The sequence below is a fragment of the Magallana gigas genome, chromosome 9 (genome assembly GCF_963853765.1).
Source record: "Magallana gigas chromosome 9, xbMagGiga1.1, whole genome shotgun sequence".
In the NCBI taxonomy this organism is placed as follows: domain Eukaryota; kingdom Metazoa; phylum Mollusca; class Bivalvia; order Ostreida; family Ostreidae; genus Magallana; species Magallana gigas.
In genome coordinates this window covers 2,345,857-2,417,945 of record NC_088861.1, presented here as the reverse complement: position 1 = coordinate 2,417,945, position 72,089 = coordinate 2,345,857, and the positions used below count along the sequence as shown (strand labels likewise).

The window sequence follows — 72,089 nt, the reverse complement described above, 5'->3', positions numbered from 1 at the left end:
CTATGACTATTGCGGCAGGGATAGTGTAAAGTAGACTGAAAATTCCCACCCGGATCATCAGGTTTTCAATTTTCGCGGATTTCACCCCGTTCACACGGTCCTGGGATTGGACCCTTAATAAAGCTATGAACCCGGCGATGAGGAAAGCGACGCCGACGAGGAGGTAGACTAATGAAGGGGCCACAGAGAACCCCAGTAATGTCTGTGTGTTTTGGTTTCCTACATAACATATCCCCGTCAGCTCGTCAGCGTCCACTTCTCTCATGACAAGAATGATGATGGTCTCAATCGCGGGCAGCGCCCAGGCCGCTAGATGGAAGTAGCTGCTGTGGAGCTGAATGGCCTCGTGGGTCCATTTCAGCCCCGCCGACAGAAACCAGGTCAAAGTCAAAATGACCCACCACAGGGCGGCTGCAGACCCAAAGTAGTATAGCAGGAGAAAGACGATGGCACAGTCGGTGTTTTCTAGACCCTCCTGGATTAAGATGGAGGTCTTGCTGGCCGTGTCTCGGTCACAAGCGATGGACTCCCTCCCCGCAATCAGACGGACGATGTAAGCAATACTGTAAATGTTGTAGCACATGGACAGGAAAATGATGGGACGCTCGGGGTACTTGAACCTCTGAGAGTCGATGACGAACGTGAGAATGGTTAACAACGTGGACACAAAGCACAGGCCCGACCAAATGGACATCCAAATGTCTGCAAAGTACTTGTCTTCGGTCGTGAAAGCCGCGTTTTCGTTACACTTTAATGCGCACCTACCCGTACGGTTGATATAGGTATACATGTGGTAGTGTCGAAATTCCCCACACTGGTGCTCCTTCTTGTGTACGGGTGGCCTGAAAGTCGGTTTTCTGACGTTGTCCTCAACTGCACTCTCCCCGGGCCCGTCCATGCACATGTGGTGCTGGTCATTTTTGGGTGGAAACTTGGAACAGTTGAGAGCAACCGGCCAAGGGAAGCCAAACTCGTGAAGGACGGGTTGACAGCGCCTCTGTACGCTAAGACACATGGGCCTGCAGGGCCCAATGGGCTCCATCACTTTCTCGGTACACATTGGTACATACACTGAACACAAGAAAAACTTCAACTGCTGCGAGCAGCCATACTGAATTAGAGGGGTGAAGGTCTGGAGTTGGAGCTCAGCATCCTGCTGAAGGTCGTGCCCGACCAGATTCGGCATACCCGTTACATTATATCCCAGACCCTTACACATCTCTATCCGGATAGGGTCACATTTCCTGACAATCTCTGTCCCCTTGGAAGGGGTTAGTACAAATAGACACACGAGCACAGTTATATAGAGAAGTTTGTCTCTGAATTCCATCATTACGGAGTTGTCTCAGTGAAATTATCCCCACAGATTGGCGTTACAAGTCCATTAGAAGTCAGATTAGGTTGTTAGTAAAAACGGCAATAAAATTTCTATAATGTTCATACACTCCCCTCCTCTGACATACCGAACACATGGTTGTGTGTTTCCTTACTGATAACAATGCCACGGTTCTGGCAGAAGATAAACAGAGAGTTTACGAGTCACGAAGTTTCATTCTTGGAAACACTGTCCTCGGAAGCAAGTCACAGAATACTAGTCCACAACACAGTTCCCCCCAAATAAAATATATCCCAAGCCCCGACGTGTATCGTTACTGAAAACACAACATTCTTGTGTGCAGACCCACTAAGTGCTCCTTCCCTAGGCGAGGTCCAATCAACGGCTTTGTTTTGGTCGCTCGCTCCTCCCCTCGATCGGTACGGTACCCGAGCCGGCGATCAATCAGGGCGCACTCGACTGCCAATCACTGCCAATGTCCAGTGCTCAGTGAACACACTGCAGCTTCTCTATAAACGGGAAGGAAAATTATAGCATGACACTTTTCCCTTTTGCGTCGATAATGCCTATTTTTTTTCTTCCACCAGCTAGGGCCTTATTCACATCAGACGAGCCATTTTAAAACCTTTGTAAAGTGTCATATTACTTTTTTTTAACACCGGTGAAAAATCATTCCTCTTTGTGCTAAACTCCCGTCCAAAATAAAACGCTACAGCGAATTAAAAGTATTTTTCTTCGTGACAACATGATACAAAAATGCAAATTTATAAAATAAAAGGTAGTTAATGTCTCGCGCATTAACGCACGTGCTTGCCTAGAAATGCCCCTCTAATAAATGGCTGTATTCAACACACTGGATATAAGGTCGGACTTCGACGACTCCTCGCTCATAATTTATACCGCTCTAACTTATCTAGCTACACAACAGTCAGGTTCTTATGACACTTGTGCAAAACTCCACACATCAAGTGCTTTAAAAACTTTATGGAAGAGCCCCATCTTTGCCTTTCTTTCACTCTCTATATCTCTCCCCTCACTCTCACTATCTACTTTACAATTTCCCCGCCTATTTTTATTACAGTCATATTAATATCGTTCCAAATTACCTCGGAGTTTCCCAATGGATGCGGTAGAGTGATTACATAGCATTTACATCGTTACTGTATAGACCTCCCAGGGGGAAAATAAAACTTAAACATTATTTTAATGATGGATTAAAAAAATATCTATGAAAATTAACAAAATAAAGTACAGTCCAAACTACTATGTGGTCAGACAGTCTGCTGACCCCCAAGGCAAAGTTTCGAGACCGACATGATTTCACATCGCAGACGACTGAGGCATCTGTTGCCTCCGATACTTGACAACGCTTCACTACAGCGAGCAACGGCATCTTTAACGATCAGTAAATCAAGCATACACGAGTTACTTCGCTTTGAATTTTGCACATATACAGTGAGGAACAAAAGTTTGGTTGAAAGTCGTTTCCATTAGAAACGAAAGAAATGGAGTTCGGCTGAAAAGAGTTTATTTAATAACAACATATAACATTATTTGAATCATTACAGGAAAATGATAATAATATAGCAAAAGTATAAAAACAAAAATAATCATCTTGTTTTGTAATAAAAACGGGACTAAAAATTAACATTAATAGAAATAAATAAAAAATTAGAGACAAGTTGTCACTGTAAACAAAATTATCATCAACATTACAAGGCTCAACTAACTAGAAAAAACCAAATTGCATAACAATGGTTGCAACGACTGGTATACTTAAGTTATATTAAGTTTTTAAAAAAAAAGAGATCCATGGGTCACATCACTCACCTGAACATTGATACCCAGACTGTGACAGAAAAGATCTGATGGTTTTGACAAATTGACTGTATTACATTGCAATAACATGTGCACAGTCATACTAATTTCACAGACAATAACAGTTTATCTCAAGAAAACCAACAACTAACAAACAGTTTTGAGGTGTTAAAAACTTTGTTATTGATGTTGTAATACAACTCTATGTATATATGACTGCTTTTGAAATGATCTGCATGAATTCGTAATAAACATACATTCCTTTTATTTGTGTTTGTTACAACTAGATTTTACTGTATTTGTAAGACAAATATTGAGTGTCATTTGCAACTCTCTGCTCGTTGGCCTTTCAACAATCTTAGAAAATAAATGCTTCCATTTCTATTAAACAAATTGCCCTTCTGATTCCCAATGTTTAATTGATAATGTAGTAATGTAATTTACTTTCATCAATTTTCACAAATTTTGGCATCTGATTTTTTTATGTAATTCTTGGTTGAGTCATTTGTCATTTTTGTAGTCCCTTTCTGCAGGTTTAAATGTTTTGAATAAGGATCATTGGTGCCAATTTATATCTACTACATGTACCTTTTGTGAGGATACTGTCTTCTCAATTTCCCTAGTACTCCCATTAAAGGGGCACAGCCCCACATTTCATTAACAAGAGGCCCATGGGCCACATCGCTCACCTGAACAGCAGTTCCTTGTAACATTACATTTCGTAGCATATGCTTTTTCTATTTTAAACATTGAACCCCTTTCTGGGGACCAAGTAATGGTCCGAGGTTTATGGTTGGCTTGAACAACATAAATAGTAACATAGGAATGAAAATGTGTAGCACTGCGGTGGGACCGCACGTACACAACCTGAAAAACTGAACGTAGAAGAGTTCCACTTCAAGAGGAATAACTCTCAGACTGTACAGAACATTAAGAAAGATAACTCTTGGTTCCACTACATTAGAGTTTACACAATTTGAGGATCCGTGCATAGTAATCTCACAAACTGTAGCATTATAGTTCTCGAGAAGAACTTTTTAAAAACATTTTCAATATATCTTTCTATGTTAAACTTTGAACCCCTTTTGGGGCCACAGTATTAGTCCAGTGCTAAAGTTTTAATTATTTGGAATCTACATTATTTAAGGATGCTTGCCTAGTTATCTCACAAGCTGAAGCATTATAGTTCCCTAGAAAAAGATTTTTCAACATTTTCCCTCTATATTTCTATGCTAAACTTTGAACACCTCTTGGGGCCCCAGTATTAGATTGAGGTCACGGCTTTTATAATTTCGAATCTACACTATTTGAGGGTGCTTACATAGTTATCTGACAAATTAATGCATTGTAGTTCTCGAAAAGAAGATTTTTAAACATTTTCCATATATACCGGTACTTCTACATTTAACTTTAAACCCATCTTGGGTCCCTAGTATTAGTCCAGGGGTCACTATTTTAAAACTGTCGAACCTTCATTATCCAAGGTTGTATGCATGATAGTAATCTCACAAATTGAAGCATTGTAGATCTCGAGAAGAAGATTTTTTAACCTGTTACCTTTATATTTCTAAAATAAACTTTGACCCCATCTTGGGGCCCCATTATTGGTCCGGGGGTCACGATTTTACGAATTAGGAATCTACATAAGCGAAGGATGCATCATAGATATTCCACTAACTAAAACATTGTAGTTCTTGAGAAGAAAATTAGAAGATTTTAAAACATTTTCCTATATATGTTAAAATCTAAACCCCTCCTGGGGCCCCACTTTTGTTCGGGGGTCACGATTTTTACAATCTTCACTATATATACAACCTTTTGTGTATGTATTGGCATTTTTGGTGAAGTGGTTCTTGAGAAGAAGATTTTTAAACATTTTTCATATGTAGTTCTATGTTAAATTTTGATCCCCGCCTGGGGCCCCAGTTTTGGTCCAAGGGTCACGATTTTTACAATTTAGAATCTTCATTATACATACAAGCTTTTGTGTAAATATTGGCATTTCTGGTGCAGTGGTTCTTGAGAAGAAGATTTTTTAAACATTTTCCTATGTATTTCTATGTTAAACTTTGAACCTCGCCTGGGGCCCCAGTTTTGGTCCGAGGGTCACGATTTTTACAATTTAGAATCTTCACTATATATACAAGCTTTTGTGTAAATATTGGCATTTCTGGTGCAGTGGTTCTTGAGAAGAAGATTTTTTAAACATTTTCCTATGTATTTCTATGTTAAACTTTGAACCCCGCCTGGGGCCCCAGTTTTGGTCCGAGGGTCACGATGTTTACAATTTAGAATCTTCACTTTGTATACAAGCTTTTGTGTTAATATTGGCATTCCTGGTGCAGTGGTTCTTGAGAAGAAGATTTTTTAAACATTTTCCTATGTATTTCTATGTTAAACTTTGAACCCCGCCTGGGGCCCCAGTTTTGGTCCAAGGGTCACGATTTTTACAATTTAGAATCTTCACTATATATACAAGCTTTTGTGTAAATATTGGCATTTCTGGTGCAGTGGTTCTTGAGAAGAAGATTTTTTAAACATTTTCCTATGTATTTCTAAATATGTTAAACTTTGAACCCCGCCTGGGGCCCCAGTTTTGGTCCAAGGGTCACGATTTTTACAATTTAGAATCTTCACTATATATACAAGCTTTTGTGTAAATATTGGCATTTCTGGTGCAGTGGTTCTTGAGAAGAAGATTTTTTAAACATTTTCCTATGTATTTCTATGTTAAACTTTGAACCCCGCCTGGGGCCCCAGTTTTGGTCCGAGGTTCACGATTTTTACAATTTAGAATCTTCACTATATATACAAGCTTTTGTGTAAATATTGGCATTTCTGGTGCAGTGGTTCTTGAGAAGAAGATTTTTTAAACATTTTCCTATGTATTTCTATGTTAAACTTTGAACCCCGCCTGGGGCCCCAGTTTTGGTCCGAGGGTCACGATTTTTACAATTTAGAATCTTCACTATATATACAAGCTTTTGTGTAAATATTGGCATTCCTGGTGCAGTGGTTCTTGAGAAGAAGATTTTTTAAACATTTTCCTATGTATTTCTATGTTAAACTTTGAACCCCGCCTGGGGCCCCAGTTTTGGTCCGAGGGTCACGATTTTTACAATTTAGAATCTTCACTATGTATACAAGCTTTTGTGTAAATATTGGCATTTCTGGTGCAGTGGTTCTTGAGAAGAAGATTTTTTAAACATTTTCCTATGTATTTCTATATATGTTAAACTTTGAACCCCGCCTGGGGCCCCAGTTTTGGTCCGAGGGTCACGATTTTTACAATTTAGAATCTTCACTATATATACAAGCTTTTGTGTGAATATTGGCATTCCTGGTGCAGTGGTTCTTGAGAAGAAAATTTTTTAAACATTTTCCTATGTATTTCTATGTTAAACTTTGAACCCCAGTTTTGGTCCGAGGGTCACGAATTTTACAATTTAGAATCTTCACTATATATACAAGCTTTTGTGTAAATATTGGCATTTCTGGTGCAGTGGTTCTTGAGAAGAAGATTTTTTAAGACATGCACCCTATACTCACTGTTTCGCAATTATCTCCCTTTTGAAAAGGGCTGTGCCCTTTATTTTAACAATTTATAATCCCCTTTCCATAAGGATGCTTTGTACCAAATTTGGTTAAATTTGGCCCAGTGGTTTTTGAGAAGAAGTTGAAAATGTGAAAAGTTTACAGACGGACGGACAGACAGACAGACGGACGGACGGACGGACGACGGACAACGGGTGATCAGAAAAGCTCACTTGAACCTTCGGTTCAGGTGAGCTAAAAACAGCTTTGTGCCAAGCTTAGTATAAATTGGTGATGTAGTTTTAAGAAAAAAACCAGTAGGAAATTGCAAAAAGTTTATGACAACATATGAATTGTGATCAGCTAAGTTCACATGTGTGTGTTCTTATATATACATGCATTAAAGCAAGATTCAAATCTTTCAAAAAATGAGTTTTAACAAGTATGCCAATTGCACAAAGCTTCAGATGATTGAGAAAAAAATACAACATAAAAGAACTTGAGTTTGATATAAGACAACAAGTTTGAGCGAAGTTGAGCTGACTGGTCTCTTCATTTACCAAAAACCCCAAAACTTCATGTCATAAAATATTCCATTTTCTTTTCATTAAAATAGATTGCAATTGCTTTCAGCCATTCTTCCACAGATAAATCATAATACTTGCATAGTTGTAATTTCTGAAAAAGTAAAGCTTTTCAATAAAAATATATACTGGTACAGGCATACTGAAAACCTAGAAACAAAAAATACACACACACAAATGATGATAAATAATTTCATTCCTCGACTCCCATCTAACGTGTTTGATTGTTCATCTTGTTCTTCCTCCCATAATTTCACGTATTCCACACTACAGTAAAACCTTGTAGACAGTTAACACACACCTTACACACTTATAACGTATTCATGCTTAGAGTGAAGTCAGTTTCATTTTCCAAATTCTTAAATCATACAATTAGCTTTACAGAAAAAAAAATCATGTTTAAAGCAAATCACAAACTGTTCATCCCTTGCACATTTTAATGAGATTATTTCACTTAACAAACTTATTTTATTAATATTATAATAAGCAATTTCAATTAAATTGTTGGTGTGGGTCTGTGATCAAAACAGCTGAATTATAAATAGCTAATGGTTATTTCTCCAAAGAATTTGTTTTATTAAGCAATGTTAATAAGATAAATGTTTAACAAGTGAAAAGGTGTCAATGTAACAGCAAACCAGGTTTTCTTTTCTGTGAACTGTATCCATAATCCATGTCAAACCTGAATTGATAAACACTACCTACTGTATCCAGTGAAATGGATACCTTATATGCAATATTTTGCCAAAAAATGACAGCCAAAAGCTGATATTTTTTTCATAAATTATCAGAAATCAAAATCCTAGCAATATGTACACCTCTGATATAAGTACAATTGATCTGCAAAAGAACAAATTCCTATCTTGAAAACTGTAGGAGGAGTTATCCGTACAATAAGGGTACCCTTTTGGCAGCGGCCCACCCACCTGCCTGTCATTTTCACCATTTCAATAACCGGATTTTTCCGTTGGAAAACCCGGTTTAAAATATTGAAAACTCTGATTACACTTACACATTGCAAGATAAGCATGAAAAGATGTAGAAACATATATATGTACTGTATTTGAGAGCACTAACAGAATCACAGTCTTTATGAGATTAAAGATTGAGATACGCATAGTATAGAGTACTATAAAAATATCACAAATACTTGTTATCTTAGCACAATATTGGAAAAAATCGTTCAATAAAAATATCACAAATACTAGTTATCTTAGCAAAAAATTGGAAAAAATTGTTCAACTATTAAATAAATCTAACGAGTCTTTAACGTGGTTTTGATGTACTAGTCACCTTTTCTAAACATTCAATTCCAGATTGCAGTTTTATTAAGTGTCATACAAAAGGTCAAGTTCCCCATTGTACATTCAGTACCATACACATTTTGAGGTCCTTTTGCATTAGGCCTTCTTAAATATCACAAAGGATACAGACAATTCCTGCTTTGCACTTTGACTCAGAAATCCATCGTAGCTAAGCCATATTTGTACATGCCTTGTCAAAGCATTGCATATCCCTTATTAAACCATAACATGTCCCTGGTTTAACCATTGCATAATTCTGGTTAAATCATTGCATATTCCTGGTTAAACCATTGCATATTACTGGTTAAAACATTGCATGTTCCTGGTTAAACCATTGCATATCCCTGGTTATAAACCACATATCCTTGGTTAAACCATTGCATATCCCTGACTGCCACACTGGAGAGCTACCATCAAACGTTCCTTTAATTCAGATTTACTGGGATATTCAGGTAATTTCAGTAGATTGATGCTGAAATACGAAAACATATTTGACAAATGAAGATGATAATAATAGTTTTCAACCGCATTTTATGAAAATAATCTGCATGTAAATGGTCAACATATACATTCAGAATTAATTAAGACAGTCAAACCTCAATTGCTCAAACCATGAAAAATATTACCAAGATGAAATACCATGTGATATCATATAAAAACTGAACACCGCTGGTAAATAGGCACGGTCTGCCATATTTTTCTCTCACCACCGTTATCCCTACAACCCCTATATAAGCTGGAAACCTTTTAGCAGTTCAAAGTATTTCGCTGTAGATGTCTTACCTGTGTGGGCGTACATCTTGCCGCGCCGTGTTGCTCGGTCGCGATGATATTATCAAGTTTTACGCACTTTTTTCAAGCCACGAGAATACTAACATCAATTAACTGGTCAAAAATATAATTTACAAACAGAATATGCACATAAAATAAGAATAAAATGCATAAATTCCAAAGACCACGAGAGGAATACTACACATCAGCCACGAGTTTCAGGTGTGCAAACGGGTGTAACAAAATCGAAGAGTTTATATACCAGGTATCTGTGTGATGGTGCCTTTTTACGAGCAGTGTTCAGCTTTAAGGTTAAAATACACATCAAATAAACAGCTCGATGGGTTCAAAGTTACTTTGACATACCCATTATAACTGATAAACAGTATATCAGGTTTTTTCCGCTTGTATCCAATTTCCGCTTCGTTCACGACAATTTCCGAATCGCGGAAAATAAATCAGCATAAATTTATTCAAAGTTTTGTTTTTGCAATAGAGTTCTCTCTTTCCTGATAATAATACTGTACAGTGAACTATGTTCAATTAGTTTAGTTAGAGGTACAAATTGCAGGATTGGAGAACAAGCGCCAGATAATAAATTTGTAAGCCTCGTTGTTTATTTAATAATCCATTGACAAGCTAATTAAAACGGTCGCTTTCCTTGCATAAACCAATGTCTAATTATACCTGAGCTACTGGTGTATGTAATGGTACATGATCTATTTATCTATGACTGTTTGTGTCTCTGAAAATAATAATCGGTAAATATTTCACATTAAGGAAATCGTGTATTTGGTTTCATTGTCCGAAAGAGCGCCTATTTAGATACTTTACCCCTCTATCCTCACAGGTTTAAACAATCATGAATTATATTTTCAATGTGACTTTGAAATAGTGAAAATTTGATTCGCGTAAATTTTATATACCGTCTTAGGCTCTGATTGGTGGAAAAAACATGACGCGAAAAAAAACTGATATACGGTATCCATGTTTAAAATACAGGAACCAAAGTTCAACTGTACAGAAAAAACTTACAACAGAGTTGATTGACAAAAACATTGACAAAGGACTGTACACATAACATAGAGCGTACCAGGTACTGGCTGTGGGCAGGAGCTGGGGTTGGTAGGTGACCTGACTGATGGTGAACTTCTGTGGCCCCCCACCACCACCCAAATGAGAGAAGCCACCAAATGGGACACGGGAGCTGAAACAAAGCAGAGAGCAGATAACACCTATAACAATGACGAATCTTATCATTCCTACAACAGAATTCAACAAATGGGTGAATCATAGTATCCAAATGGCACATAGGAGTTTAAGCACAGGAAATAGCTGATAAACAACGGATGATGTATCAAACATTTTGTCACTCCTAGAACAGACTAATAACCTATAAATAATTTACATATTGTAGAATGTATTACATGTACCTTCCTGTACAGAACTGTAGCAATAGTACTCTGTCTTGTTGACTTAGCTCTTCTACAACTTCCCAGAACCACTAGGTGATAAAAAAATAAAAGAAGCATCGTTAATTAATGTGTAAGATGTTACGCTTATTGTAAAGTAGAAAAATATATACAGAAAATATCTCGTCTAATAATTTAGATAACAATTCACATTACAATAATGTGAGAACTATTGTGGGTTCATACTAGATGCATTTGCAATCCTACAATATTTTAAAACAAAATACATCATAATATGAAAGAACAACTTAAAAAAATATAATTAAAATGTTATTTTTTTATGTTAAACAAGAATCACACATTAAGATACTACATAAAATATCAGTGAAACACTCTGATTTTCAATTGATTAACTTCTGTACAGGGGGATAGTAACAGAGGCCTCGCTGTGCAGGTACCTGTATTTGAGGGCAGGCATCGTCATATCCACTGTACTCCGTGTATCGTCTCCAGTCCTCGATGTTTATCTCGGGTAGTCCAGACAACATCAGCTCCTGTCAATCAAATGTCATCTAATGTAGTTATGCATGAACAGTACAAATTGTCCAATATTGGCAAATATCAGTGTGGAAAAAATATGGCAGTTCACCAAACTTATAAAACCATTTGTCATGATAAAACATATCTTGATGTATCTTGGGACAATTAAGAGCAATTATCAGGAACTTATGTCTTGATTTTCACCCTTTTTTAGCAGGGAAGGGATGGGAAAACTTTTTAAGGATCATGCTGTAAAGTTGTTTATCACTGAAAGTACACAATCTCTATATATAGACAATGATCAATGGTAACTACCAATTCAAACTCATCAAACATCTGTACAAGGGCCTGTGGTATAAACTCGTGGAATCCGGACAGGAAGCTGTCGATCTGTGGCTGGATGGCTCGGGTCATCCGGAGTTCTGTAACCAGCTGTACATACTCAGTCTGGATAAAGTATTACAGAGTGTATAATAAACATATCACTGTCAGTATCATGCAGACTTAGGGCAGTTTAGTGTTACATATTTGGTGACTGTTGTAAAAATCCATAATAGAAATAATGAAAAATGAATTACAGCGAACTACGTAGAAGCGCTTAATGGGTGTAAACTCCAGAAAAGTTTCTACGTAATGTTTTGACTGACCATTGTCCAATCAGATCATAGAAGGCATAGTTGAGACAATACCGCCCGTGACTTGAGAGAGAGAGAAAGAGAGAGAGAGAGAGAGAGTTAACTTGTTAATGGAGTAAATTATTGATGACGCAGATGTGCAAACTATAGATCTATCAATAGTTATAAAGTGACAAATCAAGGTCTAGTATATCTTATAAATTTATGTAACTTTGAAATGTTTTGAAATTCTTTAACCGGGGAATGATGATGTCTATATATACTAGTAGATAATGGGATGAAGTAATGTCAAATATCGAAGACTATACGAATATTTAAGAAACTGTTTTCATTACAAGTGTTACCGGTAGTATTCTAATCAAAGTTGTAACCAGATAGCCGTATATATATGAAATATAATTTTATGATTGTATTCTGCTTTACGTTAATTAGTCATTAGCTTGTTGTGCACTCTATACTAGATAAGTGTATAGTGAACAATGTTAAAGGTCACTGACCTAAAAGGACAATTGTGTAGTTAGAATTCGTTGTGTTAGCGGAATGACCAGGAAGAATAAAACTCTCGATGATGATTGGACTTTGGAAAGCGGTCAACGGATGCAAGACTCTTAATTGTAATTAACCTTTAACAATGGACTTCGTTTATAAGTCACTTATGAACTGTGACCCAAAAGGATGTATTAACAATTGCTTATTCTTATAATTGATTTTTATGCTTATGATTGATTAAGAAATTGTAGAATGATTTTAGACCACTATACAATTACTGTGCTTAATAAATATCATAAAACATGAACTGACGTATGATTTCAAAAGTCTAAAGAATAACAACAGAAAGATCAAAAAGTATGCAGAATCTTCCTGGAATTAAACATAGGTTGTAAATTTACTTTGTATAAAAACTTTCTCCATGGTTACTCAGTGTGAGACATTCTTTACCTAAGGACGAATTTGTCCGCCATTGTTTTATTTTTCCACTAAGCATCCGCCTGCATTGCCTTTCTGTTTCACTGTATCTAAATTTATAACTGATCATTTGTTCGCATTTCAAAATATTTAATGCCTGTTTTTTCAGACTCCATGCCAGGAAATTTAGTTTGTTAGTTACGTGTATGAAGATACTGTTGTCGACGGCCAAAGAAATTTTCACAATCATTCTTTAAAACATTTTAAAGTTACACCGAAAAAGGATATGTATAGCAATGAACTTGATTTCATTTTGCTCGATTTTATTTCAATTTGTAGTTTTCGTTTCGTTTTGGTCTTGATTGGCATCATCTATAATTTAATCAATTCTCTCTCTCTCTCTCTCTCTCTCTCATTCAAATCTTGAGCGGCAATGTCTTAACTCTGCCCAGCTAAGATCTGATTGGACAAAGGTCAGCCAAAACATTATGTAGAAACTTTTCTGGAGTTTACACCTATTAAACGCTTCTACGTAGTTCGCTATAATAAAGAAAACTGATATAGCTATGTATGGCATATCTATATACTGTGTAATTAGACTACAAAATTGACAAAATACCGGTATACTGTTATAAAGAATCCTCACATTATTTATAATCTCCAAGACTAGTAATTTGATTTCTTTTTCATTTATGCTGTTTTTACCTTGTTTTTTTTCAGCGATTCATATCGTGACTTTTCTTGTATTGTTATGCCCCTACCTTATTTTTCTCAGTGACAGGAATGGTGGCACCCCCTTGTTTCAGTGCCACTTCCTGCATGGCTCCAAACACATCGGTCTCCACAGAGAAAGTCAGGTCAAGACCAATGTTGTCTATATTATGATCCAGGATCCACTATCAAAAGAAAACAGAGAGAAAAGACATGAAATATTTGTAGCATATATCCAAAGACGTAAATAACAGAGACTGGCAACTGATTGAAATCTCGCGAAATCCCGCGGTCCCTATTGTAAAGTGTTCCGAGTTTAAATCAGTATCTTTCTAATAAACAATCATATTGAAATATAAACAGCTAAAATCTATTGCCAAAACGTTCAAAATATTATATTTTCATGAGTTTATGTCATATAAACAATATTAAAAGAGGAGTTTTAGGAGGCAGTTGGCTACTCGTCGTCAGAGATTTCGCCGATGTTTTATAGCTGCCCAATATATTTTCTATACATTAATCTTATTTTTTTATTTTTTGTTTCAAAAATGTCTAAAACCTATGCACACTTTTCATTAAAACAATATACTTTTGGTTTAAGACCATTATCTCCATTTACTAACTAAAGATATAGTTCTCAAAGTAAGGTTCGTCCCGTACCATTTTCAACAACAAAACACGCTAATGGTGGAGTTGCCAATCTCTGTTATTTATGTCTCTGATATTTAACTGAACACAAATTTCTTTTTATTACCATCTTTTTTAAAGAATGTTCATTGTTCTAATCAGCATTACCCTGGGGATGTGCAATATAAAATACTACATGAAGAACCAATAATATACACATACATTTTCATAAATCATAAGTATAGTATACAGACCTGTAGATTCTTTGCATACTCTGGATCAATAGAGGCGACATCAGTGTAGTTCACAGGGATACCTGACAGATGGAGTAAGTCAAGGTTAAAGTAAATTCAAAACTGATTTCATTTTGTTTTTTTCATTTTCAAGCCTAGATTCTGTTTTTATTATTCTTTATAATATCAATTGTAAAGGTAAATTTACAATTATACAATATAAACTGGATTTACTAAGAAAGTTTTAACTCATTTTATTTTCTCCACATCTGCCCTCATTGTCATAATTAAGGTCAGACAACACGTTCCTCAATTTTAGATAACTTTCTCCAGGAATTTGTTAATGGTTTACTACTACTTTGACAAGCTTTCTTGCAAAAAATTAGGGTACCTTACCAGGCATTTCTGCAAAATACTAGAGTATGCAATATCCTATATAATCTTCTTGAAAATACACATGAATTTCTGATATAAAAATAAATACATCTACAGCACAGCGAAATCACTATATAAGAACAATATCTCCGCCGGAGCGGGGCTTTGAACTCACGACCTATAGAACCTATACACTCTTGGCAGTGAGCCGCCACAGTTCTAACCACTCGACCATCTAGACATATAACCATATCCAAGTAAATTTTGATCATTTTTAAAGTAATTATAAAATTAGTATTTTTTATTGGAACTCTTTATTACGAGGAGATACAAAAAAGATTTTTGAGGAACGTGTCGTCTGACCTTAAGGCTTTAAATGAGGCTAATTCAAAATGTAAGCATTACATGTATATTTCAAACATCGCAAAGGCTATGATCCCTACCAAGGATGTGCTTGTAGAACGACCTGGTGAAGTAAACACTCAGAAGATGTTGATGATACAGCGCCAGTCCCAGGGTCTGTCCCGCAAAACGAAAGTAGTTCAGGTGGTCAGGGTTAATGGCCGAGTTACTATTGGGCTGGAAGGTACACCCTGTAACACGCAATGAACACAACTTGTTAAAGGAGTTCTGATTGGTTATTAAGCTGTGTGTAAATTTTTGTACACCCTTCGGAAGCCAATAGGAAATAAGGCAAGGCCTGCAGCCCCAGTGTGTATGGAATACTGTGGAATCATTTTGCAAGTTTGTGGGGATGTAAATTTGTGTATTCTCTTTTACCAACATAATAAAATGTGAGTTTATAACCCTAAATTATGAATTCGCAGGAATGCTTATATTCATAAATAAAGTTCCCACAAATTGCACGAAAATTGAGCCACCATGAAATCTAATAATTAACATTACTATCAAGAGTAAATCCAGTTGTACGGTGTACATCCTTGAATGGATCTGAATCAATAACTAATATCACATGTTATAACTATTTGTTTATTGATTATTTTATCTAAGGATTTAAACCAAAATAAAATATGACAAAAGTACAACTACACATAATTGATAAGTATTATAATCTATGCAATTAAAAGTAAATCTACACATACCAAGGTAATTGATTAATATTATTATATCTGCAATTGTTTTTTTATATGAATGAACATTCCAATTTACATACCATCAGCTGACTGGGTGAACAGAGCATAGTCTGGGTTGAGAATTTCCCGGGATAAGACATCAAACCATTCTCTTACAACACCTGAACCCTGTACAAGCAAATCAATGCATGTTAAAAGCAGAATGCTGACCAGCTCTACTTGTTAAAGCATTTTTAATAAATATTAATGGGTTCAATTTCCATTATTTATGTATAGATGAAAAAAAGTAAAGGTTCATGAAAATACTGACTTTTAATTTTTTTTTTACAACAATCATCTATTTCTCCATCTATTTATAATAATTCAACTTTTAAACTACTCACCATATCATTTATTTAAAAAAAAACCATCAAGATGAATCTAGACACCTACATGAACATCTATGGTACATCTAAATAATGTATTTATATTGAAGACCCCCTCTCTCTCTCCCCCCCCCCCCAGGCATCTACTAACCATGCCCTCCTCCCCTTGGAATCGGATGGCCAGTCCCTTCTTCAGTTTTTCCAGGGGCTGTTTGATTAGACCCTCACAGCTGCTGTGAAACATCCTCTCTGTAAACCAGCAAACAAAAAGAATTAGGGTATAAAAATCAAATTTCATTTTTAGTCTAGTCAATTCTAGGTAAGGTATGCTAACAAATATCTACAGTAGTTGAAACGGAGTCAAGGCATTATGCTATTATAAACTAATTTTTGTTGAATACTTTTGCAATTTTTCAATATGAAGTGGCTTTAATCTGTTAGTCATGATATTCTTACAGTATGCCATGGCTAACAGTACCTGTATTTTGTTCATGAGTCAAGGTTTTACATCATTACATGTAACGCTATTATGTAAATATAAGCACAAAATTGATACTGTTCAAGTTTTTCAGTATCAAGTTGTCTTCATCCTCAAACAATGATCTTCAGGTCAAACTCTGTCAACACAACACAATACAATCTACAACAACAGCTGAGGATGTGTCTTACCTCTGTTGATCACAAGAACATCATTATCATCAGGTGGAGAGTGGATGATTTCTCTGTTAGACCCCTCCCTGTCCAAGTTATCATAGAACCAACGCCTCCGGGATTCAAAGGGCTGGGAATCAAATGACAAGGGGACCAGTTTTAAACTGGTAGTAACAGTAAAAAATAGTAAATTACTATTTTTTACTGTTACTACAAACTTAAATAGCAAGGTAATTGCCTCTGTAATCTTTTGAATTTTGTTCACTATGGTTGATGGTTGTTACGCAGCAATGTTAAGGCGTCCCGATGCTAAAATACGGCTGGAAAACGATATGATTTTGATCATCGCAAAAATACTTTGACCGGGAGTATTTCTTAAAATCTATGTTACGTTAATTGACACCGGTGTTAAACATTATTATTTGATGCATTTTGTGACGTCATATGTTCTTTGTAATCACGTGACGGGCGAATCCTAGTATTGCAAATGATCTTTTTAAATCGCATCGGCGCAGGTGATTAATGACATTAAATCAAATATATTTTTAAGAAAAATTCTTTGTTAAGTCATATACTTTGAAGTTATTGCTCGGGAAAGAAATAAATATTACGTTTATCGAAATATTGTTGAAACATTCCAGAAAATCATCAAAATAATGCACATTTTTACTAATCAAAAGCGATTTACAAAAAATTGGGGTTAATCCGTAGGTTTCCGTAGCACGATTCACATTGGTACTTATATTCTCTACCAATTTTACGTAAAATATTCTAAAATTATGTTGATCTTCCACCTGCGCCAAGCTGTTTTTACATGCATTATAATTTCTTCATTCAGTTGTTTACACGTAGCAGGGAGAGTCTCCAAACCACTAGTTTATAAATTGTCTTTTACTTATAACGAAGCTTTACAACTGCCGATTATTTGATACTGGTTTTTAATATGAATGAATTCTGTACGTCCAGCATTAATGGCAGCATCTATGTAAAGGAAACATGCGGTTTTATAGTGGTTTGATGTAATTCACTTTTAACGTTGAGATACATTCCCTGGGAACTATCGACAGGAATGCAGATCGTGACGTCAAAGTTAATTATGACGTCATATCGTATGAAGTACAGACAATTGACTTTCTACACATCGCTGTAAAATCCATCGGGAAGCCTTAACATGCCCGCGTAGACCAGTATCATTTTGTTATGCATTTGCAAGAGAAAACTGCATCTTTACCTTACTTATATTTTACCGTAAAAACAAGGATGTATTGAAGGAAGAGCAATTTTAAATTGTTATGAACATGATTTATTATTTCTGATAAGTTTATAATAAAACATTGAAATTTGTGGAATGAAATAAACTTTTAAGCATGAATTTGTTATGAGTGTGTTTGCTGAAATATATAACTTACTGTAAAATTACCAAATATAACCAGGATTAAAGCATTTTCAGATATCATTCTCACCTGGGCCCTGATGATGTGCAGGAACTGGGACATGAGTTCCGGACATTCCAGCAGAAAATGGAAGTGATCAAATATCACCTCAGGACTCCTGTAACAACAAATTAAAGCATACAGGTGATACGTGTTATAATCAATTTGTTTTTATGTTTTATACTTCAAAATTTACTTCCAAACAAATTCAATCCAAATTGTAGGTCATTCAATAATAAGCACACAGCAGTTTAGAATCCTGCAATTCATAAGTCAGTAGTTTTCATGAACTTATACAGGGAAGACTACATAAAAGTCACTAAAGAGAAATAATGCTGATAAAATCTCTGTAAGTGTATGTGCTATTCCTTTAACCACAGAAACATATACCATAGCAAATTCTGCTGTTACCTTGCAACAAGAAGTTTTAGTTCTTTGTTATGCTGACAAACAAATTCAATAAACCTGGGAGATGTCATTCTGAAATACAAATATTCAATAGGTTTACATTTCTGCTACATGTAGTAACATCAAATTACTTAACTATGAATCAGGCTTATTTAGTCTTATATGGTTTTTACAGCAATAAGTTGTTTCATTACTTACTGAGGATGACCGTGTTGACAAGTACAGCAAATATAAAACGCGTGGATGACCCCGCAAATCCGTGGGAGAATAACCCCCACCACATCTTGATCCACACAGAGACTCTTCAGGATCCCCTCCTGATCACATGACCTCGGATCCACCCCTCTGATGTACTCACTGACTGACACAGCCACTTTATCACCACCATCAGAGTTCTCTTCCTTATCTTTGGGAGACTGATCCTGATGTTGTGTGTTTTCATTGTCTGTTGATTCGGAAGTCTTCCCTGATTGGGAGTCGCTGTCTTTGTTGAATTCTAATCGTAACAGGCACAGCCAATCAGCAAGCAGCTGCCATAATGCTTCAAGGGGCTAAAAAACAAATTTGGTGAATACCGGTATATATAAACGATTGTTTTATCTATGGAAAATGTAAACCTAATTAATTATATAATGGACTATTTCATCCATGTTAAATTTTTATATTCAGTGCATGTATAAACCTAAAAATTTCATGCAGTCATTTTTACGACTACTATATATATAGGAACAGATTAGGAAAAGAAACTACACGTATGTAGAATAATGCTTATCTATCAAATATCAAATAAATATGGATGAGTGAATCAATAATTAGACACACTTACCCCAAACACCTCTGTAGCTTTCGGGGACTGGGGTTTGACCCCCAGCAGTCCTCTGGGTGTGTTGGGGGAGGAGGGGGAGGGTGGGGATTTGTAGATGTGGGTGTACAGCTTACACAGCACCCTCACACTCTTCAGTAGACAGGACACCTGGGTCTCTACATTGCTGGACACACTGCATAAAGTCAAAATGAATTTGGATATGTAGAAAACAAGAATTCTTAAGCACTTATGGAGTACAATTTTTCATCATGAATTTTAATATAAAATCAATCTCTTCAACAACTGCAATTACAACTACCAAAATCGATTGACGATCCAATCTTTTCTCCATTGAATAACGTATAATTTACTGACCTCAGTAAATTGTGACCTATCACTGAGGCTTCCTCTGAGAGAGAAGTCAGCACTCGGTCTGCTATTCCACTGCCTTGACTGGTGACATGCTTCAGAACTTTAAAATACTACAGAAAAAAATACAATTTGGAAATTTCAGACATTTACTTTTAATCAATGTATATTAAAACAAGGGATTTTGATTTGTAATAACCATGATTTGTTTACATATCTGATAAGTTTATATAATAGTACAATCTTTAATAATACGGGGAATGAAACTGACTTAGCTGAGCATGAATATGTTCATACATGTAACAAATTTGCTGTAACCATGTTTTATTGTAATGATAAACTTAGCTGTAGGTCAGTAGTTCCCGGTCTGAAAAAAATTGGATTGACATTCTGGGATCTACAGTGCCTCCCAAATTAAAACTGAAATTTACAGCGCAAAAAATTGTGCAAAACTAGGGCAAATTTTTGTGCGCTATAAATTGCAATCGGCCATCTGAATTTTTTCAGACCAGGAGCTACAGACCTGCAGCTACATGTATGGTAAACTAGCATAGCATCATGATAAAGTTTTGTTTAAAAATCGCCCCATAAGAGATTTGTGAAAGTGATTGATTGGAGGTGACAAAGGTTACCTCTGGCTCTTTGATCTTCTGACTCCTGACACTGGTAATGAGTTGTTCCAGTAGATTGGGGACATATTTTAGAAGGATGCTGCACGTCTCATTGTAACCACCCTGTCATCAAAAACAGCCATTGTTGCTATAAAATATTTTCTACTCAGAGATTTATTATTGTATCAATGGTTGATAATTCTTGATTGAGTCTTATCAATCATTTATGCATGACACTTGGTTAAAAAAAATAAGGCAGTCATGGAGATCAATTCAAATGTTTAACATTGAGATTCATCACTGAAAATACATGGCATTATATTTTGAAGAATGTGTGATAAATGTATACCATTATTAACCATTACCATTACCATCATTAAACACCATTTTATTTAAGTTCATGGTCAATTTTTGAGTTTACAGTCAAATACATCCATTGTTTTAAATATATACAGTCAAACTTCGTTATCTCGAACTAGATGGGACTGTTAAAAATCTTCGAGATATCCGAGTATTCAAGATATTGAGGGTAAATACCTAAACAAGAGGCCCAGGGGCCACATCGCTCACCTGAGCAACAATGGCATTAATTCTGATCAAATTAGCATTACAGTATCAAAATATCCTGACAATTGAGTACAGTAGATCTTGCTAAAAAAAATTAAAAATCTGCCAATTTTATCCACCTCTTATTTTTTGGTAAATACCAAGCCCCGTTTGTTGTTGTAACTGTAAGAAGATTTTTCTCTATTCCTATATACCCCCCCCCCCCCTCCCATTTCGTGGCCCCACTTTTCTCTTGGGAATCATGGTTTCATCAAACATAAATCTGCATAACCTGTGCTTTCACACTAAGTACTGAGTTTTGGACCGAAAACTTTCCCAGAATATCTTTAAAGATTTTCTCTATATCTTCCTATGTAAAAATTGATCCCCCAATTGTGGCCCCACCCTATCCCCGGGGACCATGATTTGAACAAACTTGAATCTACACTATCTGAGGATGCTTCCACTCAAATTTGAGCTTTCTTGGCCTAAGAATTTTTGAGAAGAAGATTTTTAAATATTTTATCTATATATTCCTATGTAAAACTTGATCCCCTAATTGTGGCCCCACCCTACCCCCGGGGATCATGATTTGAACAAACTTGAATCTACACTTCCTGAGGATGCTTCCATTTTAATTTGAGCTTTTCTGGCCTAATAGTTTTTGAGAAAAAGATTTTTAAAGATTTTCTCTATATATTCCTATGTAAAACTTGTTCCCCCTCTTGTGGCCCCACCCTCCCCCCGGGGACCATGATTTGAACAAACTTGAATCTACTCTATCTGAGGATGCCTCCAATCAAGTTTGAGCTTTTCTGGCCTAATAGTTTTTGAGAAGAAGATTTTTCAAAAATTTCTCTATATACTCCTATGTTAAACTTGATCCCCCTCTTGTGGCCCCTCCCTACCCCCGGGGACCATGATTTGAACAAACTTGAATCTACACTTCCTGAAGATGCTTCCATTTTAATTTGAGCTTTTCTGGCCTAATAGTTTTTGAGAAGAAGATTTTTAAAGATTTTCTCTATATATTCCTATGTAAAACTTGATCCCCCAATTGTGGCCCCACCTACCCCCAGGGACCATGACTTGAATAAACTTGAACAATACTACCTGAGGATGCTCCCATTTTAATTTGAGCTTTTCTGGCCTGATAGTTTTTGAGAAGAAGATTTTTAAATATTTTCTCTATATATTCCTATGTAAAACTTGATCCCCCAATTGTGGCCCCTCCCTACCCCCGGGGACCATGATTTGAACAAACTTGAATCTACACTACCTGAGGATGCTCCCATTTTAATTTGAGCTTTTCTGGCCTGATAGTTTTTGAGAAAAAGATTTTTAAAGATTTTCTCTATATATTCCTATGTAAAACTTGTTCCCCCTCTTGTGGCCCCACCCTCCCCCCGGGGACCATGATTTGAACAAACTTGAATCTACTCTATCTGAGGATGCCTCCAATCAAGTTTGAGCTTTTCTGGCCTAATAGTTTTTGAGAAGAAGATTTTTCAAAAATTTCTCTATATACTCCTATGTTAAACTTGATCCCCCTCTTGTGGCCCCTCCCTACCCCCGGGGACCATGATTTGAACAAACTTGAATCTACACTTCCTGAAGATGCTTCCATTTTAATTTGAGCTTTTCTGGCCTAATAGTTTTTGAGAAGAAGATTTTTAAAGATTTTCTCTATATATTCCTATGTAAAACTTGATCCCCCTCTTGTGGCCCCACCTACCCCCAGGGACCATGACTTGAATAAACTTGAACAATACTACCTGAGGATGCTCCCATATTAATTTGAGCTTTTCTGGCCTGATAGTTTTTGAGAAAAAGATTTTTAAAGATTTTCTCTATATATTCCTATGTAAAACTTGATCCCCCAATTGTGGCCCCTCCCTACCCCCGGGGACCATGATTTGAACAAACTTGAATCTACACTACCTGAGGATGCTCCCATTTTAATTTGAGCTTTTCTGGCCTGATAGTTTTTGAGAAAAAGATTTTTAAAGATTTTCTCTATATATTCCTATGTAAAACTTGATCCCCCAATTGTGGCCCCTCCCTACCCCCACGGGGACCATGATTTGAACAAACTTGAATCTACACTACCTGATGATGCCTCCACACAAGTTTAACCTTTTCCGGTCGAATAGTTTTTGAGAAGAAGATTTTTGAAAAATACCAACAAATTTTCAATAATTCTCAAATATCTCCCCTTTAAAGAGGGCGTGGCACTTCATTTGAACAAACTTGAATCCCCTTCACCTAGTGGTGCTTAGTGCCAAATTTGGTTGAAATCTGCCCAGTGGTTCTTTAGAAGAAGATGAAAATGTGAAAAGTTTACGACGACGACGACAACGACGACAGACAACGGACAAATTGTGATCAGAAAAGCTCACTTGAGCCTTTGGCTCAGGTGAGCTAAAAATAAGGGGTTGGGACTTATAAAACACTTCGTCATATCCATTGTATTTGAGAAATCAGTGTTCAAGATATCCAAGTTCAACTGTATCAGCATGCGTAAACACTGGGATAAGGTGTGTGTGTATTCAGAGTAATTGGAGTACATCATAAAATAATGTTCTTCTTTTCTTGCAGGTACAGTGTATATTGAAAGTATTAAATGCTACTGCTTTATGTATATTCAATGTTTGGGGAGAATTTGTAACAGACCATTCCTCTTTGTAAATGTAAATATCTGAGTAGGTGTTTAGGGGTTTAGGGAGCTTCAAGACATTCATGCTTAAAATCAACATACTGAATATCATTATTTATATTATAATTTTTTCTCATTTTACATAGCACTTTGTGTAATTTTTATACATAGTGTATTCAAAATGCTTTTACTTGAATCATATGCTGTAATAAAAATAAAAGCACAAACACAGAAATCAATAGATATACTATACGATATAAACCATACCATATATTCTTCCCCTGTCACAAACTTAGAAATTCATACATTGAACTCCTTATGTATGAAAATGTCAAAGCGAAAAAAAAGTCATGGTAAAATCACAGAGAATACACTGTTTTTAATTACAGTATACTTGTACATTTCTGGTGCTGGCATTATACAAATACAAGAATAAACTCACTTCCAAACAGAGGTCAAGAGGGGTTTTCCCAAAGTTATCCACAGCGAACTTGGCGCCCCTCCTCAGTAGGATGTCTAAACTGTCATGCTGGCCGTGACTATCAGGAATCAGAGAGAAATCATCAGGGAATATACTAAATCTGTCCTGTTTTAGCATACTGTAGAATCATTAGAATTCGTGGTGGCTCAATTTTCGTGGTATTCGTGGGTAACCCTCCCCCACGAATTTAAATCCTCAACGAAAGAAATTTTAGATGGAGTTATCTTTGTTACTGAAACAGTAACCGATGCATCCATGAAAATTACATCCCAACGAATGAGCAAAAAAGTCACACTCCACGAAAATTGGCTCCCACGAATTTAAATGATTCCACAGTACATGATTGTATATACACTGACTATATACAAAACAATTCAGAAATCAATGTCATGCATCATACAAGAGGTGCAATGCATGTAATGCTATTTCAGGAAAACACACTTATAACAAAGTGCCAGGGAAAGGCTTTGTTATAAGCGTAATTCATTATATATCCGTCAAGTTTACAACATGTTATTAGGTCATGGGGAATGAAAAGCACTTCGTTGTAACCTTTAATTCATTATAAGCGTGTTCGCTATAACCGTGTTTTACTGTAGTAAGATTTTAAAATACCGTAATCGCAAAGTCTAATCATCTGAACTTTTTTCAATTGCTTAATCTTAAGTTAATCAAAGAGTTAGAATTAAAGCATCCTGTAACAAGGTTCTACAATTGTAATCTATATCCTTATTAGGTGCGATGGTATTTTATTATTGTCCAACTCATTGTGTTTTCTACTGAATATTGTGGATTAACATATTAATGCTGTGTCATTTACCTGCAGGCAAAGTGAAGAGGAGTCCATCCATTGTGATTAGCTCGATTGATGTCCGCTCCATGGTCCAGTAAGCAAATCACAGTCTGTGTGAGCAAAGACATTATTTTAGAATACATGTACATAAAGCTGATTTTACAATACATAGCAATGGGTTGCAGGAACTCTGAGCCTGTACAATGTCTGAACATTATGCTACTTACAGATTTGTGTCCATTCTGACAGGCTACATGTAGCGCTGTTTGTCCCTGGGCATCCTGAAATATAAATACACTTTTAATGCATTATTTCTTAACTTTAATAAACATACACTGTATGTAGGTTATATACATACATAATGAATTAATTCACAGCTCAACTGCTAAATTTTAGTTCATAAATGCATGTACATCCTACAGATATTGTCAATATATCTCTTGGTCTAATATCCATAATTTTAAAACATGCAATTGCTCTCCCTTCCTCGTATCTCTCTGTCCTCTTTGTCCTATCTCTTTTTCCCAAACCCTCCCCCCTCTCTCTCTCTTTTCTCTCTCTTCTTTTTTTTCTCTCTCTCTGGTATAACCATACCTCCACATCAACATCAGGGACAAAGGCAAACAGATCATGTAACACCTCGGTTCTCCCATTGACTGCCAACCAGTGTATCTGTAACAACAAACCAATCATGTTAATTATAGCTAACTTTTGTGACACTGCAATTCACTGCAGGAAAATTCCACTTTTCATGGGACAGAGCAACCTAAACACAGGATAACTGATCACATGTTAACTGCCTGTAATTCAGCAACCTATAGTATATATTACAGGATAACTGATCACAAGTTACCTCCCTGTAACACAGCAACCTAAAAATTACAGGATTTTTACATTATATTAAATTAACCTTTTTTTTTTGTTTAACCAATTCAATAACAATTGACACACTAATTATTCCAATAAGAATGAAAATAAGTAAAAAAAAAAATCAAACAAATCATCAAATACATGTCCTTAATTAAATTTGGGGAAATTTATGATTAAGTATTGAATCACTGAAAAAATTCATTATGAAAAATATTTAGTATATGGAATATGATAATAGTTCAATGATTTTTAGTAATCTTCCTAACTTGACCCTGTACCATCGATAGTGTGGGGAACAATGGGTAGTGGCCAGCTTCATATCTATCTGTACATCAGTGTGTAATTGAAAGTAATTGAAAAGTAATTGGAATTACATTCATTTTTTGAAAGTAATTAATTAAATTACCATTACATGTAATTGAAAATTTGACCAATTACACATTACTTACAATTACATCAAAATTTGTAATTAACTACACTCAATTACCATTCCAAATTACCATTACCCCATCCCTGCAGGATAACTGATCACAAGTTACCTCACTGTAACACAGCAACCTAAAAATTACAGGATAACTGATCGCAAGTTACCTCCCTGTAACACAGCAACCTAAAAATTACAGGATAACTGATCACAAGTTACCTCCCTGTAACACAGCAACCTAAAAATTACAGGATAACTGATCAAAAGTTACCTCCCTGTAACACAGCAACCTAAAAATTACAGGATAACTGATCACAAGTTACCTCCCTGTAACACAGCAACCTAAAAATTACAGGATAACTGATCAAAAGTTTACTCTTTACAGTACACGGAAATCAGGACAGGATAAATATAATCACAGATTACAAATTAATGACAAAGCAACATTAGTTCAGGATAACTTAACCAATATTGATACAATGGACCCTAACCTTAACAATTATTTCTGTACTAGATGCTTACTGTTGTCAGTCCTTCATTGTTTCTGATGTTCACATCAGCATTGTACTCCAAAAGTTTGTCAATACACCTCTTTTGTCTGAAATTACAACAAATCTTGTGAAATAAATGCATTGTCAACAGTTTTAATGAAAAATAATTTCATTAATATACAAATGTCTATTTATTTTTTTGATGAAAAGTAACCCTCACCCTAAAAAAATACACAAAATAATTCAAAACTAATTATGCCTTGCACAAAATAACAATAAGCTTTAATTCTTATTAAAATGGTGCATTTGAATGATAAACCCCATTCTAAATCCTATGCTTTGCATTTAAATGGTAAAACTACTAACTACTTATTACCCGTTCCTAGCCGCCAGATGTAGCGGAGTGCATCCAGACACGTCCTGTCTGTTGACTTCTATTCCCTTCTTTAGTAGAATCAGCAAACAGTCGTACGACCCACAGCTGTAATGTAGGTAACATGATAACATGATCTGCAAGACTGATTTACAATAAGGTGAAAACACAGAAACAAAATTAAAGCAAACTTTTCTGACAGATTGATTGACCATTAATGCAAAAATACAGATGATTTCTTTTTTTTCAATGATATTTCTACTCTTGTTTAACACCAATAAACAAAATCTTTCGTAAGATTATGATGAATTTACAATATTTTACTCCGACCTGCTGATATCTGCTGATATTCTTAATATTTTCAATTAAAAAAAAGTGATTTGACAAAATGCTTACTTTGCGGCAATGTGCAGCAAATTTCTATGTCCTCTGCCAGGTGCAAAATTGATGTTAAACTTGGAGTTTGAAAGAAGATCTGACACTGACCTGTGTAAAGTTAATTTATAAAAAATGCTTAAAAAGTTACATCTTAATATATATTCAACCCTGCATCCATTCTTTAATACACCGTCCCAAAGTTTTTCTTCAGTCACTTTTGGAAAAAAAAACCATTCTGAGACCTTTCAGTAAAGAACAGTACATATACTGTTATTGAAATACTGAACAATAAAATAAAATAAAATCCCAATATTTTTTCAGGATTTTTTTTTACTAATATGTCACCACTTTTAAGAAAATGATTAGCAAGGATGAAAACAAATTTCTTACAGGGAATGAAACATTGATATATCTGATTCAAAAAGAACATTTTTGCACAATTTTTCAACATCATCACTTACATACTTTTATGATATTTGCAAAGTGAAATTCTAATAGGCTCGAAACATTGAATAAAAAGTAATGGAAAAGAAACCTTGCAAAAAGTAAAAATTCAAGCAAATAACAATGATGTTCACAATAAACACAACATAAATGCAATAACATTATTAATTAAAGTATGCATGTATCTACAAAATATCGATCTTCAAAAAATATGAACACCGAGTCACCCACCTGTACTGATTTGCAATTACCATGGACATGAGCATGTAAAATGCAGATTTCTCATCTAAAAAATAAGAGCTTTTAATTAGAGATATTATGCAGTTCATTAAGTAATGATGTGAACTTACGTATTCATCTACAGTACATCAAAGAGGACCATTTTTCATACATTAACAACATTTATAACCTGTTAACGAGGGAGGTTATAACCTAAATATAATTTTTTCTGGTTATATACATGTAAAGTTGTCTATATTTCTGGTATGTAAAATGGCACATGTAATTAGTGTGATGCCAGAGAACAATATGTAAACTTATCAACTTATGACTGTCTAAATCCGCTTATGTTTGACAAATCTCTTAACTTATTCTAAAGCCACTAGCTGACTATACAGTGAATCATACCCTTTGGTAGCTCTACAGTCCTTGCACTTCTCAAAGAAGCAGCTAAATCTTTCAGGAATTCCATGTCGCCTTTCGTCGCTTCCTACTTCATCATCTCTAAAATAAAATTGGCGCTCTCTAGTCTTTGGAAATAAAAATTAGTGTAGAAATGAAAATTTAATTTGCGGATAAATACGAAACTTGATAATATGATGATTGTAAAAATGGTATCTTTTAAATAACTTGATAGCATCTTATGTATATTGTGATAAATTAGTATGTATTTTGATTTTATGGTAGGGTTTTTAAATTTAAGGTAAACTATGTTAAATTTCATTTGTTTTCAAATTTATCCGAATAACATATATTTGTCTGTTAACTAAGGTAATCAAACGAATATTCGGACTGAATCGGAGAAACGAAAGCTTGTGGTAAGTAAAGTAAATTATGAATTATCTAATAAACAGGTGTTATGTTATCTGTACGAACAGATTACTTTTTACACCAAGAAGTTATATATTTAGTTAATTGAGTCAACACGTTACACTGTAAAGAAATTTAAAATCAAACTCAAAGATTGGTGTATCATTCTTTCGAATTTCCTCAGAAAATGATATTTTTACAATATTACCATGTCTCTTTAAACACTACCTTGACCGGATAGTCGGTCGCCAAAGACGATAGTATATTCTTCTGGAAAGTAATTTTTCAAAGTTGTAATTTTGTTTTGTCATGGAACCACAGGGGTTGTGTAAAAAAAAAAATCACTAAAAAAGTGGGTACCTCAGAGGAAAAATAACAACGCCTGAAAGGATGATGCCATCTTGGATACCGCCTCGCTTCATCTGCTTATTTCTCATTTAAATTGTTTAAACTTAGCTGCAATAATGTAGCCCTCTCCCGATTTTTTTTTTTTTTTTTTTGGGAGAGCCAAATCATATTCCTTTATGATTCTTTTTTTGAGGTATCACCTCTGGTTTAGTTCTTTTTTACACCAACATTAAGAAACTTTTTGATTTCTCGCCTAAACACTCAAAATTGACAACTCCTTGGTTTCTCTAGAAAGGGAAGATACAGCACTTGAGATCTAGCTCTGTCATACGATTGGTTATGGGAAAAGCCAAGGATTTGTCCATTTCAGATGTTTACGCAAAAGTAGGATAAACTTTGTTGATGTAGTTGCAAATAGAATTAAATTGGAGGTGAGATCCTAAAGAAAAATTATTCATAAAGGAAAAAAAATGGTGGCAACTTTCCAGTTTAATTTTTTTAAACGTGAAATTAGCTGATGAAGCAAAGTGGTACCCAAGATGGCATTGTCCCTTGTTCAAGTTGTTATTTTTCCTCCTAGGTACCAACTTTTTTAACAATGTTTTTTTTCTAAACAAGCCTCTGTGATAGAGAAAGAAGTTTGACATAGTTATAAATCGGCTGTAATCAGGTGGTAATAGTTCAGGTAATAAATCATGTGACAGTCAGACCAGTGCTAATAACCTGGCAGATAGGTCACTGGGTAGAGCACCTGACTGAAGATTCGGAGGACCCAGTTCGAATCCTAATCTGTCCATATTTATTTTTTTCATTTTCACATTTTGTGCAGTGCCAACCCTTGGAACTTGGAGCTAGCTGCTAGGGGAAAAAACCTGGGGGTGATCTTTAAGGGCGAAGATCATTTAAGATGGAAAGGAATGTGATGACCAGACTGGTTTGAATACCAGCTGGCACCAGATAGTTCAGTGGGTAGAGCACCTTACTAGAGACTAGGGGCCTGCTGGTTTGAATCTGCATCGGATTCGTCTTTATTTCTCCCATCTATACAATAACATATTATCAATATATCTTGTGAAAACCACTTATTAGTCCCCTACCGGTTTCACCGGAGGGGACTAAAGCTTTCCTCTGCGTCCGTCAGTCCGTCCGTCTGTCCATCCGTCCGTCCGTCCGTCCGTCTGTCTGTCCCACTTCAGTTTTCCACACTTTTTTTCTTTATGCAATTGAGAAATAATATGGAACTTGCTGAACAGCTTCAAAATGTAAAACTACAGATCAAGTTTACACTTTTGTAGCGTCTGATTGACATATTTTCGAGAAAATTAATTTTTTATATTCCAATTTTTTAATGTTCCGGTTCGTTATCGGGTTCAGTGTGTATTGAATAAACGAGGCCAGTATGTAGTCAGTAATAATATCGTGCGTTACTTGTACCATTCCTTTTATCATATCTAACAAACAAATAAATTCTGTAAAATAGTGTCAAGCATTGTGTTGTAAATTTAATCGGCAGGTTTTTTTTTTGTATTATTACAATCGGGTTCGTTGTCGGGTTAGGCTGTTTAACTGTTTGGTTTGATTCGGGGTACAGAAGACAGTAAGAAATGATATTCTGCATAACAGTGCATTGTTTTCACAAATTTTTACCAGCGAATACAGATTAGACTTGGCGAAATTACAGGAGATGATTTTACCTATTTTGTATTTAATTTCTATATCAACTATATAGTTTTAATTTCCTCTGTTCTTTTATCTCTGATTAAAGCATGACATCTCGTTTACAATAGCTCTGAAATAGTTGTGTGCTTGGAAGCTTTCATAGAATAATACAAACCGGTAGGGGAAGTGTATTGCTTATGCAATACTCTTAGAATGCTTGTTTTGTTTGATTCAGAAACAACTGTTTGGTTCTTGTTTTGTTTATGATGCAAATATATACTTGATCACAGTCAGGAGGTCTAAAGTTGCATAAATCATAAATTAACCAAGCATAAAGCAGATTTAAACTACAGCTGTATGATTGACAAAAAAAGTTATTCCAATCATTTTACACTTTTACCCGATGAATATTATACCTTACATTTATATATAATTACTGGCTAAGAGACATACAATAGCAAGTTAACATGTATCATCTCCCAGCAGAGATGAGGTGAAGAAGGGGGAAAAATTAGGAGGACAGGTCGATAACTTGTGGGTTTTTTCTAACCATTAAAAAATAAGTATTTTATTACACAGTTTTAAGAAAACAATTTGTTGATGATGCACCTAGAGTTTGCTGTTAAAAGAAGTTTGAGTAATCTGACTTAGAATTTAACAATTTGATAAATACCTGAAGAGTTCTGAGATAAAATATGAAAAAATTTGAATGCTCTGGTGAATAGTTTAATGACTTCAGAAAAAAGTTTAAAGATGTTTTCTATATTAGTAACAATATATAAACAGAGTTAATTTTTTCCCATCGATATTAGAAAAGCATTGAAATGGCCTTGCGTGACCATCCAGCCCTTGAAATCATGCAAAAAGTTTTTTTTCTGTGCATGTAGTGTAATGCTTCTTTCTACTTGTCCACGTTCATGATAGTGTGGCGCATCAAACAAAAGTATTATATGGTTACCTTGACTGAAAATCTAATTATCCCTGCACAGTTGTAAAGATTTGAAGTTATTAAGGTCACCTGGCTGATTGTTTTTGACTTATTAGCTGATTTAGCCCTGTTTTGGTCACACCCTTCATTTGCCGTATTTTTTATATATCTAGATTATGTTGCGTGCATAAAGTTTTATAAATATATCATATTTAATTTTCTGAGGCTACTTATGAAGAAACTTGTTTACCCTTGACCAATAAACTTTCGACTTGGAAATCGACTTTTAAAAAACAAAAATAATGCAAGAATTAAAAAGAAAAAACATTTGAAAACCAACAAATTTAAAAAGAAATGTATGCTAATGAAAGATTATTAATAAAGATATGTTGATCAAGTCATTTACTTATTTTCATTAGGTAGGGAGAGGGCAAATGAACAAGTATTCAAAGGTGTCTTGAGTGATAACTGTATCTATAGAGAAAAAAAAAATTAGAATGGGCGAGTAAAAATTGTAAGGTTCATGATTGAAATAATATAAAAGATAATGATAAGCTTTCATTGATATGTGGTTTGTCCAGTGACATACACTATATATACTTTACTTAATAAGGACAATCACATATTGTATTTTCTGGCTGCATGATCATATAGAGTCTTGTTTAAGTTTGCATTTGCCATTTTCATTCAAAGAGATCTGAATTACGTGTGTAAATTGTCACACAAGATATGTACCGGTATTACTCAACAAATGCTTTTGTTCGAAAAAATAAAACTACAATATAAGTTGTATATTTTTGGTTTTTTTATTATGATAAACTGATATGCTGAAATTATGCTGTAATAGATTTTCTGTCTCTAATTTTTTTTTTTCCTCTATCATGTACGTATTATCAACATGATCATTCTGGCAATTAAATACTGTAGTGGATACACTTAGGTCTCAATTTACTGTTCACATTTTACTTATTTATACATATAAGGTTTAAAATTCACATTTATGCTTGCCTGATCTCAGTAATATCCAATGATATATAGCCAATAAGTTCATCCCCTGAATGCATGTCACATTTCAAATAAAGTTGAAACGCTGTTATCTTTAGATTTGACAATGGTTATGACTCTAAGATATTTTATTTTTCTAGAAAGGGTTGTGACGCAGCTAAAAATTTTCAAATGGCTCATTTGGCCACAGATTAATTTCTTTCATGATTATTAATTAACTTTTAGATGAATTAAGTTTGAATCAATGAAGTTCAGTTAATTAAAAGTGGGGGGCCTTTTCTTCCAGATGATTTTGTGCAAATATTTGCATGTAAAATTGGATACCTCAATTACATGTACATGTAAATCTGCAAGCTGATGCCAGATCAATAATATAATCAAAGCAAAGGTCACACAATATTATGTAAGTTTTTCAGTTAGCTGCATAAATGTTTGTCGATGATAAATAGAAGCTTTGTCAACATTTTTGTTTTTTTCCCATCTCAGTGCTAAGATAATTACATACATTACATGTAAGTATGTGCGTGCTTCCTAACCCGAACAAGTCATTATGATAAGTTTAACCATGTACCATTGTTTGTAATCGATTGGCAAATGGTAGGAATTGTCAGTGACCTGTGAGCGCGTAATATCCCAAAGATTGTTTGGTAGTCAAAAGAATAGTCTGGGTAAAATCAATAGTTGTGAATGTTGTTATGTAAATGACACTGTTGACTCTGAAGGACAGTTTATTGACTGCTATCCCTGATTGACGTCAATGCCAGAGTGGCCTCCCTTGTCCGCGATTTGGTAGATGTCTATATACATTTGTGTATTGATTTGTTTGTGCGAGGACGAGAGTTAATGCTTTACTTATATTGATCTCTGATCTTGGGGTTTAACATGCGGTTAATGGTTCATCAACACATGAAAGCCTGATTGCACGTTATATTCATCTCTTACTGTGGAATCATTAGAATTCGTGGTGGCTCAATTTTCATGGTATTCCTTGGTAGCCCTCCCCAATAAATTTAAATCCTCAACAAAAACAATTTTAGAAATAGTTATCTTATTCCCTGAAACTGAAAACCAAAGCATCAACAAAATTATATCCCCACAAATAAACAAAAAACCCACAATCCACAAAAATTGGCCCCCACGAATTTAAATGATTTCACAGAATATGCAAATTTAAGAATAGGGTTTTAGTAGAATTTTGTTAGCTGGAGAGAGGTTTTGCTTTGTTTTCTTCTTCTATTTATAAGTAGTCCTCTGGCCCTAAGTTTTGTATCTCATTATTGTAAGTTGAGAAAATTTTATGGACCAGTGTCACATAATGTTTTGAACCCTGAGAAGTATTATATCTGGGTTTGAAATTTTGCTACAACAAAATATTGAACATCATGTTGTTTCAAGATAGTGTAATATGTTATGCTTTATATAATGAATCTTTTCTTTATATACCGGTATCTTGAAAATTGATGCATAACTGTTGATTATTTATTACATCTGGTAAAGGTCATGTATTTATTTCATTTATACTTAGCAGGATGTTGACTAGTAGGTAATTTAAATAGATTTAAAGTGCTATATGGTACACCTCCATGTTGTGACGTACATGTACTTCCTGTCGAAAAAACAATTACATCAAGTATAATTTTTTCTTTCCCAAAATTTTTGCCTAAAAGCGTAGCACAATTAAATTACTGGTTAAGAGTATTTAACTATGAAACTGTAAGTCATAAGTTCAAATATGCTGGGGCTGTTATAATTTTTACCTTTCCAAAAATTAAAAACCCTCTATTTTGGTCAAATCATGTAAAATTTTAAAATTCTAAAACAGTGAAAGTATTTTCATTATTATGTACTTTAATCCACATTAAGATAGACAGGTGTCCCATGCCATTTTAAGACCATTGAAGTCAGTTAACAGCATATTTAATCTTTGACATCCCACACTCAAAGGTACTTTAAAATACTGGTAGCAAACAAACATTGATATAAAAAAGAAAATAATTTTCAGCTTTCATTAGATCCAGAATGTCATTAAAGTGAAAGATGATAATAAACAGGAAATCCTGCAGAATATATTAGTTTTCATGGAAGTGTTGGAACCGATTGATCTACCTAAACAGGATCTTTTGTAATTGGCCAATATTTTCCTCCAATCAGTTCTAGAATTTTGTTTGTTAGGGTAGATGAGTACAACTGTATCTTAATAATGTAACCCAAAATTAAATAAACCAATTGAATATTTTGAATATAATGATTTTGGAGATATTATCATAGACTCTTGATTGATTTTAAATTTGAATTAGTTTTAAAACCCACAGCGACTGTAATTTAATTAGCAATTTTAACTTCTTTGTAATGAGTATGAGTGGGTTGTTGATTTTTTTTTTCAATCTGTCTAAAATAGCCACCTCCCGTCCTCTTAAACCTTCAATTTAAAAGTAATTCATAACACTATAAACGGTTCTTGATCTAATCCCAAAAGGATACCTTATAACAATACACTATCCTGATTTTATGTAGGTAAATGTGAAAGCTAGATTCACTTGCTTGTGTTCTAGAATTAGGCATGCAAAAAACTCATTGTCCGATCTTTTTATGAGAGACGACTTAGAATGACCAGAGCAAACATTTTCCTTTCACTTTAGAAAGCTATACAGGTAACTAATACACCCACAACAAAATTTAAAGATCATGGAGATCTCCATACCCTAGGGTATATGGATGAATGTACATACTTGGTTGATCACCCGTGGAAGGGTTTTAAACAGGCAGCGTTGCTTTTTGATAACACGTCACAATAACATCTCCCCATTTCCTGATATTATTTCTAAATGCATGTACTCGGTGTCAAATTTAACCGTCCTTTCGTGTTGTGAAATTCACTGGTGTAAGACTTTGTTTTCTACCTGAATCTTGAAGGGATAGATACTTAATTATTTAGGTGGGTAAACTATTTGGATCATTAACAGCTTCTTTGGAATTTACTTTCAGAGGAAATCTTGATTCGGATCAAAGGAAGACTGATGCCATGAAGTGATATTTCGGAAATAAAAGCTTCATCGATTTTCGTGAGGTAATTTATCACCAATGATATGTAAAATGTACATGTATGTGTAAAGCAAAGTAAAAAAAAAACATTTTATTGTTCATGATGTTTATGCAGTAACTTTTGATAAAAGAAAAAAGGAGGGAACTGAAATACCATTTGCATAGTCCTAGAAAAACTGGTACCGGTACTTAAAATATGTGTGAATCTGAGGGAGTAGATGATACGTAATAGGTAGATTTTAATTACAGGAACTAAGACTAGGTCGTAGATTAGTTCTATAATTACGAAATGTTGTTTACCCTGCCTGGGTGGTGTTTAAAACACCAGATAATTATTAAATCCGGTTGATAATATGAAGACCTTCATGTGTAGTGAATAACCACAGGTATACCTGTGCAGTGTTACAGTTTTATTTCCTCTCAGTGACCACATATTGATTTTATTTTCCGTTAACAATACATTATGTAATTGATTAAGAGATGCAGTGCTACAGTTCTATATGGTTTGATTATTGGAAGATGTTCTGGCATCCATTGGAGAAAGGCTATGTAACCCAAACGTCTGCAGATTTTTGCATTGCTTGTCACCATATCTGACTAAATACACAAAATTTATTAAGTTAATATCTTTTGATCATCATAAATGAATGTTTATAATGAAATGTTGTAATCATCTAGTCTTTGTCTTTTTTGACATTAAGAAAAAAATTGGTAATGATAGCAAAAATGTTTATAAAAGCAGAAAAAGTGGGATTTTACTTGTAAACGTTATTTAACTTTAAACATGTAAAAAGTATGCATGAAAGTTTCAAATTCCTATGTAATATAGGCCTTTCGTTTTTGATTTGTTTTTAGATTTGTCCATAGTTCAGCCTAACACAGACACCGAAATTAAGGATCCTTATTCTGATTGGTTGAAAAAGGACTTTGCCATGGCAACTAGATAATTAGGTGAGGGGGAGGCAAAATATTTACAACTCACTGGGACATTGATTTTGAACCTACACTTTCTGTCTGACTCTCTCACTGATATGATTACAACAAAATATGCTTGCATACATGGCTTCTGGGGATTTTTTTTTCTTCAAAATTTGAATAGCATCCATAATTTTAATTAACAGATAGCTTTGGAAGCCCTAATTGATATACCTTATGAAATTTGGCTGGGTGATTCTTGGGAGTGGAGACCCTATTTTCTTGACCTATTTGGTCATGATGACCAGGATGATTTCCACATTGCTGTGATTGGTTTGAAACAAAAGCTGGAAGACCATCCAGTAATAGCAGTGTCTGGCATTTTTTGTGTTGTATGATATAGCTTAAGTTTGGTTGTCAGATATCTTAGCCCATAAAATTGACAACATTCAGTCTTTTAAAAGATCAAGCAAATTAATTATGTTCCATATCATATCAATAAGTTACATGTGTTTTAAAATCTAGAGATACAGTGAAAGGTCTTTTACAGTAAAGCCAGTTTCCTCATGCTTTTTTGACAGATTTTTTTTAAAGTCTCTCTCAAACAGTTCTATACATTCATTCTCCATTAACTTTTTAGAAGATGATTTTATTTATGAAACATTAATCTAATTATCACACAAAATAATTATTATTCACATAATATCTATCACAATGTTTTACATTATTGGAAAGAGGAATTACCCACGCATGTAAAACTAGGGTCAGGTTCTGATTTGAGCCCCGCACAGCTGTTCGTGACAGTGATGCGGAATTTATTGGGAAACTCCGTTGTTTGTGCCTATCTGTCCTTCTATAGATCTACTGGGCTGCAGGCCATCCAACTAAACTCAGTGTTACGTCAGCGTTGCTATAGCAAGGGTTATTCAGAGCTGATAGAGACCAAGTTGGGAGGAGGAATCTTTGGAAGAAAATCGACTTACATAGTCAAGCACACCTCAACAGGGTATAAATTCTCCAATAGAGTGAAAGGTTTTCATACACTTCTGAAAACAACTGTTTTTGTTCTGGTGTAAATGATTATGGCAATAACAATTATTCTTCCAATGTGAGATTTTACTATTTCCATTGCAGAAAATCCAATATATTGAATTAATATTGATTTGATAATGGTTAATTACTTTTTTTATTCCCCCTGTGGGTGGCTTTGGGGTATTGATTTTCCTTTTTCCTAGCTGTAAATTACACAGTTTGTTCTTTCATATTTTGGAACTTATAAGTACCGAGTCTCTCTCTCTCTCTCTCTCTCTCTCTCTCTCTCTCTCTCTCTCTCTCTCTCTCTCTCTTTCTTCTGGAAAGTGCGCAGCATAGCTCAGATGTTGACCAATCCCTCATTTGTACACAATACACTTGAAGAGTCTTTTGGGTATTATAACCTTGATCACAAAAAACAAGCTCAATAAATTGATGCCTATGAGACTATGAGAGTAGCTGTTATTTTCATTTTTGTGTGTGTAAGAAATCAATGTTATGATCCGTTGATCGGTATCTTTGTGTACACATAAATATAAAATGTAATCTGTCTAAACCTTTCTGCCACTTTCTGGAATTGAGGGACTGGGTGTTGCTATAAATCTTGAGAAGAAATTTTCATTGATTATATAAGCTATGAATACATAAGTATTATAACCAATTTGAAAGCAGTGTTTTCAGGTTGGACCCCAGCCATGTTAAAAGTCCATCTGGACCCCTAACCAATATCTCTGCATTATAATAGCCCCCTGTATTGATCTGTTCTCACACAAATGGACAGTCCGACAGTCCCTCTGTACTGAATGGATGACTTACAGGTCAACCAATTCACTAAATAATCCACAAGCTTAAAGGACCAATGAACTGAGAATGATAAAAAGAGTGCATCAGCCATCAATTTTGACAAATCCTAGATCAGGCCCATTTCCAATAAACAGAGTTGGGTAATCTCCAATCAACTATTTTACAGTTTTGAATAACATGCATTCAATCATGAGTGAAATACCACTGATGCAATCCGAGTTGTTGCATGAGTTTATAATGTTTGTATACATCAATCAATAATATCCAATTTGCATTTTTAATTGGCTTGCAGTTGTTTTGCTGAAGAATATGATGCCATAATAGTGAATTTGTATAGACAATTTGAATGATGACTGAATTATATTTTCATACTTTAGTTTTACTTATTTGATACTCAGATATCTCTCTCTCTCTCTCTCTCTCTCTCTCTCTCTCTCTCTCTCTCTCTCTCTCTCTCTCTCTCTCTCTGAGAGAGATTAAGTGTCAGCACTTGATAGGTCCCTGATTGGAAGCTGTTAGAAGCAGTAATATCTTTTTTCATATCCATGAATAAACATGAAAGCTGTAAATAGCCTGCATAAATGAAAGTCTCGTGTCATGCTGGAGATTGTCAATACTTCAAGTTACCCATAATGCAATTGTGAGGTATTGATCCCACAATTCTGTGCTGCTATTGATTGGAATTTTCTCTTCGGAGGCTGTGTTTCTCAACCGTGATGAAGACACAAACTGTGAAAGATGGAAATATAGGAGTTTCTCGGGATTGTTGAATTCTTTTTGGACTTATTTCTTGATTTTTGACTCTGTAAGTATATTCACTTTAAAAAAATGATACATTGAAGGACCTCGGAGAAGGGTGTGTTATAATTAGGAGAAAATTTGAATTGATTAGAGCAGGGTCTTCCATGACTATTGATTATTTTGGAGCTAACCTTTCTCTAGAATTCTCAGTGTTGTGTAAAAAACCACAGGGGCTTTAGAGTGTTAGAAGGGGAACTCTTTGCATGTGTACATGAAATATCATTAAATGGTCTTTAGATTTCATAAACTTATAATGGGCTGTTACATCATTGTATTACATGTAGTGAAAGTTGCCAATTAAAAAATTATAATGTACATGTTGATGTAATATATTGGTGTGATAAAACATTTCTGTTTTATGAAATATTTATATTTAATATATTATGAGCTTAAGCTTAACCAAAAAGCAATTTAGGATCATTCAGAAAAAAATCATATATTATTTAGATCTTTGTATCCTAAGGTGTACGGTAATAACATGATATATCGATGTACATGAAAAATAAACGATGCAGAAGAATTGTTCAGTTGATCAGTAGTGACTATGTCAGAATTTGATATTCAGATCCTGTAGCTATTTTAAATACTGACTTTCCGCATGCTGGTAGGATACTGTAAGTGGACTTAGGGCATCATACACGCGATCATCATTCTTCCAATTCTATCATGTCATGATCATGCCTGTAGATGTCCTTAGAGAGTCAGGTTGATTTATTTTATGTTGTTATTTAATTGTTTGTTCGTGACTCTGAAAGACTCGGTAAAATCTGTAAAATTTCTCCCTTGAGACAATCAGTGAATATCAACTACAAAAAAAAAATATTCATTTACTTTGAAACTTGATCTACCGGTATTTGTGTTGTAAGTGACATTTGCTACATCATATGTTTTCTTCATAAAAATGGTTGGTTTGAATGTTATTACTTTAAAATATTAAAAGAAATGTAATTGACCCACAACATAATTACCCAGGTACATGAAAAAAACTCTTTTACGAGTATTATATATGTGTATAAGGCTTCTGAAATGTGTTCATTAATATATTGTTATCTTTTAATTCAGGTAACTTCAGGCTTCAGGCTCAAAAGCTTTTAGCTCCAGTTATGAGAAAGCTATATAGCTAAGTTAAAATAATTTCCCTTGTAAAAAAAAGTGTACCATGTGTCATGACCTTGAGATTGAACTATATTTCTATGAAGTTGAAGTTCAAGGACATTGTAGGTACTTGTAGCCTTGGCAGGCATTAATTTACATTTTTAAGCTTGTCAATTCTGTGACTTAATTCTGTTGACAGGGAATTGATCATTTAATAATTTGATCAGTTTCACTCAGTAATACCGATATATAATAATATATATAGCGCCATAGTTTCAATTATAATGTTCAAATGACGCAAGTTGAACCACCAGAGTATAAGAATTATATATAAGTTATTGGATTTTGCAGATTTTCTCCACGGAAGAGTCAAGTTCAGTTCTATATATATTTTAAGAGGTGTTCATGTTTTATAATAACTACCAGTCCAGAAACTATTAAAGTCAGCTTTGAAATAGAGTAATCAAATGGATACATTAAAATAGATGTCATATCTCTCTGGGTAATGGATGTCAAACGACTCCAGGAAATGTTTTCTCTGCTGAGTTAAACACAAAATGTCCTCCCCCACACAACATAAAAGATCCATATAGAATTATGATATAAATTATCAAAGTTTGAATGGAAAAAAAGCCCACACTTTCAACCTAAAACTTTTTTTAAAAAATCTGTGACACTGAAATATTGATGTTATAATGTTGTAAGCTGTAACTTTGATCTTTCTGATCTGGCTCCAAACTAATGAATTATTCATGTCTCGTCTTTATCACTGTTGATTATGATGTCAACATGGTGGGGCTATGTGGTATCAAACAGAGATTGGACATTGCGTTCCTTTTTTTGACATAAATTTTTAGCCATAGAGATTTCACAGGAAGTTGTACCATTAGACTGTGGATCAGATATGTGTTGAAATGTTTTTATTAATCAAACATTCCATCATTGTTTTCTCGGTTTTGTATTTCACATCTTGGCAAGCGATCTTGTTGCAATCTTGTTACAATCCAAGTTAACTCTGAATTTCAAATTTGTAAGATGACAGTCAGGAAGTGATATCCAGGGCTTTGCAGTAAAAATATCGATATGATTTTACCTTACACGATACTTATTGGACTTCTTAAAAAACCATGCGCGTGATTCCTTTTCAAATATTTTTTTTATTCAATATCTATTTGTGTCCATCTTTGTCAGGTCAAAGCTTATCTTGCAGTCTTCACAGCTTTGCCGGAACCTTCACGTCACCTAGATTCTTATACGCTTATATTTCCTTTTGTCATTCTGATAAGGGGCTTAACTCTTCTTTATGTGGGAGCTAGGGTAGAAATTAAATTGGGCATGGTCAACTCACTTTAATAATGGTTGCTGAAAGTTCCTTAGGAATTCTCACTTTTAATGAGCGTCATAGTGTATGTTACTTAGCAATTGTCAAATTTAATGATTTAGACAGTGTTACATTCCTTAGTAATTGTTAATTTATCAGAAACTCTGTGTATTATTACATTCTCGAATTGTCAGGCGGTTTGCCTACATGTATAAGTGCAGTTACTGTAGTGTATAGACAGATCTGATAAGTATAGAAATATTTTAATTAAAATTCTAGGCTAATGCACATTCTTTTAGCCACCAAAAGTCTTATTACAGTTTTTTTTTTTGGAGGGGGGGTGGTGTTGTTGTTGAAGTTTTTCAAATCAAGTGTCGGAATGAAAAAAAGTCTGATTTACAGAGAATATTGATCTCTATGTTTTATGTTATAAAAGCCAGAATGTTTACATGCACGTACATGTATACACAATATATATGCTCTGTTAAAAATTTTATATTCTTGTTTATCCCACAGTTCAACAGCTTTTAGTTCAGTGAATATAGTTCATTTAAATTATATACATACACTGAATGCTCTGACATTCAGACAAATGTTGTGATAATTTGTTTGTTAGTCTGTAGGGAAAGCCTTTTGCTATGTACATACAAATATGGCTGGGTATTGCAATAAAATTAAATCAAAATTTGTTGTTTTAATATAGTCCAGACAGTGATATTTCAGCATTCATATCACAAACACTAGAAATTACATGTAGTCAGACATTGCTCTTTTCCTGAACCCAGAAGTTAAACAAAAAATATTTCCTCCCCCAAAGACCTTTTGAATATTCATTCTATTTGAACTTTTTATCATACTTACATGTAATTTTCTGGTTTAATCTATAATAGGAATGATTTATCATCCCGCAACAGTAATGAGCTATATGACATTTCAGGCCCTCGGAGGCTGTATATTAAGCACCAATAATGCATGTGTACACTTGTACATATCATGAGCCAAGCAATTTTGCACAATTATAATAACCCCCCCCTAAAAAGGAAATTAATTAAAAATATTAAAGAACTACACATTGAGTAAAAAAAATTGTAAACTATTAAATTGCAAAGAAAATGAATGAATGATAAAGTTAAATTTATTCTCAATTTTGATGATGATTTTCTCGAGTTACTAATCTTATAGGATAACCATGCACCTGGTTAATGATGCATCTTACTGTCAGAATCTGTCAAATGGGGCTGAAATTGAGATGATGCATGTAGATATCAGTATCATCATTGACACAAGATAAGAGTATGGTAATATAACGGCTCCAAGATCTATATTAGTTGACGTCATCATCTATTGGATGTGTAAGCTGAAGCAGCTGCAGCCATCTTGAAGTATTGGCCAAGGGTAAAGCAGTGGTCAGTGAGAGATTATCTCTTATATATAAGTACAAGTAAACTGTGCTATGGCAGCCATATAAATAGCTACTGTGGAAATTGTTGATAGATAAATATGCAAAGCAAATAGGTTTTACAAAATTAAGATTTGTACTAGTATGGGTGTTTATATAAATGTATCAATACTGTGGATAATTGCAGATTTTAATTGAAATTGATTTGATAGCTGAAATGTCTATTGATTAAGGTACATTGTCTTCTCTGATAAGAGAGATAACCAATACATGTACTGACAGAAATATTCCCTTAAGAAATTGTCATGTTAAACAAGGATTTCTATCAATTTAAGTTTTATCCCAACAAGGTTTTCTGAACTTTAGTGCATTTCACAGATAAAGTTGTTCTTGATTTTAAAAAAAACCCAAAAATTCAATAAAAATAGGATAATGAACCTTGAAGAAATTTTGACTGCCAAATTCTGGATCAGTATTATCAAAGGTATAATCTACAAAGAAAAGAAAAAAATCTGTCTTGGTTTGCAGAGTACGTACCCTAAAACGTGCTATCATAATGTATTATATACCTTTAAAAATAAAAGATACTATTCTCTAAATACTCGACTATTAAATATTACTGCACAAAAAACTCAGTATTTCTTGCAACAATGGCACTGATAAACAAAATCTTGCACTTGTCACTTGTGACAAAGAAGCACGTTTTAGAGTCTGCATGTGACTTATACATTTACCTGTAAAACAATGCTACATGTTAAGCAAAGACTGATCAGAAGGTATTATTACCAGACAAGCTGCACAAAGCAGTACTTCTGTGAAATGATCGAATGACATTTGCCATACAGTTTTATTGCCTGTAACCCTTTTTCCAGAATTTGTAGTTATCATTATTTCGAAATGATTAAGTCTAAAGCATTGTCTCTATAAACGCCTCGCTTATTATGTTAACAAATATAAAGTAGATGATGTAATTAAAAGAAATGACACACTGGGATGGATACTGTAAACACCACGTAATGTTTCAAACTTATTTATGTAATATATTTACGCATTATTTACCTGTGAATAATGGCAAATCAGTCACTGGTTTTTTTTTTACGTAATTTTAATATGACGCAGAATCTGTGTACAATAATAACTTCACTACTGCAGCCTTTGAGGAAACAGACATATCTTTCCCAGAGCTTGCAAATAGAAAATAAAAATAGATTTTACCAATGTATGTACAGCTGAATCTAACCTTGCTTACAGTTCTGCAAGTCGCAGCTGCAAACTTATTTTTTTAGGGCACCTTAAGTATTCGTACTATAAATTCATTACCATATATGGCACTCCTATATGACAAAAGATTGAGAAATTTTACCTATTCACTGATCATTTATATTGACTGGTTTAAGTACATGTAATATCATTACACAGATGTACGAGAGTACTACATTTAGAAAAAACAAATGATCCATGTGAAAAAATAGCAGTGTGATCAATACACCCCAGCTGAAATGTATTTTTAATAATTTCTCAAAGTTTAATTAAACATTATGTTAAAATTCCCTGATTCTTGAAGAAATGTGCTCTGCATCTCTGCTCTGTGCTGTATACACCAATATGTGTGTCAGTATATATATGTAAACTCGTGATAATCTGAACACCAAATCATTTTTTTTTTAACAATATTTTAAATCTATTGATTTTAAAGAAATTATAACAAAACGGGTTTTGTCAAGACTGCATTCTGAAAACATTACAGTTTAGTCTGCATTTTGTGAAGTGATAGCCTTCAGAGCTTATTGGTCTCAGCCCCATGCATACACAATTGAGTGGGCCGTCTGTTGGAACTTGTAATTTTTCTTTTGCATGCATATCCCAATAAATCTCAATCAATACTTCTGCCTCCAACTCTCTCCTGTTAGGTCTTCTTCAATGTTCGTTTGATCGAGTTGCATAATTGGCCGTATAGCTGGGACTATTTTGACTCAGGAAGCCCTTTCTAAACACATACATGGATGGATTATTGATGAGTATATTGACCATCAACTCCAAACATTATCCAATGTACACAATCCTTATGATATAATCTCAAAGATTCAATGAAAACGGCACTAGTATTTAGCCATTGTTTTGCTTTATTTGAACAACTTAAATTCAAGTTCTTTGGGCAACTGGATTTCAAGCCAATTTAATTTTGCATTTTTAAACAACAGAAATTCAAGTCTGTATATGGGATCCTTTGGGCAATTGGGATTATTTTTCAAGTACTGTATACAGGGAAATATTTGCCCCCGTTTTATTTTCACTCCTTTCGCCATCGTTTTATTTTCACTCCTTTCGCCATCGTTGTCAGTGGGCGAATTTAAAACACTGTCAGGGCAAATACCAATGTTCCAAGTTATCTCTTTAGTACACAAGTGTGTCTGGGTAAATTTAAGACGGGGCAAAACTGTTTGCAAGTGTAGAAGGGTGAAAATAACATGGGGCGAAAATAAGCCTGTATACAGTATATATAAATTTTTGCTCTTTCTAATACTTGTAAAGAATCTGTGCAGCATAGGTTTTTGTTCCTCTTTGACAACTTATATTCAAGTCTATTAGAATTTCATTCCTATTAAACAATTTAGATTCAATAAAGTCTACAGGATTTTTGTTCCTTTTGGACAATCTAGATTTGATTCAATAGGGATTCGTTAATATTGAAAAACTTGGATTATTGTCTAGAGGATTTTGTGCCTTTTCACAACTGTAATTTGATTTAAGTCTAAAGGATATTGCATCCTCAGGCTTTTTATGATTATATCTCTGCTATATTGTCTGTGTTGATGAAATTTAACTCAGAGGAAAAAAGTCAGTGAACTTCTTGTTAAATGTAAATTACCGGTATATAATAAATATAAAAATTCTAGAGAGCAAATTACTGGTTTATTCACCTTAGTAGATGTTTTCCCCAAAACCAGTTTTATGAATAAAAGCACGTACCGTCCATTGGGATAATCAATATTTAGAACATTATGAAGTCAAAACTTTTGTTTAATGTTTGTAATGTAAATGTGGCTTTAACTAATCTGTTTTCTGTATTGTTGTACACTTATGGGTATACATGTACACAATACACTATTTTTATGCTTTTTGAAACTGGTATACTGTATACAGGGAAATATTCGCCCCCGTTTTACTTTTGGTCTTTTTGCCTTGGATTTTAGAGAATTCAAATTTCTCATATTATCTCTCTTTAAGTACAGTGTACAACATTGTCTGGGTGAATTCAAGAAGAAGCAAAATTGTTTGCAAGTGCAGACGGTCAAAGAGAACACAGGGGAAAAATAACTCTTCACATTGTGCCTTTGATTATGATTTGCAGTAGATTGAAAGCATCTGCAGTTGTTATGCATTGTAACTTTGAATATTGGATATTGTACCAGTACATGAGTTTTACTTTTAAGAGTTGTTTGTTTAGAGAAGAAACCTATTCTCTGTACAAGTCTGATTTGGCTATAAACTTGTATTTTTCTCATTACTAATAAAGTAGCATGGTATATTGTTTTAGATCAGTTTAGAGTCATCACTTTAATTTGTTGAAACTTTAATTTAGTCCTTGAATCTGCCAAAAGTGTGAAAAACTTCTTTGCAAATATAAAATCAAAGAATTTATTGGCTTCTGACTAGCTGGAAATTAATGCAGAAGATAGCAAAGTTGTTGACTAAATAACAGAGGTATATGGCTTGAGTTTTTATGTCTTTACCTGTATTTTGTTTGGCATCATCGGAAACCCACGGTCGGTCTCGCTTCTCTTGTTTGTTTGGATAAGTTTATTTTTATGTTACTTGAGGCAGTTCAATTTTGAAGGTTATCAAAACTGAAACAGTTAGGTAGTTATTTAGTAATTTTTTTTTTTATAAGACAAATGTTTCATATTTATTTTAAACGCGTGTTTTTTTTGTTTTGTTTAAATCGAAGTATATTGGGAAAAATATAAATTTCTGTACAGTCTTTTTATAGTCTTTAAAATGTTCTACTTTCCCACTTGAACGGTGAGTGCATGCTGAGCGAACAGTGAGCACACTTTGAGAGAACGATAAGCGCAATTGAACGGAATTTGGTGAGCTCTTATGAATGGTGAGTGAACGCAGAGTTCAAATGGAGAGCAAAGTGAAAATGAATGCATGGTGAATGATATGACGTGAATTCTATGTGAACGCAAGATGAACGATTTATTTGGAGTGCCTCGGGTGTTATCCTGCATTGTATTAAGTTGGTAATTAGGCAAAAATAATGAATAAACTACATGTATGTATTGTGAATTTTTTTCAAGGCTTTGTGAACGCACGGTAAGCGCTTGAACGGTGAGCACAAACGGAGAGTGCAATTGAATGCACAGTGAGTGCACAGTAAACGCACAGAAAAATGGGAAAGTAGAACGTTTCAGGGATTGTAACAACACGTGTAAACAAATGTTACAATTAACACACAATATTCTGAATAAATAAAACTTTATAAAAGTAATTGGTATTTTAATTAAAAAAGGTGAAAATTGCAAAATGGGTTTGTATAAACATGTTTTGAAACACAAGTTAGTTTGAATTTTTAATTATTTATAAAATTTCTGACATTAATTGTTTATTGAAATGTAGCTGCAGGTCTATAGCACCCAGTCTGAAGAAATTTAGAACTTGAATGTTATATATTTTACAACGATTGATAATCAAGTTCTACAACTTATATTAATATCTCGTTGTAGGCCGTCCATCCAAATTTTTTCAGACCTGCAGCTAATTGAACTGTCTGTTTCCCTTTCCTTATGACTGTCAAACTTGATATATTACTGTGCTCATTTATATCATTGACAAACATTTTTATCATTTACAGTGTATATACACATCATAGGATCTCTTTGTGTGACATCCACATGCTGTTGTATACTATTTCTAGCGTAAATAGCAGATTTGGTGTGTGAAATTGTCAGTTTTATACTGTACATCCTCAAGATCTTCTCACTGGAGTTCTCTCACCCCAACTTCCACCTGTAGGATATTTTATACAGTTGTGTGGGCTGCTTCTATAGACACGTGTCCTATAGGTCACAAGTTTTCAATTGTTACATATGTATTAATACCATAATGACGTAGTGTCAGTATATATATATATAATAACGTTATTATTCATGAGAACACTTTTATCCAGAGCAGTGCCGTACGTGTAATAACATTTTATTATCGTAATTGATATGATGAAAAGTACATTTTGATGATAATTTGTTGATTGAGAGCTGATGAAATATCTGTAAAGCATTTGTAAATACCTTTTAGTGGCTGTCCGTTTGACTGAAATTAGCTTTTGCTCTGTAGTTTAAAGAGCATGCTTTGTTAGTATCATGGTATACTTGTAGAAGGTAAAAAGATTTTCATATTTGTTTTTCTCTTACACAGGATTTGAAGCTGAAACATGCCTGCAGTAATAATGGACCTTCTTCAGAGAGTTAAGAGAGGGGTAGAGGTGGTTGCCACGACAGCAGGCAGTGTTGCTAAGGAAGCTGTTCAAAATGCTGTGGCTGATACCGGGGCGGCCCCTGGTCCCACTACAGTGGCTCCCTCTGGGGATGGGTCAGGTGTCACTGAGGCCCCAAAGGGAATCGATAAACTCAAAAACCTTGTGACGGGAGAGTTAAGCAAACGTAAGTTTTTTTCTTCATTTATCTGCAATAGGAAGATATTTCTGAAATTTTTGTCAAAAGATTATTCTGGAAGATTTCATTCTGTTTCTGAGCAATGCATGTCATTAGGATTAATAAAGTTACATTATTCATTTCAATTTTTATGCTGGAATGCTGCAAACTTTTTCGCTATGAAAATTTGTCTCTTTATTATTTATAAGTTGCTTTAAAATTACAAGCTATGATTTTTCCCCCTATTTTTTTGCTTTGATTTTAAGAAGTTAACCTAATAATCATGTCTGTTATTTTTTTTCAGTACCTATTTGGGCATTAATACTTATAGCAGCTGGGGCCATACTATTTTTCTTATGTTGTTGTTATTGTGTCTGTAAACGATGTATATGTAAAAAACGCAAGAAGAAAGAAGGCAAAAAGGGACTGAAGGGCCCAGTGGACCTTAAGGCAGTCCAGCTCATCGGAGCGTCCCTGAAAAAAGAGAAAGTAAGTGTCTGATTGGTCGCTGTAACGTAATGTTTGTTTCTTTGTAGTGGGTCTCCCCATGTGGGCGCTGATTGCTATTGGAGTGGCCTGTCTCCTGGTGTTGTTATGTTGTTGTTATTGTATATGTAAGCGATGTATTTGTAAGAAACGCAAAGGTAAAGACGGAAAGAAAGGCCTGAAGGCCAGCTTGAAGCCGGGACTCGAGTTTGCCCTCAAAAAGGAAAACGTGAGTCCATGCAGCAATGTGAGAGCACAACTTGAATGCTTAGATTTCAACACAGTCTGCTGACAGACTTATTTTATTTCAAGTCCTCTCAGAGAGCATGTCTGCATGAACTCACTAAAACAATGTGTTTGGCACCACCTCTTTTGATTGAGGTCTGAACGCAGTTGTTTTCAGTCTAATCTTTCAACACATTTTGATTTTTTTTTACCTGTGATAGCAGTAAAGTCTTAGAGTTTTATAACTCTTTTTTAACGGAGCTGGCTCCCGCACTCTAAGTTTCTATGGTATTTGGATATTTTGTTATATCCGTCAAGTATATTTTTCTTCTGTTTATTTGATCTACGTGGGTAGGTGTTGGTGGTTTTGATACACTCGCTATGGCTTAGGGATCTAAGGCTTGTTAGAGATCATGTTTTTTAATTCAAAAGTGCATCAATTTGCAAAAGTGCACAATGTATATTATTCCTTAAGGTGCTTGCAAAGCAAACAACATTTATTAGAACTATTTATGAAAACAGAGTTATAAAAATTTGAAAACATGCACTTTAGCACTTTACACAAAACATACATTTTTTTAAAAATTGAAATATCTGTAAAAGAAACATTTCAAGCTGTGGATTATTGATTATTGATGACAAAATAAGATTATCATAAATCTCTTCAGATTTTAAATATTTGATTTGTGTAACCAAGTAGAATATCATAGGTTTTGGATTACTGACAGAAGTCCTAAGAAATAGATTCACATCAGTCATATCTAGTTGCCAGTCCTTACAGATTTCAATTTATTCAGAGCATTTCAAATACTTGATCAATGATCAAAACAATAATGGATGGTTGATTTCAGTTTCTACATGACAATTTTCTGTTGTGGTCTCTATCCTGGGTGTTCACTTTTCTCTTTGTTTTTTTAACAAACGTTTAATTATTTTCAGTGTGTAGGTAGAGATTTACAAGATTGCATCCATCGTTCGAATATGAGCATGCGATTTGTTTTACTTGATTCATTGTCAGCTTCATCATTGACTCGAGATCTACATGTATATCTAAAGATTCAGTTCCTTTAACATATATGAGATGCCTTAATTATTTTGAACTTCCTGACTTGTAAATGTGCAAAAAAAAATGCATCACTATTATGAATATTAAAGACCTAATGAAGCGTTTTACCTTTCAAAATTTTTTTACATGTACATTGTTCAGTTTTCGCTAAGTACTGACAAAAATAAGATTTGAAGTTAAAGTCATTTCATATATTCTACTTTTTGTGTAAAAGATTGTATTTTGAAGGTTTTCCTAATTAACTTATTGATTCACAGAAAAATTTGATACTATACCATTGTTATCTTTCATTTATGTTTTTTTCCTACGATATTTCCAATTATGATATCACTATGATGTGTAGCTGCTCACAGCTTTATGAAGCTGGTTGATGACCTTGAAACTAATTTGACCTTGACCTTGCCATGGTTTTGTAGATACAGCCTGACCTTGAGGAATTAGAGGTCAACATGGAACAGGACGATGACAATGAGAGCACGAAGTCGGAGGTCAAACTCGGCAAGCTTCAGTTCCAGTTAGACTACGACTTCACAAAGAATGAGGTAGGTCATACTCCAGCAGCTTTAATTCCTCCTACTGCGATGCCACGTAGATCTAGAACAATGTCAGCTATCACATTCGGTGTCAAAAAGATGTCAGTTCCCTTGGACTTTGTATGAATTGCTTTGACAAGAGGATTACTTCTGTTTCAATCTGATATATGATATTAAAAAATTTAGAAAAATATTTATTCCTACCAATATAATTGAGGCAAAATGAATTTTTTTTTTAGAGGGGGGGGTTGTGAAAATTCTAGAAGCCGAGTCATTTTTCAACAGCTGTTTCAGCATGATTATACAGACTTCTGGTTTGCATGTCAAAAAATGTTGGAGAAAACACAGTGTGGAGTAAAATAGAGATTAAGACACATTGATTTTATTCTCTTTATCAGTGAATTGAATAGGATATTAGTTACACGCTTTATTGAAATCTAATTTTGTTGCAAAGACCAATTAAGTTTGAATAATTGCCTTTGCAATCAATTCATATCGCTTTGAAATGTATGTCCGTCCCCCTGAAAAGAAAAATCAATGGTTGTGGCCCTTGAATTTTCTATTCATGTCTTATGAATCAATATGTGGCTTCTTGGCTTCAGAAAATTAGAAAAATGAACAGACATTAGCTTATAAATCTGTCTTAATTATTATATTCTGTCGAGAACTAGTGTCGCAAATCACCCCAAGAAATGACAGGATAATCAGTGGACAGTGTTATGACTTTTTGGCATGAAACAATTTCTGTAGAGTATAAGTACCGTAAGTGACAAGCAAACACAGGCTTCAACTGTAATGGTTATTGGTTCTTGGAGTTCAGTCAGAGAAAATTGATATATTAGCATTCCCAATTTATTCTAACACTCTTCATGATATTTGAGAATATTCTGATTATTTCTATGGCTTTTGTCATCTCCATCACTCTAAAAATCTACCACATCTTTTTATTTATGTCTATATCTTCTTAATTTTCCCTTTGAGTTGTTTTTTACCTCCAAATACAGAATTTTGTACAAAAATTCAGATTACGCTTATTAGAAATCATTCGTTATTTGTTCTACTTAAACAGGATATATTTTTTTAATCACATATTTATCAAGATATATTTATGTCTTCAAAATATGTTACTGTTCTGCTGGATCAAACTTACTTATCAAGTGAAATAATGATTGACACATGTATTTTTTGAATGATCAGATCAACTGCACGTGTTGTTGATCCATCACATGTGTTGTAAAATCAAAGTTTTCCCATCTCCTCAGTGTTCTTTTATTTTCATTTTAGTTGACGGTGGGCGTAATTCAAGCTGCGGACCTACCGGGTATGGACATGTCTGGCACCTCAGATCCGTATGTCAAAGTTTACCTTCTGCCCGACAAAAAGAAGAAATTTGAAACAAAAGTTCATCGCAAGACACTGAATCCAGTCTTCAATGAAACATTTACCTTCAAGGTGAACAGATAAATGGGGAGGGTATTTTACATGGTGATATTAAGAACCGTCATTTTTTGACCCATTTATTGAAAGGTGTTAATTTTTGTTATATAATTAAGGGTTGTTATGACGTCTTAGTCTGGATTGTTTGCATAATTGTGTCAGTCTATGCCCTTCTTATCTTTAGTTGGCATACAGAAATGAGAACTTATTAGTGTGAGCCAAAAAAAAATCTCGCTACAAATCCAGAAAACACTGCGAATTTTTATTGATTTTTTTTTAAAAGACATTTTCCTGGGTAAAATTGTTCTTTGTTTTTATGAAGTGTATGCACTTGAAACAATTTGTATTTACAAGGACATTTATATCAAACTTCAAAGTGATTTTCCTGTACTGATGCTTTGGACAGAATATTTTGTCTAAAGAGAAATGGTCCTGATGCTTGCTATATGAAGCCACTTGATTTGTTAGAACGGACATATTCATCATTCCTCACGACATGTTCCGGGAATTATTTCCGCCTCTTCTGCAGTTAAATCAATAACTTGCTTTCTGTGGGTTTTTTTTATTGTTTTCTACAAATTGTCATTTGGAACTGTTTTTTGCGACATTAGAAATTTCCAATCATTTGAAGAGTAAAGCTTGACGACTATAAAGGCCTTGATACAAATCACAGTTAAATAATTACCTTGGGAGATCATTCTAAATTGATAAAGTTTAAAGTTATTGTGAACCTCCTACTCTAAGATAAAACATGGTCCCTTGATATCTTGAAAATTAATTGCATTCGATATTTTTTTTCTGTTTTGCAGAATGTTCCTTATGCAGAGGTAGGGGCAAAAACATTGGTATTCGCAATCTACGACTTTGACCGATTTTCAAAGCACGACCAGATTGGACAAGTAAAAATTCCACTTAACACTGTGGACTTGTGTCAAGTTCTTGAAGAGTGGCGAGACTTAATCAGCCCTGATAATGATGCTGAAAAGGTGAGAACCCTAGGGGGATTACATACTCGAAAGGTCATGTTAAAGTCAAGCTATCAAAACTACAATTTAAAGCAATGCAAAAGCAGTTTGTATTTTATTGTGATTGCTGTGTGATAATTTTTTTGTTTAAAATTGGCCATTTAGCGGATATTTAATCCTCTGCTGTCTAGTTGAAGTTCAAGGTTAGAACTTAATTGAGGTCAAGGTTTTGATTACTTATTTATATGATGAAAGTTGTGCCATAATTTTGCTTTGTTTTGGAAAATCATCTATCAGCTACAAAATATCTGATATAGGGTAAAAACATGGATATACACTGATCAAATTACCAGCCACTTAGGTGACTGATGGAAATCATTAAAATAATTATGTCTCTTTGGGAATTTTCCGGTGCTTCTCAAAGGTATATCTAATCTGGAAGCACTTTAGTTGCCTTTGCGTTGACGTGATTTTTGCACTGTCACTAGTTAATGCACTGCCTGAAATCTACAATAGTATATACAGTAAAAAGCTGATGAGATTTGATCAGCAATCTGTTGCCACGCTGACAGCTAGTGTATGCCATATGGTTCCCCTAAGTCTGAGTGGAACAAAGCTTGATATGGGGGAATAAACCTCCCACTGTCAGTACAATTTCCCCAAGGGCACCTCAATTTCCCCAGGGGGCACCACACAATCGGCTTAAACAAAATGGAAGAACACCAGTTTGTTTTGGTTTTTTTTTTGGAGGGTTTTAGTTTAGTTAATTTTGCTGAGATTTGTTTAATGATTTCTACTTTGCAATGCTTAGGGAAATGTCTATGAAAATAATGGATGATTGCTTCCATTAGTAGTTTTTTTTCTGAATTGTTTACCATTGAAATGACTTAGCCTAAATGGGCTGAAGAGTGAAAAAGAATAATCAATACTCTGCAGAGTTGGTAATGCTAAATATGTTTGATTTGTTTGTAAAGACAAGTTAGTAAATATCTTGTAGCACAAATTCCGTTGACATATTTTAATATAAAGCTTAAATGGATTTCTAAAAAAAAATCTATGCTTGTCTTTTTTCTTTTTTTACTAACAATCAGTGTTTTGTTTCGAAATTTTTTTTATTGGCATGGAGCCAAAAATGTACATAAACAAGCTTCCTGCCAGAAGAGACACCAATAACTGTGCATTACGGACTGTCCATTATTCAGAACAGGGAATCATATACAATACGATCAAATCAAGGGATATTTATGTATAGACTCAATATAGCCTTCGCTTTCAGATTCTCACTGCAGACATTTTTCTAGTAAAATGATCATTTCTAAAGCGACAGATGCTGCCTCTGTAGTTTTAAGAGCTATTTATACAACATGTTGATGTTGTTTGCAAAATCACAAATCCATGTACCAGTACACAATCCTGTTCTGATTTACCAGATAGGCCTATATATTTTTAGTCATCAATATAGCCTACTTGCAAATTTTCTTCCTCTCAATTTTGTGTTAAAGATTGATTGTAAAAGCCAGCATGAAGATCGTAGAAGTCTTTACACAAATTTATGATTGAGTTTTTCCAAAGACTCCAAAGTATATAATCGATAACCTGCATTCTTTATGGTAGGACTTACGGTCATTAAAAGAAACTAATTTAGGTCGTTGATAATTCTTGTAGATATACAAAATGCAGCCATTGACCTGTGTATTGTAGTGTTACTTGTGAAATACATTTTGTTCCTTTTCTTTGTTTTGCAGGAGAACAAGTTGGGAGACATTTGCTTCTCCTTGCGATACGTTCCCACGGCAGGGAAGCTGACCGTCGTCGTACTGGAGGCCAAAAATCTCAAAAAGATGGACGTGGGCGGTCTCTCAGGTAAAACAAAGGGGCTATTTCAAAGGATAAAAAAAAACCATTTAACATGGGCATCAATAAAGAACTTAAACAACAGCTTTTTCCATACGGGAAAAAAAAGTTCTAGTCAATTGATATACAACGTCTTTTATATTTTTAGGTCACCTGAGCTAAACTTAAATAACTTAATATGTTGTTGTGGATCGTACCAGCTGCACCAGTCTTAATTAACATTTGAAGATTTTTAGATTCATCTATAAAACTGCCATAAAGGTTAATCTCTACCAAATTTACAGAGCAGCACCTGTAGAATAAAGGAGCTCAAATTGTGAAAATCGTGACCACCTCCCCCAAGGACAATACATTTTGAACAACAATGTTGAAGTTGATGCAATTTAAAAATATAAACTCTCTAATTCACCATATTCAGAAACACCAGATGAAATTTCTTGGGAAATTGTAATGCCCCTGCCTCCTCCACCATGATTAATGACTAGTACAATATTTTGATTTCTGTTAATATCTGCCATCCTATTCATCTATTCTTGATCCCAAGCAATATATTGGTTATAATGCATGGAAGGAGTAGTATTTTAACTATAATCTCCAGACTGTATTTAAAATGACATTCTATGGATCCTTCATAGGGCTATAAGATACTCAGGTGACCTTTATGGCCCATGGGCATTGTATGAATTTATGAAGTGATTTATCATATGATCTTTATTTCAGGTTTCCATCTCAATGATTTTTGAAAAAGTAATGAATGTCCCTTAGACTTATGTCTATTTATTATTCCCAGTATAGATGAGAAAAAAAGATTTTGAATGATTTATTGCCAAAACATCTCTGGGGGAATATAACAGTTATAATGCATTATTGATAAATGTTAGAGTAGAGTACATTGCATGTCAACAGTCGATCTACTCATTTGATTTGATTACTGTCAATTCCTAATTAAACGCGAGGAAGTTATATCCGCGTAAAATCGTGAGAAACACCCCTCGCAGATTTTAAAACCTCGCAATTTTTTTTCTGAGAGTTTAGAACTATAAGAAATATGGACAAATGTTCTACGTTCTCGATTTTTTATTCTCGCAATTTGATACAAAACAGTGGGATCGCGGAATTAAGTATTCGCGTAATATAAGGAATTTACAGTATTTATCAACAATATTTAAAACAATAGCTCAAAATTTTAATGATTATTTCTTATTTGCAATATTTTGATAGCTGATGGTTTTTTGTGACATATAATGATTATTATAATATTAGTTTTGCTTCTAGACATTCATTTATTTTTTTAAAAAGTAATGAGAAGAAAAAATTTTGATGTGTTAAATTAATCTTAATTAGGGACTGAGATGTTAAACAAAAATTATTTTGGAAGATATTCGTAAGAAGCAGATTTAGTGTTGTAATTCTGTGTTTTAACAGATCCCTATGTGAAAATTGCCCTCTATCAGGGCAGCAAACGCCTGAAGAAAAAGAAAACCACCATTAAGAAAAATACCTTGAACCCCTACTTTAATGAGTCCTTCTCGTTTGAGGTTCCTTTTGAGCAGATTCAGGTACCGATCTGCTTGCCACCCGCAGGGACATTTTGTTTGATTATTGTTTTTTAGTTGGTGTCAACTATTAGTCCATATATATACGTTTATATATTTACATTTTATTTGATGATCAGTTGTTTAGCTCCAGGCCAACCATCACAGAAGTTTATATAAAAACTAAATGATTTTCTGATTAAATTTAAAAAAAAAAAATTTCACTTGTTTGTTTTAAAATTATTAATTAAAAATCAGATTTTTATTAATTTTTTTTGGGCATTTCCGAATTTCAGTTTCAGTATTCCTGATAACTTCCTGTGTTTTGTTGGCTATTGACTCAAAAACATCTGATCATGCATGCCAGATTATTTTGGGAGCTTTTGGAATTTATTTTACAGTTATATTTGATCTGTTTTCTCACTGTTTTTGTTTGATTAGATCCATATGTTAAGATCTCTATGATGTTAAATGGGAAACGGGTCAAGAAGAAGAAAACCACCATCAAGAAGTGCACACTTAATCCATACTATAACGAGTCATTCACTTTCGAGGTGCCCTTCGAACAGATACAGGTACCAGTTTAGGCCACCAGCTTGTGGCAGCCATGTTAATGCTGTGACTCAGTAGTGCTGTCTTGTCTATGATACCTAGATCCAGTATGGTTGATGTTAAAAGCCTATTGTCTTGTCCTTCAAAGTCAGAAACCTGCCAGTTTTGCTGTTATTTTTCTTTCTGTGCGCAGTTGATTAATAATTGTAATGGCTATAATGCTCCCCATCACAGAAAGGGGATTTTTTATTACCTTGCAGCAGCTAACAAACTCCCCCACATTTGTTCTGTAACCCATTCCACCTCCATCAACTGTTCACAGAACTAGAGAGAAAAACAAAAAAAACCTTTCAAACCGAATGAATACTGTATACAGGGTTATTTTCGCCCCGTGTAATTTTCGCCCCGTGAAATTTTCACCCTTTTACACTTGCATACGGTTTCACACCGTCTTGATTTAGCCCAGATGCAGTTGAATTAACAGAGATATTATTTGTAATATAGAGTTCTCCCAGTCTTAAATTCGCCCTCTGACAACAAGGGCAAAAGGGGTGAAAATAAAACGGAGGCAAATATTTCCCTGTAATCAGCAGTTTATATATACTTGTTTTTTTTATGGCTGAATAATTTTATTACATTTGATTACATTGTAATCGTTAAAGTTATTTTCATGTTTTCTGTGAACAGTTTCATACCTTTCCCATTCATTGTACTGTAATACTCACAAAGAAAAGAAATAATGTTGATGACATCGCTTTCAACTAGCTGTAATAATTGTAATAATTGTAATCTGTAGTAGCTGGTCACAGTGCAGTATCTATAGTGGTGTTGAGTGGTAGATCTCCCACACGTATTCGTTGGTGCCAGTAATACTGTAGTGTGTGTAGTGATATATATACATATACGTTCCATGTATAGATGTGTACCCCTAAGGAGTTCTTGTGCTCAAAGGTTTCCTCTGAACTTGCAGCTCTAAACAATCGCTCCATTATGGTCCAGTTGTGAACAAGGTTTTGAACAGCTGTTAAAATAAGCATCTTCTAATCTAGTAAATTTTTTATTTCCAAATGATAAAAATTCAGAAGTTACAAACAAGTTTGCTTCAATTGTCTTGGAACAATAGTACAGGAACAAAGTATCATTGACTGGCGTAATCAGGTGAGGGGAATACTCAATCTATTTATAAGAAGGACTTGGTTTATTATCATGCAAGGTAAGTGAAATTGAGGTTTTGCCCTCAAACCTCAACCCTTATTAGCACGCTGGCTTGCAAATGTGTATGACTACTAGTATTGATGAAGATAGTGCCTGAATTAGAGATTGATCTTAAGTCTAAATCTGCGCATGTTGGAGCTTTTTTGGTGATTGCTTGTCTTGCAGTTGAATGTTTTGTAGCATGTTGCACATTTCTGTGTTTTTTCAAAAAGACCATTAGATTTGAACACCAATTTGTTAAGATTTCCTTACATTATATGCCTTTGATTGTTTTCGATTAATATCATTTGATCAATTTTAACTTTTTACTCTGAAAATTTCTCTTCTTGATTTTTTTTATTTATTATAAATATTTGTACATTTTGAACCATTATTGATATATATTATACATAAAATTATTTCAATGATAAATGGGACTTTCTATAATGCATTTCTGTATGGAATTGCTAAATCTACTTGCGATTACACCTATACATTTCACAAGTATAAAAACCATTTTAATTTGATTTAATATTTATGCATCTAGAAGGTACAGCTGTACATCACAGTGGTAGATTACGACAGAATAGGAACCTCGGAACCGATCGGGCGTGTCGTCCTGGGATGTAATTCAAGTGGAACCGAGCTCCGCCATTGGAGTGACATGCTGGCAAACCCACGACGACCCATCGCCCAGTGGCACACCTTACAGGAAGTGCCCGAGAAAAGCTAAAAACACCACACTAGGCCCACAACAGCGGCGCAGTTGTCTCCCTTGTAACTGACTCTTCATTGTCATTGCGCTGTTCCAGTGATTGTGTTTTCTTTTCGTAGCGTAGTCGTGGAAAAAAAACATGTTTCAGTTGAATTGTCCATCTTTGTAAATTTTTGATACATCGGGGATCAAACGTTAAATTTTTGTCCCTGTTTAGAAAAATGTTAAAAGAACAAAAGGAAGATACCTCTTCTTTTGATTTTTCGTGCAATATCATATTAACAATCTAAATATACACGTATTGTAGAAGTTAAAAGCTCTGTAGAATTTTGAATTATGTTGACTATATACTGGTATTTATATCATTTTGTGAAAAAACCCTCTCAGATCAGCAAGAATTTTACTGAATTGCTAAGACCATTAGTCTGCAGATGCTATTATGAAATGTTTTGAAGCATTTATTGTAGTGACTATCGGGAAGGTGTATCCATGGTAACTGGTTGTTGTAGCTAGTTCTTCATCAGGTTGTTCAAGTGTAGAACCGGTTCAAGAATTTGTTCTGTGATAGATTATTTATATAGAAAATGTCTCTCTCTCTATCTTACCAGACTATCTTATTCTTGCTGCTTTAACAGCCATTTTCATCTAAACTTTTGCAAAAAGTTCATAATAATTGATGCTTGATATTTCATCAATGTTTGATGCATTATTTCTCATGGTTTACTGTAAAATCAAATCGAATCTTTCTAAGAAATTTTTAATGTCAAGGGTATTGTTCACCTTTATAGCAAGTATTTGATGATATTGTGACTCTGAATTGAAAAAAAAAAACCCAGAAAATTTGTGTTAAGATTGAAATCTACTTAAGATATGTATTTGTCATTGTGTTTTAATTAGCAGTAGCCCTGTTCATTTCCTCTCATCTCTGTACATACCACATTCCTGTCTCTACATTCCATGGCATCTCAAAAAAAAAAAATATTACAGAAATCCAAACTTGTTTAATGTATTTAAAACAAAAAATGGCATTTATTTACTTTTTTCAGGGTTCATTGTTTACTATTTTAATTTTTATACAAATATTGGTTGTTTTGTGAAGAATCCATTCCAATGTTTTGAATAACAAGCTTGATTGACTAATGATTTGCCATTTAATATAATTATTATTTTGTAAAGAATCTCAGTTTCCAGTGTTTGTTGTACAGACATGATCAAAAGTCGGATGTTTCTGATTTGTTTATCCCCTGAACAAGTCTACAGGCTTATGTTGTTATTGTTAAAGGTTGTTTTTGTTTTTTAATCTTGTTTATGAATAATATAGACGTCTGAACCACGGACTGACCATGTAATGCATGCAATGCAAGTTTTATCAGAAGTTAGCCTAACCACAGTCTATTTAAATTGTGAAGGTCAAAGGTCATCTATCTTTGACCTGTCGTGATTGAGTGATGTTTACTGGTGTGTTAATTTCTCTCTTTCTTTAGAAATCCACGTGTAAATCCAGACTGGTCACAAACTTGTGTCTAATCATTAGATCTTCTGTAGTCAGTGGTACAATAAACTTTTGTGTCAGAAAATTTTGGTCTTTCTTTGTCCTTTGTTTGTTAAAGTGTCATAGACCATGCCCTCTAAAGGTCAAGTTGAGTCATGGATGCCCGATACTTTGACCTTACCAAAAAAAGGTCATGACCTTGAATCATGGCTGCGCATGCCATGATATATGTGCTTGGATCATACATGAAAAGGTAAATAACTTTAATCATGGATGCAAGCAGCACTAAGCAAACTAAGAGTCAGTTTCCATTTCCAAAGAAGGTAAACAATTGAGGTGTATTTAGGACTGGTTTAGTGAAAAACATAGGAATCATAAAATTTACAAGTTTTGGAGTTGAACATGCAAAAAAAACAATTATACAATCAAATCAAGGAAATAAATCCTGTATATTCCCACGTGAAATTAACAGCTAAGCTGTGAAAATAATTACTGTTGACTTAAGTTGTTGACAGATTTATGGAATTCGTTCGCTCTCGTTTTCCTACGCACGTAACATGTTTACAGCCTCCCCCTCCCTCTCCCCGGCTAGCAATGTACACTAGCGTATCAGAACAGCTGATTTTAATCAGATTTCCAAGTTGAGTATATGCTTACATCATATAGTATAAAAAGTGCAAAATAGCTGGGGCTTAATCACAATGAGTTAGCAAAAACTATTATATTTATTTAACATGCAGCTGTTACATGAATATGCATGCACTTGGTTGATATGTTGTGATGCATGCTGCACACAAGTTTATTTAATGAATCTTGATTGATGAATGTAATTTACCAATCCTACCTGTGTAAAAACAGACATGTAACAAAAAATAAAATTGCCCTAGTGGACTTTGACTGAACTCATGACTTACATGTACAGATTTGTAGATATACGAATGCACTACGCTGTTAAGTAACAGTTTCGCGAAATAAAACATCTAAATAATTATTTCGATTGGAAGTTGAATTCTCCCTTCACTCTTTGGTGCATTTTACATGACCGTTCTGCACTGAAAGTGCAAATTTAAGATAAAACACTTTCCCCTCTATTTTATTTTTTATCGGAATAAACCATGCATGGCATCATATTCAAATATTTTACAATTAAAATAATTAAAATCAAATTAATCATATAGAAAAGGGATACTACTTCATTACCTAATTAATTTTTTGACCTTATGTACTAATAAAACGTTTTTAGTGGTTATTAACGATTCAAAATGCCATGAAATTAAGTAAAAGTCTCAAACTTTTACTCAAATCATAACAGAATTCTCAAAAATATCTTATAATTTCAGAAAATAAAACCCAAAGTATGGGTCAATAATGTAAAAATTTAGATATGGCATGAAACAAGCTAACTTTAGGCACAAACTGGAGTTATTTTTTCCTTGACAAATTTGAGATATAAGCTAATATGCCAATATATGTCATTAAAAATGTTCAGATATGTTTTTCAAACAAAATGGAGGTATTCCAGTTCACAAATTATCTGAAACTTTGGTCTCCACTAAAATTAGGAAGCTAACGTTACAGTACTCTAAACTATTGAGTCTTCTTATTTTCCACAAAGTAAGTAATTTTCGTTTTAACTATTTTATTCAATACAGTTTATCTTGTGTTGTAAAATATAAATTTACGAATAGAATTAATATATGGAGCAGATTTTTCAGACTAGAGATCACCCAAAATGGCTACTCCAGAACGAATCTCTTTTAAAAACATACTGCAGAAAAATTAAGCATCCTAAAACTGTTCTGATCGCCACAAGTTGGTGTATATTGAAAATATTTATACCCGTAATATTTTCTCCTATATATTACATGTATCAAACTGTCTACCTCGATATATAGTTATATACGGTCTAAAAGTGATTAAAAAAATAACGACCAAATTCGGAGATCTGCGATATATATGTCAAATGGTCAAATGTATTTTTTATCCATCTGGCAACACGTTACATGTATATATAACACAGTCTACCCATTTTCTGATGTAAATATGCTCTTTATTTGATGGTTCAAAAAGATGTGACAGTTGCCATATATAATTGCAAGCTATGTATTTTTTCTGCCATTCCCCGTCTGACCGTTACAATGTACATGTACTGTTACCAAATGTGGACTAATTAATCATTTTATTGTTTACATGTATCCCGGATATACATAATTACGGCAGTAGTTTTTTCAGTCCCTTTTTAATTACCCTCAAGCTCTTCTTCCGTAAAATCGAACTTAAAAATACAGTTGTTGAATGCCCCTCCAGCCTTTACGCCAACGTGACCTTTATCAGCGAGGTCAAAGGCGTTGTAAGCGTCGTAGGTCTGGGTGTATATAATGGAGGGAATCAAACCGTGCTCCAATCCGTAATCCGTCTCAAAATAGTAGCCGTATACGTCAGAGGTATGGCGTTTACCGTCTCTGTCTGGCCAATCAATCTACAGAAAAAAGTCATCAAGTATGATAATTGTACAGACAAACCCGAAACAACAATTAGTTTCTGGTTCATTTTGCCTTCATGTTCTTTTCAAAATGACCAGGCCCTAATCCAGAATTTCTTTTCTCCGGAATGATGATAGTCCGAAAGAAAATTTAGTTTACAAAGAGGAGTTGTTCCAATCCTTTTTTCGATGATGTTAACCCACTCCAGATCCGAGCACGATGACTTACCGTAAACCCCTGCTGTAGAGCAAGAAGGTTTATCCCGAGAATAACAACAGACCGGTTTGCTGAAGAGTGGAAGCGACAGTCTAGCATCATTGGACGGCCGTAATCATTCAGAATGGCGTCAAACAGAGTGGTTTTGGATCGTTTGGTCGTACACGTGAAGAAAGGATCCCAAGAGAAGCCCACTACTTTGTGTACCGTGAATCCTCCATGCGCTAGGGCGAGATCAATCCTCTTTTTGCTGACTGTGTCCATCGCCCCTCCAACCTTCCCAGCAGAGACACACGGGTCGTCATCCAGATCGTCAAAGGCGTTAATACCAAGCCACAACTCAAACTTAGACGAGGAATTTTGATGAAGGAAAGACGTCTCATTTCCCAGTGCTCGAAACAACTGTCGACAGAAGGAACAATTTTATCAGAAATAGAAATTTTTGTCGGCGTGTATTAAGTTATAATTCTATTTGAAGTGTACTCAAGCGGTTCAAACCTTTTCGTGTTCATACCTCATGAACACTACCCGTGAACCCATCTCTGAACGTCCCATTGACCTTCCAGTTCGGATTTATTCGATGGAGGATTTTATCAAGCGTGGGATCAATCTGTGACACGGGGAGGTTTTCCTGTGTTGGCCAGTAGTATGCAGATCTCCCATACCCACGGCTTTCGTTAACAGCAATTACATCCACCCCTGTTTTGGCAAGAACTTGCAGACCTTTTACGTGGTCTTCAATGGTTTGGTTAGAACCAAATGTGGTCAAGTCAACAGAAGGAGAGATTGCCGTCTTTTTGTTGACGAGTGATTTGGACATTCCTGACAACGCAGAGTAAGCACTTAGAAGATTTACTGATTCGTTCGGGTTTCCAAGGTTAGTGGCATCAGAAATATAGTATCCTTCTACGGCATCATACAGAAACTTTTTCGTTTTGGGTCTTATTCCTCCGATGGTGGAGAAATCTTGGAAGCGGTAGCTGGTATACCTGTTCTTGTGGTCAAGCAGAACTCTTTCTATCCATGCATAATATGCAATGCGAAGCTGAACATCCATCTTTTGGTCGGATGACCTGGGGACCCTCGGCATTCCAAGGTACACAGAAACATTTCTTGCAAACGCACTTTCAAGCAGAAGTCCATGTGGATCGGAACCCGACGAAGAAGTGAACAGGACCACTACATTTTGCCCTTTATATACGTTACACAGGGAACTGAAATAAATAAACTATAGCAAAAAGACTTTTCCTTCACTCCTTATTTACATGGATTATGATGGGTACATGAATAACATTATAATGATTTTGCATTGTTATTTGGAAAACGGGATATCATTTGAATATTTGAAAATTGTAAGAGTATCATAATATCACCTAGATTTCTCTGCCAGCAATACAATTCGGTAGAACGTAACGGTTTTGGTTGTTATCTTTCTGTCATACTGTGGACAACGCAAAACTGCGTCACCGTACGCTTCTGCATTCTGATAACTGGCAAAGGTCAGAATCTTCAGACCTTTATCCGAAAGCTCCTGCTGCGCATGCGTAAAGCAGTCTGTCCCGTTATCCACACAATTTTTGAATACGGGGTCATTTTGCAAGTCTTTGAGTAATCGGCGGACCAGAGGTGGCGCTTCATTCCATAGAGTATCCCCGCCTATTTCCTTGAATTGGTCAATCGTGTTGTTCCATTCACCTAGAGAAAACCTATTCTCGAACAAAGCAGCGGTCACGGGATACACGGGGTTAGAAGGGACACAGGACACTCGTTGTGAGAACAGGGCGAACAATAATAAGCAGACACAAACCCTCATGTCGACAGAGGCGTGTGATAACAAGAAATACTTATCTGTAGTCGAACTAGTAGAATATAGTCAAGGTCACTGGCGAAGAGCATATCATTTATCATTTTCAAAATATTATTTGATTTCTGACAATGGTTGTCAGGGTGTTCCCTTCTTCCGGAAGTAATGATGTGTAAATAATATATTGCGAATACTATCACGAATTTAGAAATTAATTCTATAAACGGATACACTTAAATTATAAGTCAAATACATTTAAGAAAACTCAGCTGTAAAGTTTATCGTGTACAAAGAAATTACACTTAATACGCACTGATTAATATTTTATTCATCATTGTTTTCTGATTCAGTAAAGTCATATTCGAACATACACTCTTGGTATCCATCAAGCGCTTTCACAATCACGTGACCTTTGTCTGCGAGCTGGAAGTCTTCATAGGGATCACACACCTGAACATACTCCAGGGAGGGAATGAGCGGGTGATAATGCCCGTAGTCCCCCTCCACATAACACCCGTATACCTGGTCCTGGTGACGCTGTCCTTTGTTATCCTCCCAGTCAATCTAAAATTCAAATATGGAAATTTGAAATGTATTTATGAAAACGTGCCTCATGCATTTTTAACCACTTTAAAAATTTTATTGATAAAAATCCAGGAGATACTTATAAATAGTTTTGCTGATTAATACTTACATGAAAACCAGAACCCATTACATTGATGCCAATTGCGACAACAGATCTATTTTGTGAAGAATGAAATCGACACTCAAAAATGATAGATCTCTTTGCATCCTGAACGATCTGTTCCGATAATGTTATGTTGTGTTTGTGGGTAGTGCACGTGAAATCTGGGTCCCAGGAAAAAGCAACCACTTTCCTGACCCCGGCGGCTCCCTGCGCCAGGGCGAAGTCTAGTCGTTGTTTGTTCACAGTGTCTCTTACCGTGGCCATGCATCTGAGAGGAAGACAAGGGTCGTCGTTCAAATCATCGAACGCCTCCAACCCTAGCCACAGTTCTAGAGAAGAATATTGCTTTCTCAGTTCAGCCGCTTCACTCCCAAGTTTTTGGAAGAGCTGAAATGTGTTTGAAATTGACAACAATGTTTCACGCGTTCTAAACAACAAAATTGTTAATGAAGAGAACATAAACAGAGTTACCTCATGGACGCTTCCAGTGAACCAATCTTGAAAAGTGCCATTGGTTTTCCAGTTCGGATTTATCTTTTTGATAATTTTATCTAGCTGCGGATCCAGCGTTTGAACCGGCTGAGTGGCTTGTGTTGGCCAATAGTAAGCTGCATGCCCGTATCCGCGCCCCTCATGGACCGCAATAATATCCACTGAGCTTTCCACAATATATCCAAAGCCTGTCACGTGATCATTAACTGTTCTGTTAAGTCCAAAAGTTGTCATGTCTATGGAGGGAGAAACGGCTAATTTCAACGAATTGGAGACCCCCAGTTTGGCTATTGCAACCAATGAAGCGTAAATCATCAACATATCTCCGTACCTATCGACAGTTCCCATGTTGACGTCATCTGATATGTAATATCCCTTTAACGCTTTATAAAGTGGTATTCGAATAGGTTTACTCGGTACTCCTGCAATCGTCGGACTTACTGTTATAGTTTTGTTTGAATATCTAGATTTGTGATCACCCAGAATTCTCATCACCCACTCAAAGTAAGCAGGAAGTAGTTGTTTGTCAATATCACTGTATTCCCAAGACCTAGGAATCTGAGGCATTCCGAAGTAGACCGATAAGTTTCTGGCTGCAGCACTCTCCAGCAAACTCTGATGAGCGTCAGAGCCGCCAAAAGAGGTAAATAATACAACAACGTCTAGTCCATTGAAGTCACAGGGGTCACTGTATAAGGAAATTACAGACAGTTAATTAACATAACCGTCTCAAATACTAGTATTAAAATTTGAGCAGGTTCACTAATATTTAGTGGAAAAACCATTTGCAAAAACCGTTTGAGTTTGCTTGATTTTCATCGTTATTTTTTATATTTATTGAGCACTTTATTAGAAGCTTTTTTTGCATTTGGTGGAAATGATATTGTTGATATGTTTATGCAATTTGTCTATGTGTAAGCCAAGGTTAATTTCGATATCGATGCAATTGTATTAGATAGAGGTGATACTTTGTATATTTACCTGCTGTGCTGACCAGGTAAAACAATACGGAAATAGGTGTAAACTGTCGTAATCATTTTATCATACTTCGGGCACTTGACGATCACCTTGCTAAAATCCTCCTCATACTGGTAACTCGCGAAAGCGACGATATTCAGTCCTTGACTCGTCAGTTCCTGTTGCGCATGCGTAAAGCAGTCCACCTCTTCCGATGTTGCGTGGTCCTTCTCCCGACACCACTTATAGACCGGGTCTTCCTGTAGGTCCTCTTTGGAACGACGAACTAAAGGAGGAGCTTGAAGCCAGACCGTGTCTCCACCCTGCTTCTGGAAGCGGTCCAGGGTCTCGTTCCATTCGGAAACATCCGTTCTATCCAGGAACAAGGATGCAGTGATCGGATAGACTGGTTTGCCGACACTTGATGTTTGGGTGCTTCTCAGAAGTCCCAGGCATATTGTAAATGATATACAGGATTTCATGGTGATATGGACATTGATAACACATCTACATGTCGCGGTGTCTCAAGGATCGGCGTGCTAACGACTGATAGACCATAATCACGAACATGGCCGCTGATCCAGTCAGAATTTAGAATATTCATGTTTCCTCAAATTTTTAAATTCTTTTGGGCTACACTAATAAAACAAGCACACACTAGAAATTGCATCTTTTATTTAGAAAAAAAACCCATTTTTTCTTTGCAGGGGGGGGGGGGGGGTGCTTTATAAAACAGATACTCAACACTTAGACTTCAAACGAATCCTCTAAATGTTAAAATCTAAGATTTTGCTTAACAATTATATATACATCACACATACAGATTGTAATGCCCTTCATTCTTTTTTTTAATAAACTGCGATACATTTTTAGAAGTGTATGATTTTCCTCCAAATTATTTTCTGTCAATATCAATGTGAACGCATGTTAGAATCCCCTATCTCTAGGAAATACAGAAGTTAACTAGGCTTGTGTGGGTGTTCTTTAATATTCACAGATATCACACATATAAAATAATACAAATCACATTTGTGTGCAACGTTCCCAGTCAAAAAGCACAAAACAAAAACATTGCACCACAAAAAAAGGTGTTGGCAGGAGAAACATGCTATTTCTGTGACTGTAGTCTGTTTGGCTCCCTTCAAGATTATTTTTAATAAACTCTAAAGCTGTAAGAGTCGATCCTTTACAAGTAAACGTTTTGATGTTAAAGATAATCAAAGTTGCAGAGCTTTGATGCTTTATTGGTACAGTAGATAAGTTTACAAAGTGTAAGGCTTTCACTTGTGACCCAGTTACCTGCGGTAGTTATTTGCCAACCCCTTACCTGTTACCCAGTTATTCGCCAGTTTCTCAACTGCAACCCCGTTATTTGCCAGTATCTCACCTGGTACCTACCGGTACACCCGAATCACTATCGCCCTTTTCCGTAACCGATAAAAAGATAGTTATTTGTGGTGACGGAAATGGCCGAGTAGTTACGATTGCTACCGGTAGTTATTTGCCAATCCCTTACCTGTTACCCAGTTATTTGCCAGTTTCTCACCAGTTACCCAGTTATTTGCCGGTTTCTCAACTGTAACCCCGTTATTTGGCAGGTCTGTTACCCAGTTATTTGCCGGTTTCTCAACTGTAACCCCGTTATTTGGCAGGTCTGTTACCCAGTTATTTGTAACCCCGTTATTTGGCAGGTCTGTTACCCAGTTATTTGCCGGTTTCTCAACTGTAACCCCGTTATATGGCAGGTTTGTTACCCAGTTATTTGCCGGTTTCTCAACTGTAACCCCGTTATATGGCAGGTCTGTTACCCAGTTATTTGCCGGTTTCTCAACTGTAACCCCGTTATTTGGCAGATCTGTTACCCAATTATTTGTCGGTTTCTCAATTGTTACTCTGTGTTTTGCCTGTTTCTATGTTCTAGATACACTTATAATGGTTAATGTCCCCATACGACACTCTCTCAGCTGTAAAAAAGCTAGTTCATCTAGAAGTCGGGCAATGTATTTTATTGTTTTAACTTTAGATCGAGTAAGATTTTTTGCGAAGAATTAGAAACGTGCATCCTGATGGATTTAATCCGTAATTACTACTAAATGCGTTCACTTCTCCCACGAGTTTTAAAAAGAGACGAGTTGCTTTAAAAATGTCACAGATGCGAGTTAATGGAGAAAAACAGCAAAATACTTCGTGAATTTTTAATTTATCTCCTTTCATTCATTTCGTTTGAAAAAAAAAACAACAAAGTATAACAAATTATAAATAAAACATGTCATGTGGGCAATTACTGCACGCCAGACAATTTAAAAATTCTTGAAGTTTAAAACAGGGGAAAATGAATACATTTTATTACAAAAAAATGCCATTATTGATATGGTATTTCATATAGAGGAAGAATACCACGTTACTGAATCTACAACAGCAACTGTTACTAGGGCCAGCTTTCAATTAATATATCTATGACAGGTATATCAAAATCACAGTTATATATTGAAAACGTTATCATATTTCATATTTTACTTTATAATTATAGAAACAATACTGAAATGAGATTTCAAAACTTAATTATCCTTCCATTATTCGTGCTTTCAATTAATATACTAGTATCTATGACAGGTATATCAAAATCACAGTTATAAATTGAAAACACTATCATATTTCATATTTTACTTTATAATAGAAACAATACTGAAATGAGATTTCAAAACTTAATTATCCTTCCATTTTACGAATATAGATAAATTCCATTATATGATAAAATAATTCTGAAATTGTCACTGCATGGTGTTTGAATTGATTTATTTGACCTAATTTTATATAGCTAGTGTATTAACAATTATTTGATTTGATTTATAATCCGCACTTAATCTTGTCATACCTTGTCTTCTTAATCAAAAGACAATAATGTCTTCCCATTTACATAGTTCAAAATGTCTCATTTCATTGTTACATGCATCTCCGCCGTCTGTACATGCCGTTCTGTTCGACTGTCCACTATGATACCCTGTTACAAAGGTTCATGTAACACACGTCTTACGGCCTAGGGTAAAGCATGTCTCCATACGGCAGGTGAACAATTGATCCGGAATTATCACAAAGAAAAGATCCGTAACAAATTGCTTAACTCATGTACAGATAAGGATTTCAAGATGTTTCTCAAAACCAATCTATAATTATTTGTTTATTCCTCAATAAAGCCCAACGCTGAGCAATTGATCGCAGTAGAAGTACTTGTAATGTATTTTTTAATTGAATATATTGATAATGGATTAAGTCTGAACATTCATAAACCGTTTACGGAGTCTCAAGTGTAAGACATTTAAAAATTCAAATTAGCAAGTCTCGTCTCGCCCGTGACTTCCGTTGCTACGGATCCTTGTGTGAGCGATCTGGCTAATACCAGAGATGGGAGGTAACCGAGAGGAATGGTGAGAGACGGATATTATCTTTCGGTTCCAGGTAAGGCTAATAGGTCATTCACGGCTTTCCTTATATATCGACACAGAATTTTAATTATTTTACTTAGAAAGTCCACTGCACATTTGAAACGAATATTTGCTCTCTGGACATTTAATTAGATTACAAAGCCAGTATTTAATCAAGTCGGGAAATTTCATTCCTGATGATCTTTGATGTAGTTTTGTATTTTTAGATATGTATGTAAAAAAATATTTCACATGAGACCAAAATTAACCCTTAAAACGTCAGTAATAACCACTGGATTAAGTAAACATTGATTTGTTTATTTTATACATTTTATGCATTGATTCGTTGAATCGGGCTTATGAAATGAGCAATAAAGCCCCGACTTTAAACTCCTTGATCAGAATTCAGTGTGGAACAAAAACCCGAGCCCTGAGAAAACGTCATTTTCTATATCATATAGCACCTCAAATCAAAATCGTTCACAAATCGTCTCCTTCGGCTGACATTTAAACCACACACCGATATCTTTCTTTTATCAAGGAGATTATCTATGAATAGACACGTTATTTTAAATACACCAGGATTCCTAAAGGTGAATATCTTTTAAAAATCAATCATGTAATACTAATAAAAAACAAATATGGCAAGTTTGTATGTGTAATGCCACTTTTACTGAATGTTCAGAGTTAAAGCTCTTCATTGATTGCTGAGTGTCGAATTAAACAAAAACTTGCTTGCGTGACGGATTTTTATTACCGACCTTCTCTAAAGTATTATCGACTCTTAAAACATCATAAAACAAAGCTATATTGATTCTACACAACCATTTGAAAGACGTTGAACATTAGGCTTTATGGATACGTGCTTCGTTTATCCAGTGATTTGTTATAAATTATACGTTTACTTTTGAAATATGGACCGCTTATGTGCATATTAAGGTATGTCTGTTGCATGAAAATCGA

At 34.7% G+C, this 72,089-nt stretch overlaps 6 protein-coding genes across 11 annotated transcripts in view; 2 read left to right on the top strand and 4 right to left on the bottom strand.

Moving 5' to 3' along the window:
• Nucleotides 1-2,205, bottom strand: part of LOC105334062 (frizzled-4-like) — a 3,552-nt gene extending 1,347 nt beyond the window's left edge. The window contains exon 1 of the mRNA XM_011437361.4: nucleotides 1-2,205. This exon is cut by the window's left edge and continues 1,347 nt beyond it. Coding sequence (XP_011435663.3) covers nucleotides 1-1,333 — 1,333 coding nt within the window. The 5' untranslated portion in view covers nucleotides 1,334-2,205.
• Nucleotides 2,206-6,950: 4,745 nt separating this feature from the next.
• On the bottom strand, nucleotides 6,951-28,724 carry LOC105334061 (E3 ubiquitin-protein ligase HACE1). Its single transcript, XM_034475922.2, has 26 exons — nucleotides 28,606-28,724; nucleotides 28,210-28,264; nucleotides 27,553-27,642; nucleotides 27,160-27,264; nucleotides 26,815-26,890; nucleotides 25,593-25,670; nucleotides 25,226-25,279; nucleotides 25,026-25,108; nucleotides 24,167-24,263; nucleotides 20,544-20,645; nucleotides 19,918-20,024; nucleotides 19,564-19,735; nucleotides 18,936-19,288; nucleotides 18,741-18,809; nucleotides 18,360-18,447; nucleotides 16,915-17,026; nucleotides 16,397-16,494; nucleotides 15,961-16,048; nucleotides 15,230-15,379; nucleotides 14,433-14,494; nucleotides 13,602-13,736; nucleotides 11,615-11,746; nucleotides 11,218-11,313; nucleotides 10,781-10,851; nucleotides 10,441-10,554; nucleotides 6,951-9,048 (listed from the first exon to the last, which is right to left on the bottom strand). Exons 1-26 carry the CDS (start codon nucleotides 28,667-28,669, stop codon nucleotides 8,946-8,948), a joined length of 2,754 nt encoding a protein of 917 aa, XP_034331813.2. The 5' UTR covers nucleotides 28,670-28,724; the 3' UTR covers nucleotides 6,951-8,945.
• Nucleotides 28,725-35,808: 7,084 nt separating this feature from the next.
• Nucleotides 35,809-59,934, top strand: LOC117680451 (synaptotagmin-1). Of its 4 annotated transcripts, none has more exons than XM_066071012.1 (10): nucleotides 35,809-36,014; nucleotides 36,845-36,940; nucleotides 48,775-49,019; nucleotides 49,315-49,499; nucleotides 51,204-51,329; nucleotides 52,605-52,772; nucleotides 53,567-53,743; nucleotides 55,468-55,585; nucleotides 57,553-57,686; nucleotides 59,405-59,934. In XM_066071012.1, exons 3-10 carry the CDS (start codon nucleotides 48,791-48,793, stop codon nucleotides 59,588-59,590), a joined length of 1,323 nt encoding a protein of 440 aa, XP_065927084.1. In that variant the 5' UTR covers nucleotides 35,809-36,014; nucleotides 36,845-36,940; nucleotides 48,775-48,790; the 3' UTR covers nucleotides 59,591-59,934. The 4 variants fall into 4 exon arrangements, with proteins under 4 accessions (XP_065927084.1, XP_065927083.1, XP_034331811.1 ...); XM_066071011.1 differs by lacking the exon at nucleotides 57,553-57,686 and adding an exon at nucleotides 57,002-57,135; XM_034475920.2 differs by lacking the exons at nucleotides 49,315-49,499; nucleotides 57,553-57,686 and adding exons at nucleotides 49,547-49,725; nucleotides 57,002-57,135 and having other exon boundaries at nucleotides 35,949-36,014.
• A 3,137-nt stretch (nucleotides 59,935-63,071) lies between these two features.
• Nucleotides 63,072-65,709, bottom strand: LOC105334058 (uncharacterized). The gene is made up of 4 exons (XM_011437352.4): nucleotides 65,137-65,709; nucleotides 64,278-64,977; nucleotides 63,776-64,165; nucleotides 63,072-63,543 (listed from the first exon to the last, which is right to left on the bottom strand). The coding sequence occupies exons 1-4, from the start codon at nucleotides 65,574-65,576 to the stop codon at nucleotides 63,304-63,306; spliced, it is 1,770 nt and encodes a 589-aa protein (XP_011435654.4). The 5' UTR covers nucleotides 65,577-65,709; the 3' UTR covers nucleotides 63,072-63,303.
• Nucleotides 65,710-65,772: 63 nt separating this feature from the next.
• On the bottom strand, nucleotides 65,773-68,322 carry LOC105334057 (uncharacterized). Its single transcript, XM_011437351.4, has 4 exons — nucleotides 67,729-68,322; nucleotides 66,727-67,435; nucleotides 66,262-66,642; nucleotides 65,773-66,131 (listed from the first exon to the last, which is right to left on the bottom strand). Exons 1-4 carry the CDS (start codon nucleotides 68,184-68,186, stop codon nucleotides 65,892-65,894), a joined length of 1,788 nt encoding a protein of 595 aa, XP_011435653.3. The 5' UTR covers nucleotides 68,187-68,322; the 3' UTR covers nucleotides 65,773-65,891.
• A 2,648-nt stretch (nucleotides 68,323-70,970) lies between these two features.
• Nucleotides 70,971-72,089, top strand: part of LOC117690986 (tripartite motif-containing protein 2) — a 3,954-nt gene continuing 2,835 nt past the window's right edge. The window contains exon 1 of one of the 3 annotated variants that reach the window (XM_034475929.2): nucleotides 70,971-71,160. The gene's annotated coding sequence lies outside the window, so the exon portion shown is untranslated. Of the gene's footprint in view, nucleotides 71,161-71,909; nucleotides 72,066-72,089 lie in introns of those variants that run through there. The other 2 variants (XM_034475933.2, XM_034475930.2) reach the window with 2 other exon arrangements.

Bases quoted from the DNA above. Each gene is read 5' to 3' on its own strand.
- LOC105334061 (XM_034475922.2), bottom strand. From the start codon at position 28,669: ATGGAATTCCTGAAAGATTTAGCTGCTTCTTTGAGAAGTGCAAGGACT. The intron at 28,265-28,605 runs GTATGATTCACT...CTTATTTTTTAG, and splicing joins GACTGTAGAGCTACCAAAGG to ATGAGAAATCTGCATTTTAC. The intron at 18,810-18,935 runs GTAAGTAATGAA...TTTGTATTTCAG, and splicing joins TGTCAACACGGTCATCCTCA to AATGACATCTCCCAGGTTTA.
- LOC117680451 (XM_066071012.1), top strand. From the start codon at position 48,791: ATGCCTGCAGTAATAATGGACCTTCTTCAGAGAGTTAAGAGAGGGGTA. The intron at 49,020-49,314 runs GTAAGTTTTTTT...ATTTTTTTTCAG, and splicing joins GACGGGAGAGTTAAGCAAAC to TACCTATTTGGGCATTAATA. The intron at 55,586-57,552 runs GTAAAACAAAGG...TTGTTTGATTAG, and splicing joins GGACGTGGGCGGTCTCTCAG to ATCCATATGTTAAGATCTCT.
- LOC105334058 (XM_011437352.4), bottom strand. From the start codon at position 65,576: ATGAGGGTTTGTGTCTGCTTATTATTGTTCGCCCTGTTCTCACAACGA. The intron at 64,978-65,136 runs GTGATATTATGA...TATTTATTTCAG, and splicing joins TTGCTGGCAGAGAAATCTAG to TTCCCTGTGTAACGTATATA. The intron at 64,166-64,277 runs GTATGAACACGA...TTCTGTCGACAG, and splicing joins TCACGGGTAGTGTTCATGAG to TTGTTTCGAGCACTGGGAAA.
- LOC105334057 (XM_011437351.4), bottom strand. From the start codon at position 68,186: ATGAAATCCTGTATATCATTTACAATATGCCTGGGACTTCTGAGAAGC. The intron at 66,643-66,726 runs GTAACTCTGTTT...AACACATTTCAG, and splicing joins TCACTGGAAGCGTCCATGAG to CTCTTCCAAAAACTTGGGAG. The intron at 66,132-66,261 runs GTAAGTATTAAT...TTTGAATTTTAG, and splicing joins TAATGGGTTCTGGTTTTCAT to ATTGACTGGGAGGATAACAA.